Source organism: Haematobia irritans, chromosome 5, assembly GCF_050003625.1.
Source record: "Haematobia irritans isolate KBUSLIRL chromosome 5, ASM5000362v1, whole genome shotgun sequence".
In the NCBI taxonomy this organism is placed as follows: Eukaryota; Metazoa; Arthropoda; class Insecta; order Diptera; family Muscidae; genus Haematobia; species Haematobia irritans.
The window spans coordinates 151,348,479-151,420,567 of NC_134401.1; the positions used below are offsets into that span (position 1 = coordinate 151,348,479).

General features: G+C 31.2%; 4 protein-coding genes across 4 annotated transcripts; 2 read left to right on the forward strand and 2 right to left on the reverse strand.

Moving 5' to 3' along the window:
• The first annotated feature begins 14,032 nt into the window (after positions 1-14,032).
• LOC142237582 (uncharacterized) lies at positions 14,033-22,593 on the forward strand. The gene is made up of 2 exons (XM_075308938.1): positions 14,033-14,824; positions 22,313-22,593. The coding sequence occupies exons 1-2, from the start codon at positions 14,174-14,176 to the stop codon at positions 22,382-22,384; spliced, it is 723 nt and encodes a 240-aa protein (XP_075165053.1). The 5' UTR covers positions 14,033-14,173; the 3' UTR covers positions 22,385-22,593.
• A 6,196-nt stretch (positions 22,594-28,789) lies between these two features.
• On the reverse strand, positions 28,790-32,310 carry Cpr49Ab (Cuticular protein 49Ab). Its single transcript, XM_075308939.1, has 3 exons — positions 32,155-32,310; positions 31,668-32,077; positions 28,790-29,163 (listed from the first exon to the last, which is right to left on the reverse strand). The coding sequence occupies exons 1-3, from the start codon at positions 32,176-32,178 to the stop codon at positions 28,914-28,916; spliced, it is 684 nt and encodes a 227-aa protein (XP_075165054.1). The 5' UTR covers positions 32,179-32,310; the 3' UTR covers positions 28,790-28,913.
• A 9,147-nt stretch (positions 32,311-41,457) lies between these two features.
• Cpr49Aa (Cuticular protein 49Aa) lies at positions 41,458-52,616 on the reverse strand. Its single transcript, XM_075308940.1, has 3 exons — positions 52,464-52,616; positions 44,426-44,617; positions 41,458-41,925 (listed from the first exon to the last, which is right to left on the reverse strand). The coding sequence occupies exons 1-3, from the start codon at positions 52,473-52,475 to the stop codon at positions 41,707-41,709; spliced, it is 423 nt and encodes a 140-aa protein (XP_075165055.1). The 5' UTR covers positions 52,476-52,616; the 3' UTR covers positions 41,458-41,706.
• A 16,965-nt stretch (positions 52,617-69,581) lies between these two features.
• Positions 69,582-70,224, forward strand: LOC142240455 (cuticular protein 47Eg-like). Its single transcript, XM_075312155.1, has 2 exons — positions 69,582-69,713; positions 69,809-70,224. Exons 1-2 carry the CDS (start codon positions 69,702-69,704, stop codon positions 70,151-70,153), a joined length of 357 nt encoding a protein of 118 aa, XP_075168270.1. The 5' UTR covers positions 69,582-69,701; the 3' UTR covers positions 70,154-70,224.
• Positions 70,225-72,089: the final 1,865 nt, after the last annotated feature.

Here is a 72,089-nt window from a genome sequence, read left to right on the forward strand (position 1 = left end):
CCTTCCGATTTGGGGTCTTGGACTTATAAAAACCGTAGTTTTTTATCCAATTTTCCTAAAATTGAAAATCTAGAGGTATTTTAACACCATCAAAAGGTGTGTCGAAAATGGGGTGGATCGGTCCCTGTTTTGGTATAGCCCCCATATAGACCGATCTCCCGATTTTACTTCTTGGGCGTCTAGATACTGTATTTACAATCCGATTGGAAATCTACAGGTATTTTGGGACCGTAAAGAGGTGTGTTGAAAATGGTCCGTATCGGTCCATTTTTCGGTATAGCCCCCATATAGACCTATCTCCCGATTTTGCTTCTTGGTCTATCCGATTTGTCTGAAATTTTAAACCTAGAGGTATTTTAACACCATCAAAAGGTGTGTCGAAAATGGGGATTATCGGTCCATGTTTTGGTATAGCCCCCATATAGACCGATCTCCCGATTTTACTTCGTGGGCGTCTAGAAACTTTATTTTCTATCGGATTTGCTTGAAATTGAAAATCTAGAGGTATTTTGAGACCACAAATAGGTGTGTCGGAAATGGGGTGAATCGGTCCATTTTTTTAGTGTAGCCCCTATATAGACCGATCTCCCAAATTTACTTCTTGGGCTTATAGAATCCGTAGTTTTTACCCAAATTTGTCTAAAATTGGAATTCGTGAGGTGTTTGAGGACCATTAAGAGGTGTGTCAAAGGTATAGCAGGCGCACTGATCATAAAAATTGCTTGAAACTGAAAGTAAAATTTCCAGATCATACTCCTCGTAGTCGTTTAAATAATGACGGTAAAAATCATCTGTAGATTTTTACCGCCATTTTTTAAATGACGATTTAAAATCAAGGCTTCATTTCATCATTTACATGATATGTTTATGGTGTCTCTAAAACTCAAACAAAATTGGTTCTTATAAATCTAGAATCTGATCTAGTCTTCATATGTAGAATCTTTAAATTTATTTTCGGGAAGCCATTTTTGTCACAGACCGGAGGCTACCGCCATCTGGAGGGAGGAACTGAGTTGCCGTACGCTGGTTGCTGAACGGTGTTGCCGGCTTTTGGCTCAGTCTATGGGGCGCGGTTCATTGGCAACTCAGTCCTCTGACAGCTGACAAAAAAAAAAAAACAAAACATTCAACCAGCTTTGGAGGACAGCACAAAGACCAACAGGTACGTATCACAAAAATAATATAGGTTGAACTGATCTGCATGGGAGAATATCTGTCATCAAACTCCCTGAAATTCTATATATATTATCAAGTAACCCGAAGAGTTTTCGAAGTAAACTATTATATTTGATTCATGGTGGTGGGCATTTAAGATTCGGCCGAACTTACTACTGTATATACTTGTATTTTAAGCATTACACCATGGTAGCTCTCCTTTTCTTAGTTTAAGGGCAAGTATCAGTCAAATCTACATTTTAAATATCTGATTAAAAAAATCCGCTGTATCAAAATACTTCATTACATCTGATAACACTGAGATTTGAGCCGGCAGCTCTTTCATACGCATATCTTATACATGATATTGGCTATAAATTGAAAAAAAATTTAATAAAAATATTATTATTAAATTTTGTAGACGATTTATATTAAAGTTACAATGACAATAAAGAATTTATGAAATATGATAATGTGTTAACAATTTTATTGTGTTGCTTTTTTTTCTTTTTTTTATTCACAGATTTTTTCTTAAAAAAAAAATTTTTACATGTATTTAAATATGTTCTTGATTTTACACGAGTCAGTGGCGCCAGGTGCAGAACCGCAAATTGTGGTTGAATATTGATGTATATATTTTCTGGTTTTTTGATTTCGGAAATATTTTCGAAGTGACAACACAGCGAGCTCAGACAAATACACTAAAATGTGGATTTTATTAAAAGAGTATAAATTTCCTATAAGTTGATTTTTTGCATATGCCAAAGGGAATTTTCATTTGCGTCATATCGAATATGCGGAAATAGTACTATAGGCTGATGTATTAAGAAAAGGGATTTGTTAACAAAAAAATATATTTTTTAAAAATGTGAATTAATTTTTTATTAAAAAAACATCAGTTTGCTATATATTTAAACTGAAACAGTGAATTCATTGTTGTGTGATGCTTTCATCATCCCCTTTATCAAATGCTAATTTAATTAAATAATTTACATTTTCTTTGTTTCATCGTTTTACACGCGTATATGTAAAATACAATAAAATTTATTTTATTTTTTGACATTATATATAATGACCCTAATTAATAGAATATTTATGAAGTAGATTTTAATTGACTTGTGAATGGAAATTGGTTTTGGTATCACAACTGCAGATGGTTTTTCCATTAAGATCAGGATATAAATAGAATAAAATAATATAATAGAATATAAATAGTATAAAAATCATGATTTCCTTGCAGTTTTAGATGCCTCTATAATTTAATGCATATTTATTCCAATTGAACACTGGACAATTTGTATACAAAAAAATCCTTCCTTCCAAAATCTATAATAAGTACACCCAGAGAAAGAATATGATAACCTCAAACATGTCTAAAGAGCAAAATGTTATTTTTGGACGGGGAACATGTAACATGTTTGTCGCAAAAATTTCATTTTCTCGAAAACTATGTATCTGATTTCGTCAACCTTGAATATGGTTGCCGAGAAAAGAATATTTTTCCGACAAAAATGATCACCGCCCAAAAATATCATTTTGCTTGAAACAGGTTTGAGGTGACCATATTCCTTCTCAGGGTGTATACAGAAAAAGTCCCACGTTAACCCTAGATAGTCGAAATGACGACGCTTTAATTTATTTTCGATCGAAACTGTAACCCGATATTTCAGGTTCATTTAGACTATTCAGTCTATTGTAATACCGCAGTGGTGAACTTTCTCTCTTATCACTGCGTGCTGCCCAATTCTATGCTAAGCTCAATGACAAGGGACCTCCTTTTTTATAGCCGAGCCCAAACGGCGATCCACATTGAAGAGGAATTACTTAGAGAAGCTTTGAAACACTCAGAAATGTCACCATCATTACTGAGGTGAGATAATCCACAGCTGAAAAACTTTTTGGTTTTTGGTCGAAACTTGGTTCGAAACCACGACTCTGTATATGCAAGGCGGGCATGGTGGTTTTAGTTTAGTTTTATTATTTTTTTTTGAAATTTTCAACACCTCATGTCTCAAAAATTCATGAACTGTAAAATTCCATGACCATACGTATAAGTTCAATTCAATAAGTTCAATATATACTAAAGTAGAAGAAAATTTTCATATGATATCTCAAAATAGTAAGAATGAACTAATGCATGACTCAAATTGTCATGATTTGGTGCCAATGATTTTTTGTTTTTAAAATCTCTTTGGTGAGAAAGTTTTCCACTTACCGGCATTTTTGAAAATTGCGTCTCTTTGTTGTCCTATTGTAAAGTAAAAAAAAAAAACAAGTATGTACGGCCGTAGGTTAGGTTAGGTGGCAGCCCGATGTATCAGGCTCACTTAGACTATTCACTCCATTGTGATACCACATTGGTGAACTTCTCTCTTATCACTGAGTGCTGCCCGATTCCATGTTAAGGTCAATGACAAGGGACCTCCTTTTTATAGCCGAGTCCGAACGGTGTTCCACATTGAAGTGAAACTACTTAGAGAAGCTTTGAAACCCTCAGAAATGTCACCAGCATTACTGAGGTGGGATAATCCACCGCTGAACAACTTTTTGGTGTTTGGTCGAAGCAGGAATCGAAACCACGACCTTGTGTATGCAATGCTAACCATTGCACAACGGTGGCTCCCGTAAGTTCGGCCAGGCCGAATTTTATGTACCCTCCACCATGGATTGCGTAGAAACTTCTACTAAAGACGGTTGGGGTTGCGGTCGATGGCGAGGCACCTTAAAACTTCTTAACATCATCTTTTAACTTGTAAGTTAGTCCATGCAGGATATATAGTAGACAAAAGAAAGGTCGATTAAATACGTATACGAATATATTCAGTTCTTGACCGGTATATATAGAGAAGAAATAATTACGAACCGAAATCAACTTTTGTGCGGTAATTATAGAACCAGAATTGAAATATGGGGGTCGCTTTATATGAGGGCTATTACAATTATGAACACGAGTCTACCAAAAATGGCAGATTTTTCTGTTTAGTAGATTGGTAAAATTCTTGATGTTTTGGAAGATTTTGCACAATATTCCACCTACGAGGTGCTTCATAAATTTTCTATAGAAATAAAATGTTGACACAATTTTGTATAGAAATTATATTTTAACAAAATTTCTTGAAGATATAATGTGTTGACAAAATTTTCTATAGAAAAAAAATTTTGACAAAATTTTCTATAGAAATATAAAATTTTGACAACATTTTCTATGGCAATAAAATTTTGGTAGATTATTTTTGGCTAGAGTGGCAATCGTGATTTTTCTGTGATTGGGGATCGGTTTATTTGGGGGCTATATATAATATAAATCGATACGGACCAATTTTGGCATGGTTGTTATCAGCAATACACTAACGAAATATACCAAATTTGAACCGGATCGAAATATACCAAATTTGCTCCTTCAAGAGGCTCCGGAGGTCAAATATGGGGGCTATATAATTATGAGCCGATATGGACCAATTTTTGCATAGCTGTTAGAGGCCATATAAAGGGTGGTTAAATTGTAAGGGCCGATGTTGAATGTGAACCACACCTAAACGCCAAGTTTTTTTCCGAATTTTATTTGACATTTCTCTATTTCAGACTTATTCAATTTGAACCATGGAGAGATACACAATCCAACAATTTGTTAGTTGGTTCCAAGAAATGGCAACAGTGGATGATCAATCTTCAGTGATGAGGCACATTTTCACCTCAGTGGATTCGTCAATAAACCGAATTGCCGCATTTGGGCGAATGAGAATCCAAGAGTGATTGTCGAAAATGCACCCACAAAAAGTGACTGTTTGGTGCGCTTTATGGGCTGGCGGGATCATCGGGCCGTATTTTTCTAAAATGAGGCCGGTCAGGCAGTTACTGTGAATGGTGTTCGCTATCGTGAGATGATAACGAACTTTTTATGGCCCGAATTGGAAGATATGGATGTGGACGATATGTGGTTTCAGCAGGACGGTGCCACTTGCCACAATGGCGATGTCAATTGGCCGCCAAGATCATGTGATTTGACACCGTTGGACTTTTTCATTGGTGTTATTTGAAAGAAAAGGTGTACGTCGATAAGCCAGCAACAATTCAAGAGCTAAAGGATGAGATAATTCGGCACATTAACGACATAGAACATCCATTATGACTCAGCGTCATCGAAAATTTAGACCATCGGATGAATGTGTGCCACCGAGGTCGCGGCGCCCGATATTTTGTTCCATACATAATTGAGTAATACCAATATATCATAATAAAATAAAATTACAATAATTTCCTAAATAGTTTGTGTTTTATTCAAAATCAACATCGGCCCTTGAAATTTTAACCACCCTTTACTTACACCACGTACTAAGTTTCAACCGGATCGAATGAATTTTGCTCCTTCAAGAGGCTCCGGAAGTCAAATATGGGGATCGGTTTATATAAGGGCTGTATATAATTATGAACCGATATGGACCAATTCTGGCATGGTTGTTAGATACCATATACTAATGAAATTTGTTTCTCTTAGAGGCTCCACAAGCCGGTTTATATGAGGGCTATATATAATTATGAACAGATGTGAACCTTTGTCTGTTTTTCGATCGGCATAACTGATACGATTTTGATCGATCCTTTGGAAATATTTTCTTTAAGAGTGAATAAACCCGGATTTATGACAAACGATTGTCGTTTTTTTTGCTTCACTCTTCTTTCGGTGTATACCATATACACTCAAAAAAATGTATACGGATCTAAAGAAATACCAGTTAAAAATCCAAATTATAACGGAAATTTACAAAATACAAAATGTTTTCTTAATTTCAAAAAACTTTAAACAAACGATTTTTAATCCTTAAAATAAGTCATAGCCTATATTAGAAGCGATTTATCTTAAATGTAAAAATTCAATATTTCAATTAATTTAAGGACGATTTCTTTGAATCAAAAATGTGGTTCTTTAGTTTAAGAAACATTTGCATTTTGACATACGACTTTAACGGAGGGACGCAAATTTACAAAATTTGTATCCTAAATTTAATAAAAAATATTTTTGAAGCAAAGATTGTGCACCTTATTTCAATTAAAATCTCATTATACCCTGCGCCACACTGTGGAACAGGGTATTATAAGTTAGTGCATATGCTTGTAACACCCAGAAGGAGGCGAGATAGACAAATGGTGTATTTGGCAATAATGCTCAGGGTGGGTCCCTGAGTCGATATAACCATGTCCGTCTGTCTGTCCGTCGGTCTGTCCGTCCGTCTGTCCGTCCGTCCGTCTGTGATCAAAGTCTAGGTCGCAATTTAAGTCCAATGGCCTTCAAATTTGGCACATGTTCCTAATTTGGGTCAGAATAGAACCCTATTGATTTTGGAAAAAATCGGTTCAGATTTAGATATAGCTCCCATATATATCTTTCGACCGATATGCACTAATATGGACCCAGCAGCCAGAGTTTTATACCGATTTGCTTGAAATTTTGTACAAACATAACATTTAGTTGTATAGTAAAGTGTGCAATTTGATTGAAATCGGTTCAGATTTAGATATAGCTCCCATATATATCTTTCGACCGATATGGACTTATATGGCCCCAGAAGCCAGATTTTTTGCCGAATTTGGTTGAAATTGTGCACTAGGAGTACAATTAGTAGTATAGTCAAGTGTGCAAAATTTGATTGAAATCGGTTCAGATTTAGATATAGCTCCCATATATATCTTTCGCCCGATATGGACTAATATTGTCCTAAAAGCCAGAGTTTTGGTCCAATTTGGTTAAAATTTTGCACAGGGAGTAGGTTTAGCATTGTAGCTATGCGTGCCAAATTTGGTTGAAATCGATTCAGATTTAAATATAGCTCCCATATATATCTTTCGCCCGATATGCACTTATATTGACCCAGAAGCCAGAATTTTATCCCCATTAGCTTGATATTTTGCACAAGGAGTACAATTGGTAGTATAGTCATGTGTGCCAAATTTGATTGAAATCGGTTCAGATTTAGATATAGCTTCCATATATATGTTTTTCTGATTTCGACAAAAATGGTCCTTGTCAAATCGGTCCTTGTCAAATTTTCCTTGTCAAATCGACACAACTTAGTCGAAAAGTTGTAAAAATGACTCTAATTTTCCTAAACTTCAAATACATATATATCGAGCGATAAATCATAAATAAACTTTTGCGAAGTTTCCTTAAAATTGCTTAAGATTTAAAAGTTTCCCATATTTTTTTTACTAAAATTGTGTTCCACCCTAGTGCATTAGCCAACTTAAATTTTGAGTCTATAGATTTTGTAAAAGTCTATCAAATTCTGTCCAAATCTAGTAATATTTAAATGTATGTATTTGGGACAAACCTTTATATATAGCACCCAACACATTTGTGATATGATATCGAAAATTTAGATCTACAAAGTGGTGCAGGGTATAATATAGTCGGCCCCGCCCGACTTTAGACTCTCCTTACTTGTTTTTGTAAAGAAATTTTTCCTCAAAGTTTTGTAAATTGCTCATCCTTAACTTTAGGTCGTTTAATCTTTAATAACACATTAATAATGTTTTCTGTGTATACAGGCAAACTTTGCTGTACAATCAAATTTCAAATTTTTTTAGGATTTATGGGAAATTTTGCAAGGGCGATTAGAAAAATGAAATCCCTTCCCTATATAGACGATAAAAATTATAGCATTTGTAGTGTTAATGAATTATTTTTCAATATTCCCAAAATTCGAAAAAACTAGACTTTCGACTATTCTACTCAAAAGACGACTTTTCGATTCTCCAACTTTTTCCAATTATGGAAAAATAGATTTCCATAATTGGAAAACGTCCTCTTCGAATGTTGTGACTGTTGAATAGTCGATTGTTGACGACGGCGCATTTTTCGACTTTTTAATGAGTCTTCACCATAGCATTTCGCTTCCCATTCAAGTCGATTTTCGTCACTATGTAAAGTCAATTAATTTTTTATAACCAATATCAGAAATGGATTAGTCGATTTGGCCCAACATAAAGATCTGAATCGATTGCCAAAAATATCAAAAGTCGATTTTGAAGAGTACAAACTTTTCGACTTTTTGGACATAAAGTCGATTGGTCGAAGATTCGGCTCATTTTGACTGAATTTTAGTCGCAAATCAATGAATATGAAATCAATCAATAAAATCACAAAAGAATTTTAAAAATTTCCGATTTTCTGCCAAAAAAGAATGAAAACTTCTTTGGTCTAACATTTATTTTTTTTTAATAATTTTTTTTGGGTGTACCGAAAAAAAACTTGTGGGAATAATATCAACTTTATTTTTTGAAGTTCGCAATTGTTATAAAAATTTATTTTTCACACTTGCTAATACACTTTACTCAGTTATAACTTCTTACCCAAGCCAATAACCTAAGACACATGTATATGCAAATTGAATTGGAATTAGGCCTGATAAATCCACCCACTCATTTATTTGTTTTTTTTTTTTTAATTTATTGCATTACATTTGTTCTTATAATTGTAAATTGACACTTTCCTAATCGTCAGTTCATTCGGGTTCATAACAAATGCCTTGATCATTGTTTGCCCATGAAACATCAACTTGACATTCCATTTAGCAATTATAAGAAACACGTAATGCAATTTATTAACTACGTTAATTTGTTAAGACTTAATCAAGGCGAAGAAGAATTTCATTGAAAGTCTGAATTTATGTTCATATTAATTTTATTTGTCGGCTTTAGTGTTTTTCTAGGCACTTACATTTGTTGCAGAGAATGTGTCACAAATTCCATTTGAATTTAAAAAGAATTGTGTTTTTTTTTGTTTTATATCAGGAGCAAAACTTATAATGGGTAATAGGCGACAGTTGAAGTTTACTGTTGGCTTCCATCGACTTTGATGTTGGAAGAAGTCTTCTTATTAGTTTCTAATGTAGTAAAATTTAAAAAATCGAAAAAATCTGTATTTAAGTTTAAGGAGCCTAGATTTAAAGCTAAATAGCTCCCTAAAAATGTATTTATTTTAAAGAAGCTGCATCGTTGGCTCGGAATCAATACCAAAAATCCTTAAGAGAACATCAAAATCTTTGGATCTAAGTAAATTTTTTTGAAGGAAGAGCTGAAAATAAAGATATGTGTAAGGGTAGTGGGACTACGCCTTTGCCTGTTTTTCGATTGACATAACTGATACGATCTTGGGGGTAAAATTCTTTCTTTCTTCACTGAATAAAAGCATTCCCGGTTCCAAAGATTTTGTCTTTACTTTAACAATTTTGGTATTGATTCCGAGCAAAAGAAGCGGAGAATGCAAGTAAGGATACTTTTAAAACACAATTCTCTTTTAAATTTGGGATTTTGTTTACTTGCTATTAGGAAGCAAAATTTAATGTTTCGTTTTTTCAGTTTATTTTCTTCATATGCTATCAAAGTCCTTTAAAAACGAGTTAACGACAACATTATTTTCCAAATTCAGACTCAACTTCCAGTAGAATTTAGGCTATGTTTCAAGTAAAAAAGTCTTTAAAATAAAGTGTTGAAAAATATGACCCATTTTTGAATGATTGTTTGCTTTGTAGTCAAGATGCAAAAAGACAACAAATTTAAAGACAATTTCATTAATTTTAAAGAATTTTTCTGAATTCTTAAAGCCAAGTTGATCTTGCCCCAAAAAATTTTTCTTTCATGTTATGACACCCATTTTTAAGTCAAATCACTTAATTATAAGGACAATACGTCTTCATTGTAAATTTTATCGACTTTTGGACAATGAAAAAAACTTTATAGTAGAGAAATGTGTCTTCTATGTTAAGCAAAATTTGCATTCGTATTTTAAGGACATGCAATCTTTGGCCTCACGACAATATTTTTTCACATTTTTGTAACCAAAAAAATTTTTACGTAAATTAGTTTCTATTGCGTTATTCATTCGTAAATAAAAACCAGTTTCCAAAATTTTAGGGAATACAATTGGAAATTTCCTAGAATGTTAGACTAGCAGATGGGCGGAATCGATGCATCTTAAGGCCCACCACCACAAAAATTTATTTAAAATATTTCAAACAATAGATTTTACTTTTTTAATTTTATTTTAAGACCATATACCTATATGCATATGTCAAATATAGGCAGAAAATTCTTTTAAAATTTTTTTTCTATAGAAAATTTCGTCAAAATTTTATTTCTATAAAAAATTTAGTCAACATTTTTTTTCTATAGAAAATTTATTGCTATAACTAATTTAATCAAAATTTTATTTCTATAGAAAATTTTGTTAACATTTTATTTCTATAGAAAATTTTGCCAAATTTTTATTTCTATAAAAAATTTTCTCAAAATTTTATTTCTATAGATATTTTGGTCGAAATTTTATTTCAATAGAAAAGTTTGTCAAAATTTATTTCTGTAGAAAATTTTCTCTAAATTTTATTTCTATAGAAAATTTTGTCAACATTTTATTACTATAGAAAATTTTGTCAACATTTTATTTTTATAGAAAATTTTGTCAAAATTTTATTTCTATAGATAATTTTGTCAACATTTTATTTCTATAGAAAATTTTGTCAACATTTTATTCCTATAGAAAATTTTGTCAAAATTTTATTTCAATAGAAAATTTTGCCAAAATTTTAGAAAAAAAAAATGAAATAAAATTTTGTTAAAATTTTATTTCTATAGGTATTTTGGTCAAAATTTTATTTCAATAGAAAATTTGGTAAAAATTTTATTTTTATAGAATATTTTCTCAAAATTTTATTTCAATAGAAAATTTTCTCAAAATTTTATTTCAATTGAAAATTTTCTCAAAATTTTGTTTCAATAGAAAATTTTGGTCGAAATTTTATTTCAATAGAAAATTTTCTCAAAATTTTATTTCAATAGAAAATTTTGGTCGAAATTTTATTTCAATAGAAAATTTTGGTCGAAATTTTATTTCAATAGAAAATTTTGTCAAAATTTTATTTCTATAGAAAATTTTGTCAAAATTTCGTTTCTATAGAAAGTTTCCTCAAAATTTTATTTCTATAGAAAATTTTGTCAACATTTTATTCCTATAGAAAATTTTCTCAAAATTTTATTTCAATAGAAAATTTTCTCAAAATTTTATTTCAATAGAAACTTTTGGTCGAAATTTTATTTCAATCGAAAATTTTGTCAAAATTTTATTTCTATAGATAATTTTCTCAAAATTTTATTTCAATAGAAAATTTTCCCAAAATTTTATTTCAATAGAAAATTTTGGTCCACATTTTATTTCAATAGAAAATTTTGGTCCAAATTTTATTTCGATAGAAAATTTTTTCAAAATTTCGTTTCTATAGAAAGTTTTGTCAAAATTTTGTTTCTATAGATAATTTTGTCAAAATTTTATTTCTGTAGAAAATTGTGACAAAATTTTATTTCTATAGAAAAAAATGTCAAAATTTTGTCAAAATATTATTTCTATGGAAGTTTTTGTCAAAATTTTATTTCTATGGAAAATTTTGTCAAAATATTATTTCTATGGAAGATTTTGTCAAAATTTTATTTCTATGAAAGATTTTGTCAAAATTTTATTTTTTATTTTATTTTTTGACAAAATTTTCTATTGAAACAAAATTTTGTCAAAATTTTATTTCTGTAGAAAATTTTGTCAAAATTTTATTTCTATAGAAACTTTTGTCAAAGCGTTGTTTCTATAGAAAATTTTGTCAAAATTTTATTTCAATAGAAAATTTTGTCAAAATTTTATTTCTATAGAAAATTTTGTCAAAATTTCGTTTCTATAGAAAGTTTTGTCAAAATTTTATTTCTATAGAAAATTTTGTCAAAATTTCATTTCTATAGAAAGTTTTGTCAAAATTTTATTTCTATAGAAAAATATGTCAAAATTGTATTTCTATAGAAAATTTCGTCAAAGTTTTATTTCTACAGAAAATTTTGTGAAAATTTTATTTCTATAGAAATTTTTGTCAAAATTTTATTTCTATAGAAAAATTTCTCCAAGTTTTATTTCTATAGCAAATTTTCTCTTTTAATTCTTTAAAAAATTTATTTTTATAGAAAATTTCTTCAAAAATTTATTTCTATAAAAAATTTAGTCAAAATTGTATTTCAATAGAAAATTTATTTCTATAATATATTTAATCAAAATTTTATTTCTATAATAAATTTAATGAAGATTTTATTTCTATAGAAAATTTTGTCAAAATTTTATTTCTATAGAAAATTTTGTAAAATGTTTATTTCTATGGAAAAATTTGTCAAAATTGTATTTTGTATAGAACACTTTGTTAAAAAGTTTGTTTCTATAAACAATTTTCTCAAAATTTTCTATAAAAAATTTTGCCAAATTTTTATTTCTATAAAAAATTTTCTCAAAATTTTATTTCTATAGATATTATGGGCGAAATTTTATTTCAATAGAAAATTTTGTCAAAATGTTATTTCTATAGAAAATATTGTAAACATTTTATTTCTATAGAAAATTTTGTCAAAATTTTATTTCTATAAATAATTTTGTCAACATTTTATTTCTATAGAAAATTTTGTCAACATTTTATTTCTATAGAAAATTTTGTCAAAATTTTGTTTCTATAGAAAATATTGTCAACATTTTATTTCTATAGAAAATTTTGCCAAAATTTTAGAAAAAAAAAATAGAAATAAAATTTTGTCAACAATTTATTTCTATAGAAAATTTTCTCAAAATTTAATTTCGATAGAAAATTTTCTCCAAATTTTATTTCTATAGCAAATTTTCTCAAAAATAAAATTTAAAATTTTTATTTCTATAGCAAATTTTCTCAAAATTTTATTTCTATAGCAAATTTTCTCACAATTTTATTTCTTACTGATGCTCACTGATACTCACTGCTAAGACGTGCCCAAAGCATTAGCTTAGATTTAAATTTTAAGTACATAGATTTTGTAAAAGTGTATACAATTTTGTCTAAATCGGTTCAGCTTCAAATGGGAATATAAACCTCGCTAAAAATTTAAAGGATTTGAGATGGTATCAATAATGTTAGTCCACAATGTGTTGAAGGGTATAACACAATGATCCCCGTTCGACTTTGAACTTTCTTTACTTGTCTATAAATACATATACTGAAGACTGTTGGTATCAGCTCACATTGTGATGGGTATTTATATCATTAATTTGTTTATTAAACATAGGACCGACATTGCCTTAAATTTTTTAAATATATTGTTCAATTGGCATCAAATGTGAAATTATGATCTTTTTGCACACATAAATAAATACTATAATTTATATCGATCCATTTAGGGTACCCCCCACAATAGAACTACAAATTAGTGGTATTAAAATGAGATGAGAAAATGAGATATTACCCGGAGTCGACTCCTGAGTCGCAGTCGAGACTGATAAAAAATGCTGGAGTCCGAGTCGAGCAAAATTGGCTCGACTCCACAGCCCTGGAGTGAACTACGACCTCGGTTAAATCCGGTTACGATAAACACTGGTCCTTGACCTAGTTTCATCGCCAAAAATTGAATTAATTCCAATCTACGCAACTTGTAAAAGGCACCTCAAAAATGTCTCAATAATATAATGTTACTTTTTCATGGATAACATTTAATCTGTTTGTCACAAAAATATGTTAATTTTCGGAAATTATATGTCTAATTTTACCCTGTATATGTTTGGCGAGAAAACAATTTTGCGACAAATATGAAAATATGCGAATTCTTCCCCCATTCATTCAAAGACAAAGGAAATCGCTATTAGATTAGATTATCATTCATATCAACGAACACAACTACCAGTTATAGAGTGCAGACCCAGATACTATATCTACGCTACGTAAATAGCTGCTTAGGAATTGTGAAAATATGAATATAAAATTATTAAAAATATTGACAAGTTTTCACAGAAGTTGTTTTCTATACGACTGACAGAAATAATCAAAGTGGAATCTTCAGCATTAAGACAATTGTGAAATAGTCTTCGATCGATTCGATACGTGAACAAACAAATTTTCCAATAATTTCAACTCCTTTAGTTTACGGGAAAAACAATTTTGTAAATAGAAAACGAAGAAAATTTGAAAAATACCTCACAACCATGAAAATCTTAGAAATGAAAGGATACCCAGTATTATTTGGATTTGCTTGCATTGCAATCCTTTTTCAGTCAGTTGGTAGTGCTGATAAAGCTACCCCTAAGCCAGGCCGCTATGTACCGGAATTACATGGGGGTCTACGTGGTAAATATGTCCCCGATTTAAGTGGAAAATATATACACATTCATCGTCCCTATGATGGTGGTTATGGAGATCGAGGTCTTAAATATGTCCATGACTCAAAGGGCAACATTTTCGTTGTGAAATCAGATGGTAGTCCAGGCCTTTTGCCCTTGGGTCGCAATGATCATTTACGTTTTATGGTCGATTTCAATTACGATGGTAGTGGCTGGCAAATCATTAAATTTGAATGGTTCCGTGATGGTGATGATAGTTATCAATACAATTACTCCAATGAGAATCGAATATGGGATGTTAAAGATGGCATAGATAAATCCGAAGTGGAACCTTTAAGCACGGAGGAAGAAAATACATCTAATAGCGATGGAGGTGAAGTACTTGGAGAGGCTAAAGACGATGCTGTAATTGATGGTAATGCTGATGGCGGTAATGTCCATGTCGATGCAGAATATGTGAAGAACAGTGGTTACGATTACACTTATACAGAGCGGACTACGAATTCAAATGGAAATGTAAGTTCAATGTTTTCATTGACAGGGATTTGAGAAGAGCTGGATAAAATTCAATTGAGGTCAAATGCATTAAATTGCTATATTCATATAATGACTATGAAGATCTCTCATAGTCATATTCTTTTCATAGTTGGGAGGAAGATGTCTGTTAATAAGATTTTCGGCACACGAATTTCTTGCATTACTCAAGAAATTCGTCATTTCTCGAACAAGCCATAATACAAATAAATCGCATGGATTTATCTGCATTGTCAGGATATATAGTTCCGAGGTCGAATTCTTATTAAAAGTAGGGTGTTATGAGTCCATCTGTAAACTGGTGAATTGATGCAATCCTCATCTCCACACGAATGATTTCATGTAGTCACCTCAAAAGGTATACACAAAGGAAGAATACTTTCTTCCAGAAACGAAATCCCCCTTAACTATAAAAAATTTAATACCACAATTTATAACAATCGATTTAACGGGTTTCTCTAACTTGTTTTAGTTACTATTAAAGAAAATTTCTTATGGACAAAAGGATGTTTTTTGTCTCAAATTTCATTCCTGAGATAAGAAATCTCTTCTTGCAGTGAACTGATTAGTCGAACGAAATATTTGAAGAGTTTCGCAATGTCAAGTTTTGCTAGGCCGAAACTCATATATCCTTCACCAACTTTTTAATAATCTAAAGTATTGATCTATTCGTATTTTAGAGCCATAGAAAAGTCTCGATTCTGTAAATACGACATTGAGATTCATAAATGCTACATTAAAATAAAATTTGATAAAAAAAACATGTAATTTCACAAGGGGAATTTCACGCCGAAAAAGGAGAATATAAAAATGTTTAATTGCCCTAAGTTGGGATGGTTAGTTATAAACCATGGAGAAGTTTCGTCATTGTTTCTAAATCACATGTGGGGTGAACTTGAGAAAAATCTTCGAGGATGAATCAAAACAAAGATTATATAAATTTTTCATATTTAATCAAGGCCCTAGCTCATACATATTCCCTTTCTATCATTGCCTTGGAACCTTTGTGCTTCGTGGAAGTGAAAATTTCATCCGATCCGGTTGAGATTTGGTACGCGATGTTAGGTCATCTGACAACCATGTAAAAATTGATCCATAATTTTGTATATAGTCCCCATACAAACCGATACCCAGACCTCTGGGGCCACTTGGAGGAGTAAATATCATCCGATCAGATACATAACCCTCTAGCTACCACGCGAAAATTGGTTAATATCGGTGTATAACTATTTATAAACTCCTCTATATAAACCAATCAAATACTAAAGAAGCTATTTATTGTGCTTTTTTATCTAAGGCTATGGTAACACTAGGTAAATATTTGACCAAAGTGAGTGTCAAACATTTTTCCAGAATCATTTTCCAAATATCTGGATACCGTTTTTGGAAAATAATCCTACCATGATGTTATATATCCAATATGAGCTAAAATTGTTAGCTGGTTTGGCTGTGGCGACATATTCTTATTTGATTTCTGTCAAATATTTGTCCAGTGTGACCACAGTCCATATGGACTCCTACACTCAAAAAAAAGTTTACTTGGATCCAAAGATTTTGGCCTTCCTTTAAGGATTTTGGTATTGATTCCGAGCCAAAGATGCGGCTTCTTTAAAATAAAGACATTTTTTAGGAACCTTCCTGGCTTTAAATCTAGGATCGATAAAATTAAAATTGGATACAGATCTCATTCATCGAATTTTTATTCTCTGTTTGCGATATATTAATAATGGTATTCATGTTCAAACAAATTCCAGTTTCAAAATTCAAAAAAAAAAAAAAAACATTAAACCAAAGATGCAAATCCTTAAAATAAGTCTTAGCCTACATTTGAATCATTTTTAGCTTAAATTTAAAAATTCAATATGTCACTTGAGTTAAAGACGATTTCTTTAAATTAAAAATGTTTTTCTTTATTTTAAGGAACATTTGCCTTACTTCAAAGATCTACAATTTCAACAGAGGGACGCAAAATTTTAAGATTTGTGTCCTAAATGAAAAAAATTTTTGAAGCAAGGATTATAAAATTTCTATTAATTAAAATGTCATTATTTTAAAGAATTTTGTCCTTAGCATTGCCTAAATTTCGAGCCCTAAAATTTAAGTTGCATAATCTTCCATATTAGGTCAATATTTTTTTCAGTGTAGCAAAAAAAAAAAAAAAAAACGTCGTCAAAAAAGTTGTGAAAATATTCTTTTGTTGATCCGGAAGTAGTGCAAAATTTGCGCAGAGGCGATGAATTTAACATGGTGTCCACTATTTGAACAGCCGTTGCACTGAATTTGCATCACTTCTTAAGGTGTGATCCGAATTCATTATTTTGGATGTGAATTCAATTTGTTTGTGATATTTTGCCAAAAATTAATTTTTTGATTTTATTTTCCCAACGTTTCAAGAATGGATTTAACATTTTTCTCAACAAAATTGAAAACAAAAATACTATAAATATTAAAAAAGCGAGTTATAAAAAATTTAATAAAAAGAACTTCCTGTGTAGTTAAAATAAATACCATCATTGGGAGGATATTTTTAGAAGTGATTTTAAAGTGTATCTTTGAATAACTTCCATACAATTTAAAAGTCAATACGCAATCCATGGTGGATGTTTAATAAAATACAGGCCAGCCTTTTGGGCCATATATCGATGTCCTCATTCCAGAATACGCTAAGTCGTCTTAGCATTGTTTGATTAAGTTCGTTGTTTTTTATTCGGATTGATGTGCATTGCATCCTGTCAAAAGTTCGAATTTATTGGACACTTCTATCAAAAGTTATGGTTAATATTGTACGTAGCCTGTGACTAAAGTTTTAAAAATTTCCAATCCAAAAAGGGCAAAAAGCTTTGTTCGGTCTAAAGTGGTCTAAGTCATTTTGAGCCATTTTCTATTATCACTATTTTCGTACATACTAAAAAAATCTACAATAAACATGATTTTAAGACCGCAAAAAATTTGAATTTATATCTTATACGGTTTTTGAGAAATTTCAAAAAAAAAACTTTGAACTTGTTTCCTGTAAAATTCACTTTTTAGACTTAGCGTACGCTGCATATACTGCTGCATACCTAGTGTGGATCCAGAAGAGGTGCAAAATTGGTGGAGAAGCAATGAATTTAACATGGGCTTGTTATAGGACGGGTGTCCACCATTTCAACAGCCTTTGCACTGAAAATGCATCACTTCTTAAAGTGAGATCCGAATTCTGTGTTTTGGATATTTTGGAAAAATTTTGAGATATTTTGCCAGATAAATATTTTTTATGATTTTCAATGCATTCGCTTAACGATTTTTTTTTTGAAACACAATGTGATATCTCTTCAAAAGGTGTTTTCATGCATATGATTAATGTTTTAAGTAATCTCGTAATAATTATAAGATATTAATGTTAAGTTTATCTCTCGAAGGCAATTGTCTTACACAGAGTTATAATCATGGAACTGTGACTTTAATCAATCAGAATACTTGCTTGGTGTGAATTTTTAATTCCTGATATTTCCAGTTTTCATGTCATTCTTTTGTCATTTATAATTAAATGTTAATGCAAATATATTGACCATTACGTGGCAAAAATTCCACAGTCAAAATTGTTTACAATTGTGAACAAAATTGTTGTTACATTTTTATTGAATCAAAGAATGTTTAATTTTTTAATACACCCAGAGACGGAATATAATAACCTTCCAGCAAAAGCTGGGTTACCACCAGTGATTCCCCCAGCATTACCGTTCATCAAAAACTTACTACTTGCGGTATTACCGGGGATTTAAAAATAATATGTAGTCCAAAAGTCATTACATTTATTAATATCAGTTCAAAATCCCCATTTTTATACCCTCCACCATAGGATGGGGGGTATATTAACTTTGTCATTCCGTTTGTAACACATCGAAATATTGCTCTAAAACCCTATAAAGTATATATATTCTGGGTCGTGGTGAAAGTCTGAGTCGATCTGAGCATGTTCGTCCGTCCGTCTGTTGAAATCACTCTAACTTCCGAACGAAACAAGCTATCGACTTGAAACTTGGCACAAGTAGTTGTTATTGATGTAGGTCGGATGGTATTGAAAATGGGCCATATCGGTCCACTCTTACGTATAGCCCCCATATAAACGGACCCCCAAATTTGGATTGCGAATCCTCTAAGAGAAGCAAATTTCATCCGATCCGGCTGAAATTTGGTACATGGTGTTAATATATGGTCTGTAAGAATCATGAAAAAATTGGTCCACATCGGTCCATAATTATACATAGCCCCATAAAAACCGATCACCAGATTTGACCTCTGGAGCCTCTTGGAAGACCAAAATTCATCTGATTCAGTTGAAATTTGGTACGTGGTGTTAATATATCGCCTCAAACACCCATGCAAAAATTGGTCGAAATCGGCCCCAATAAATATATATATATAGGCCCTATATAAACCGATCCACAGATTTGACCTCCGGAGCCCCTTGGAAGAGCAAAATTCATCCGATTCGGTTGAAATTTGGTACGTGAAGTTAGTATATGGTATCCAACAACCATGCAGGAATTAGTTCATATCAGTCCATAATTATATATATTTGACCTCCGGTGCCTTTTGGAGAAGCAAAATTCATCCGATCTGGTTGAAATTTGGTACGTGGTGGTAGTATATGATATTTAACAACTATGCCAAAAGTGGTCCATATCAGTCCATAATCATATATAGCCTCCATATAAACCGATCCCGAGATTTGGTTTTGGAGCCTCTTGGAGGAGTAAATTTCATCCGAGTCAGTTGAAATTTGGTACTTTGTGCTAGTACACGCAAAAAAAATAGTTGTTTCCTCCCAAACGAAATTTTAGACAAACAAAGTTCGTTTCTCATTTGCTTTTCGCTGTAAGGAAGTGTATTTGGAAGAAAAGTATATACTTTTTGTGATAAACGTTTATTCCAGGATGTAAAAACAATTTCATAAAGACAAACTCAAAAAAAAAAAAAAAAAAAAAACATTGTTTTCTTGCTAATTGCATTTTCCCTGACATCTTTCTCACATCAACGAGTTTTTTTTAGTTCTCAACACCTTTTCCTGTAATACCAACAATGTAGAAGAAATTATACGATTTTATAAATTTTTAAATTTTTTTTTACCTTTCGCCTGGACGGAGAATCGAACCGCGGACCATGCACTTTGTAAGCCAACACACTAACCACTGAGCTATGTTCCTGTTATGGTCATCAGTAGATAAATATCCATATAAGTTATATTTATATAGCATAGCTTGCGGCGCCCACGAACCGAATAAACAAAGTTTATTTAACAGAAACAAACATTTAGTTTGGCACCGTGGAGCAGTGGTTGCTACGTCCGACTTGCATGCCAATGGTCGTGGGTTCGATTCCTGCTTCGTCCAAAGTTTTTTTTGTTTTTTTTTTACATATATTCCAGATATGTTCGGAAATTTTCAACATTACATTGTAATATATTAAATTTTGAACTGTAAAATGTGTCTTATTAAAGACCTAAAGTCAGAAAAGAACAGTGTTTGATATAAACGAAATGGACTGTGTTGTTGTTTCAAAAATAACTTTTTTTATTAAAAAATAAAAATTTTGTAACAAACGAATTTTTTTGGTGATAAAAGTTTAAAATTTTCGAAGCAATTCAAAAAACTCTAACAAAAGAAAAACGTTTTCGGTACACGTTTTCCAAACGTTTTTTTTTTTCTTTGCGTGTATATGGCCGTTAACAACCATGCCTAACTAGGTCCATATCTGTCTATAGTTATATATAGCCATCAGATAAATCGATCCCCAATCACACAAAAATTGGTCCATATCAAGTTCATAATTGTATATTACCCCCATATAAGCGACCCCATATTTCAATTCTGGCTCTCTACGTATTGTCTAATATATACCACGTATGGACTAACTCACAATTTGGAAAACGATGTTAAGAAGTTTTAAGATACCACAACTCTAGTAATTCGATTGTGGATGACAGTCTTTCGTAGAAGTTTCTACGAAATCCATGGTGGTACATAAGATTCGGCCTGGCCGAACTTACGGCCGTATATACTTGTTAAAATATTTTTTTTTGTTATTTATTTATTAATTATTTTGGAATCCTTCATGAATAATGTTTCTAAATTAATTTATTCTTTAACATTATTTTGAGTAACTACTTGTTCAAGTTGATAGCTTGTTTCATTCCGAAGTTAGCATGAAACGCACATAGCTAGATCGACTCAGAATTTCACTACAACCCAAAATTTATATATACTTTATGGGGTCTGAATTTTTCGATTAGGGTGTTCAAATAATAAATTTTTTGTAAAGTCGGTTTTTGTTTAATCGAAAAATACCAATTTTTTAAAACCGGGTTTTCGGTTTTTTATTTTCCTCTAAACCGGTTAAAACCAAAAGCGAAGGAAATGAGCGAAAATGTTTTTTTTATTTTTCTTTAAACCGGTTAAAACCAAAAAAAAAAGAAATTAACGAAAATAGTACTTCTTATTAAACCTTCATTGTAATAAATTGACATTTTGAAAGAAACTAAGGATTAATTCATGCTATACTTCCAGTTTGATAGAAAAAAAAAAAAAAATAATACCGCTAAGGTCCTCTCTTTGCAAGTAATATCTTCATTTATTTTATATGAAAATATTCGTTTACTGATGTTAGATGTCAGACTACAAGCCTTCAGTGCATTGTATATACTGAAAGAATTTTTTTGCTTTTCTCAGGAGCTAAATTTTAGACAGGCTACATTTTCTCTTGATTTTGAACATTTTTGATAGACAAATAAAAAAAAATTGAGACAATCGCGACAATACTTCTCAATGATTTCGGATTTATTTGCTCTTAAATAAGGGATTTTACAACCAAGCGGAATTTTATTTGGCTAAGATTCGTTCATTCCGGAGGAAAATGTTTTTCTTTTTTGGGGTACATATTTATATATGCAGTTTTATAGACAAAATGCGAAATCATCGTAAGAGATTATTTTGTGCTACTTTTTGAAAAAGTGTTGGAAGTAGTAAGATGTTTCTCATCTTCAGTACCTCTTTAGAAAAATTTCGACTTTCGGAAGAAACATATAAAAAAAGTACAGAGTTTTCGCGATTGACCGAAAATGCTTATTTTTTCACTATCTGGTTTCGGTTTGTGTAATTGAATCCGATTAACTTGTGTCTGTTTCGATTTGTTACAAACGAATGTTGGAGTTTATAAAAATGAGTATTTTAAATGTTTGGGACTGAGAATTCATTCAAATTTTAAAAATATGTTTATTTTTTAATGACACATATTGTATACATTCGACTCCTATTTGGGAATAGCGTTTCGAAATCGAAGAATGGAAATCAATTTCCTTGCGCTTAAAATAGCTTTCGTATCTTACTTGGATACTTTATAACAAAAATCAAAATGCAATTTTTGAAATATAATATATCTTCAGTTAGTTAATCCATATCGATTGATTTTCTCGTTTTCTTTTGTTTTCAGAATAAAAATCTACAAAGTGCCATCAAAGATGTCTTGGAATTCATAGAAGTCAATATATTACCGACATTGTAAAATAATTGCGGAAAAATTCAAATCAACTGAAAACAGGAACAGTTTGTTTTAATTCCCATTTTTATTATAATACAAGATGCTTACATTTGTATTTGCATCATCATAAATAAGTGAATTTATATTTACGATAATATTTGTTTAAATATCGTAATAAATTATTTTATAAAGTGAAATTAAATTTTTAATAAACCAAAAATGAAAAAAAAAAATATTGCCTGTCTTAATCGAAAACAAGTGTAAGAGATCTCCCGTAGGGATGAGATGTCAAAAATTTGTATCCTAATTGTATCCTAAAACGTTTATTTTTAGAATAATGAAATAAGTAAGAAACTGGCTCAAGTAAAACAGTCTATATGATTGGAACCTGGGAATTGGATAGGTACTGTACAGAGTGGATGATGTGTATTGCAACTAACTTCAGCTTGCTTTCATTTCTAAACTGGTAGTTTAATTGTATTCAGGCATAAATTTATTCGTGAACGAATTAAAGCGTGATAGTGTGAATGAATCTTTTGTTTCTCGTACCATTTTCTGCATAAAAAGAGCTTTCTAAAAAGTAATTTGGATGCGCGAATTGTGATACGAAAGTAGTGCAAATTTAAATGATCTCCAATGAAGTAGTACTCCGGAAGTACTCCGTTTTCGATTCTTGCATTGCTTTAGAAGTTGTTCGTTTGAAAGAGGAAATTTTAAAAAATAAATTTTTTTAGCACACTCAACCTCAAACGCTACACGCAGAGAAGAAACATGATTGCCACAATCATATTCGAAGAGCAAAATAATATGATAGCAGCTATTTTTGCGGCGACCATGTAACATTTTAACCTGCAACCATGTTGGCTCAGTGAACATGGTTCTAAGAAAAATACAATTGTCCTCATCTAAAATGTTATTATATTGACAAAAAGAATTTTGTTTCCATTAAAAGACAATGGTCACGATCTAAAATGTTATGTTATTCGTCAAAAATGTTTTTCTTCTAGTTAAAAGAACATGGTCACAACCTAAAATGTTTTGATTTTTATGAAAAAACTTTTTTCGTCGTCGAAAAAAGGACGCCACTTGAGAAAAGAAAACACAAAATTAACTTTATTTATTTGTTTTTATTTATTTATAAACTAATTCATTGTTTATTTGTATTTATAATGCCGTTCAAGCAAACATCATATATTTTTACACACTCTATTTTATTTCAATTTCAACAATAAGTAATTATTCCATATTTACATCGTGCCCATCAAATGTACAAACGCAGGCATCATGTAACTGCAAATAAAAATAAATGATCCATATAGCCAAATGCAGAACAAAAAACAGGTACATTTTTCAATTACACTTTCCTTGTTTGTATTCACATAAAACCACGTGCCATTTCTGAATAAATAAATTAACACAAAACACAATAATTCCGTATTCTCCGTCCATTCCAAGAAACAATCAACACACGACTGACGCGCAAAATGAAAATCGTGTGTACCTGCTCAATGTTTTTATAAAATTCTTGTCGCTGCAAAAAAATTAAAAAATTAAATGGTCACGAAAACAATGTACATGGTCTTTATGGCCATGTAATGGTTGTAGACATGTCTATACGTAAACTATAAAAATATTTTTTTCTCTGCAAAAAAGTAAAAAAATTGAATGGTCAGATACATGATTTTCCTGACCATATAATGGTCTCAAATTCTATCATTTAAATAATAGAACATGTTTGCGGCATATGAGAACCATTTAAATGCTTATTGCCAACATATATTTTTCTCCGCTCGAAAATTATTTTTACAAAGACAAAAAACATGGTTTTCGCGACAATTACATACTCTAAATAAGCATTAAATGGATGCGGCAACCATGTCCAAACATGTTTTTTCTGTGCGTGTATTGACCACGAAACTTCTCAAGATGTCCTTTTTCTTACAAATTAGTATTACCATTTTAACGTGAGATTATTGGACATGAAAGACTGAGGAATTGATTAAGCTATTGAAAAGAAAACGCCAGATACCAATCCACAAGGAATTTGATCACCTCAAACATGTTTTAAAAGCAAAATGTTATTTTTGTATGGTTACCATGTAACATGTTTGTCACTAAAATTTTATTGTCTCGTTAAATATAACCTGCTTGCCGAAATCAGATACATGATTTCCGATAAAGTAACATGGCTGCGAAAACCATGTTACATGGTCACCACCCAAAAATAAAATTTTGCTCTTAAAACATGTTTGAGATGATCGTATTCCTTCTCTGGGTGTGACTAGAGTGACTGCTGGGTAATGCAAGTTTCCATAGTCTTTAATTTAAATTTGGCGGGATTAAATGATTTAATTTGGGTCATATATTCTAATTTCCTAAGGAAATTACATGCGAGAATTAATTATTCCTTCCCCAGAGAAGGAATATGATCACCTCAAACATGTTTCAAGAGCACCATGTTAATTTTTCACAGCGACCATGTATCATTTTTGTCGCAAAAATATTCTGTTCTCGTCAAACATAACATGCTTTCCGAAATCAGATACATAATCTCCGAGAAAAGAACATGGTTTCGACAATCTTGCTACATGTTTTCCGTGAAAAAGTAACATTTTGCTCTTGGAACAAGGTTGGGGTGATCATATTCCTTCTCTGCGTGTTCCAAATTTTTATACCATCCACCATAGGATGGGGGTATATTAACTTTGTCATTCCGTTTGTAACACATCGAAATATTGCTGTAAGACCCCATAAAGTATATATATATTCTGAGTCGTGGTGAAATTCTGAGTCGATCTAAGCATGTCCGTCCGTCCGTTTGTTGAAATGACGCTAACTTCCGAACGAAACAAGCTATCGACTTGAAACTTGGCACAAGTAGTTGTTATTAATATAGGTCGGATGGTATTGCAAATGGGCCATATCGGTCCACTTTTACGTATAGCCCCCATATAAACGGACCCCCAGATTTGGCTTGCGGAGCCTATAAGAATAGCATATTTCATCCGATCCGGCTGAAATTTGGTACACGGTGTAACTATATGGTCTCTAACAACCATGCAAAAATTGGTCCATATCGATCTATAGTTATATATAGCCCCCATATAAACCGATCCCCAGATTTGACCTCCGGAGCCTCTTAGAGGAGCAAAATTCATCCGATCCGGTTGAAACTTGGTACGTGGTGTTAGTATATGATCCCAAACAACTATGCAAAAATTGGTCCATATCGGTCCATAATTATATATAGCCCTCATATAAACCCATCCCCAGATTTGGTTTGCGGATCCTCTAAGAGAAGCAAATTTCATCCGATCCGGCTGAAATTTGGTACATGGTATTAGTATATGGTCTCTAACAACCATGCCAAAATTGGTCCATATCGGTCCATAATTATATAGCCCCCATATAAACAGATCCCCAGATTTGGTTTGCGTATCCTCTAAGAGAAGCAAATTTCATCCGATCCGGCTGAAATTTGGTACATGGTGTTAGTATATGATCTTTAACAACCATGCAAAAATTGGTCCATATCGGTGTATAGTTATATATAACCGATCCCCAATCACACAAAAATTGGTCCATATCGGTTCATAATCATGGTTGCCACTCGAGCCAAAAATAGTCTACCAAATTTTATTTTTATAGAAAATTTTGTCAAAATGTTATTTCTATAGAAAATTTTGTCAAAATGTTTGATGGTCCATATCGGTCCATAATTATATATAGCCCCCATATAAACCGGTCTCCAGATTTGACCTCCGGAGCCTCTTAGAGGAGCTAAATTCGTCCGATCCGGTTGAAATTTGGTACGTGGTGTTAGTATATGACCTCTGACAACCATGCAAAAATTGGTCAATATCGGTCCATAATTATATATAGCCCCCATATAAGCCGATCCCCAGATTTGGTTTGCGGATTCTCTAAGAGAAGCAAATTTCATCCGATCCGGCTGAAATTTGGTACATGGTATTAGTATATGGTCTCTAACTACCATGCAAAAATTGGTCCATATCGGTCCATAATTATATATAGCCCCCATATAAATCAATCCCCAGATTTGTCCTCCGGAGCCTCTTGGAGGAGCAAAATTCATCCGATCCGGTTGAAATTTGGTACGTGGTGCTGGTATATGGTCTCTAACAACCATGCCAAAATTAGTCCCTATCGGTTTATAATTATATATAGCCCCCATATAAACCGATCCCCAGATTTGGTTTGCGGTCCCTCTAAGAGAAGCAAATTTCATCCGATCCGGTTGAAATTTAGTACGTGGTGTTAGTATATGGTCTCTAACAACCATGCAAGAATTGGCCCATATCGGTCCATCATTTGTCCTCCGGAGCCTCTTAGAGGAGAAAAATTCATCCGATCCGGTTGAAATTTGAAATAAGGCCGCTAATAACCATGACAAAATTGGTCCATATCGGTCTATAGTTATGTATAGCCGATCCCCAATTACATAAAAATTGGTCAATATTGGTTCATAATCATGGGTGCCACTCGAGTCAAAAATAATCTACAAAAATTTTATTTTTATAGAAAATTTTGTCAAAATGTTATTTCTATAGAAAATTTTGTCAAAATTTTATCTCTATAGAAAATTTTGTAAAAATTTTATTTTTATAGATTTTTTTCCAAATTTTACTTCTATAGAAAATGTTGTCAATTTTTTTTTTGTCAAAATTTTATTTTATTTTTTTTTTATAGAAACTTTAAACTTAATTTACATGATATTGAGTATTTAATCGGCCTTTTTTAGTTTAATATATACCACGTATGGACTATGTGGTATATGTTACGGTGTTAGGAAGTTTTAAGATGCCTTGCCATCGGCATGTGTTACCGCAACCCAAGTAATTCCATTGTGGATGACAGTCTTCAGTAGAAGTTTCTACGCAATCCATGGTGGAGGGTACATTAGCTTCGGCCTTGCCGAACTTACGGCCGTATATAGTTGTTAACATTAAAATTTAACAAAAATCCTTGTTAATTGCAAAACCTTCGCAAAAGAACTTCCTTGGATGTGAGACAGCCAACTGACAAAGGTTGAAATGCTCGCGGGTAATTTTTACAATATTGAAGCCCTGGATAGACAGACATTTGCGGCGCAAACCATAGAGATTACAACAAGACTTAGTACTATCGCACTCGGCACACGTCAACCGAAGAATGGCTTAATAAGAAGGTTCCTCGATTCAATTCTATTGCACAATCTATTGGACTTGTCATTTTGAAGAGAAAATATCTTGAGATGATCGACCCATCTCAAGACGGCGCTTCGCTGGGAATAGTCCAAAATACCGCAAAGCCAATTTCGTGTGGCGTGTAAAGGCTTTTTAAAGTAATATTTTGATCGTTAATATTCCCGTTTGTGGGCTCGAGTTACTAATCACGATTTGTCAAATTAGGAATTTATTGACACAGGTTTTTAGGAAATTTTCCGTATTCGTAGAAACACAACTTTGGGTAAAGTTTTATTTTCTTTTGTTTCAGATCTTGTGATGTATTGGAATTTGAGTTATTTTGTTTTTTATTCGATCTTTTTTTAAATAATATTCTATATTTTTGCCAAGCTTGAGATCTTTTTGTTTTATTATTTATATATTCAATTCATCAGTCCTGATATTTCGCAATTTTCGCTGAATTGCTTCCTCAGAGGTACATGATATATAAGACAATTACTCTACACAAAAAATTCTTATTAGAGCTAGTGAAGCATCTCAAAAAGATCTCAAACTTGGCAAAAATATAGAATATTATTTATTGGAATTTTTAGAGCTTAAGCTTGTACTTATTTTTCACATCTCTTGGGTTAAGGATATTGAGATGAGGGATTTAGTCAAATTACAGTAACGAACGATAATGTGGACAGCTTGCATACCATACCAAAATGTATATTACTTTGTAAAATATTAAAATAGGATTCTAAGGACAAAAATTCAGTTGTCACACTTTTCGTAGATACCTTTTCCAAATAATTTACATTTGTACATATTGTGGAAGATACACACAGTCACTTACATCATTTCAGCAAGGGTAAGGTTTTATTTTAATTTAAAATATTTCAACATTTTTGTGCCAAACAAAATCCATTTGTGAACAGTCTGACAAATGGATTTTGGCACAAAATATATACCTATTCTAAATAATTAATTTTTGCACATTTTGTAGAAGATATAACAAGTCACTTCCATCAGTATGCCAGGGTATGCCGGTTTTTATTCTATTTTAAAGATTTTAAAATTTCTTCTTAAATCTTAGACAGAAGCGCTTGTCACTCTATATGATGAAACACATTTAGATTATTTTATATTTTTCTGAAATATCCAGAAATGTCGTTTAAAATTTTGCTGTTAGTTTATTCATGTTTAAAGTAGACACTGACATCTTTTACTTCGTTTTATTTTTTTTTTAATTTAAACTCGCTTTTTACACATTCACATTTAGATTTATTAGGTTTACAATAAAAAAAATTATCAAAACTTGTACACATTCCATATTCTTCTTTTTTTATTATTTAACAAAAAATGAAAACTAATACTCCTGGCATTTACTTCTTTTTGTTTTTGTCAGCATTTGCTTCCAAATATGCCAATAATCGTGGTATATGAGGAGGAACCGGTGGTAAATGATCGCCTTGAGGTACAAAACCATTGTCATCAGCTACATATTCGACACGATACAGATTACCATCATCGCCAGTGTATTCATAAAAGCCCTTAGAGCGTAAACCAGAGTCGGTCTGAAGAGATTCAATGCGGCCATTTTCTTCAGCTAAAATGCCATTTTCAGTTTCATATCTACAATGGGAAATTACATTAAAACAATACAAATAAAATATTCGTTAATGATCATTAATAGTTAACACAATGAGGAAGAATGTATACTTTAACAAAGTTAACATTAGCAGATACAATAATGACATTTAACATAGCTATACAGCTATTAAAGATTACAGAAAAAAATCAAAGCATACTTTTAGGCCTTTTTAATAATATGCTTTAAAAATTCTTATTTTACATAACATTCGCATGTTAACTATAGTTAGCCTTTTGTTTTTCTTCCCCACACACATTCAAACATATGCTGTTATCCACGTACAAAGATAAAATCATCCGCAAAGAAATTTTAGATAAAGGAAATTCCACTTTGTTATAAACTATTTCCTTTAACAAGAAATAAAACCGGATTTTTTTTAAAGCTATTCAACCACGGTTGCCACAGTTGCTAGACTTCTAACAAAAAGGGTAGATTTTTTACCGTTTGGTAGATTGGTAGAATTCTTGAAGTTTTGATAGATTTTACAAAATATTCCTCTCCAACTAAGAGGTCCTTCACAAATTTTCTTCCAGGAATACAATTTTGACAAAATTTTCTAGAGAAATAAAATTTTGACAAAATTTTCTAAAGAAATAAAATTTTGACAAAATTTTCTAGAGAAATAAAATTTTGACAACATTTTCTAGAGAAATAAAATTTTGCGAAAATTTTGTGCAGGAATAAAATTTTCTATAGAAATAAACTTTTCTATAGAAATAAATTTTTTAAAAATTTTCCATAGAAATAAAATTTTGACAAAATTTTCTATAGATATAAAATTTTGACAAAATTTTCTATAGAAATAAAATCTTGACAAAATTTTCTATAGAAATAAAATTTTGAGAAAATTTTCCGTAGAAATAAAATTTTGACAAAATTTTCTATAGAAATAAAATTTTGACAAAATTTTCTATAGAAATAAAATTTTGACAAAATTTTCTATAGAAATAAAATTTTGAGAAAATTTTCCATAGAAATAAAATTTTGAGAAAATTTTCCATAGAAATAAAATTTTGACAAAATTTTCTATAGAAATAAAATTTTGTCAAAATTTTCTATAGAAATAAAATTTTGACAAAATTTTCTATAGAAATAAAATTTTGGCAAAATTTTCTATAGAAATAAAATTTTGGCAAAATTTTCTATAGAAATAAAATTTTGACAAAATTTTCTATAGAAATAAAATTTTGACAAAATTTTCTATAGAAATAAAATTTTGACAAAATTTACTATAGGAAATAAATTTTGACAAAATTTTCTATAGAAATAAAATTTTGATAAATTTTCTATAAAAATAAAATTTTCTATAGAAATAAAATTTTGAGAACATTTTCTTTAGAAATAAAATTTGGACAAAATTTTCTATAGAAATAAAATTTTGACAAAATTTTCTATAGGAAATTGATTTTGACAAAATTTTATTTCTATAGAAAATTGTCTATAGAAATAAAATTTTGACAAAATTTTCTATAAAAATAAAATTTTGACAAAATTTTCTATAAAATTTTGAGAAAATTTTCTGTAGAAATAAAATTTTGAGAAAATTTTCTGTAGAAATAAAATGTTGAGAAAATTTTCTGTAGAAAGAAATAAAATTTTGAGAACATTTTCTTTAGAAATAAAATTTGGACAAAATTTTCTATAGAAATAAAATTTTGACAAAATTTTCTATAGAAATAAAATTTTGACAAAATTTTCTATTCGAAATAGATTTTGAGAAAATTTATTTCTATAGGAAATTGTCTATAGAAATAAAATTTTGACAAAATTTTCTATAAAAATAAAATTTTGATAAAATTTTCTATAGAAATAAAATTTTTACAAAATTTTCTATAGAAATAAAATTTTTACAAAATTTTCTGTAGAAATAAAATTTTGAGAAAATTTTCTGTAGAAATAAAATTTTGAGAAAATTTTCTGTAGAAATAAAATTTTCTATAGAAATAAAATTTTGAAAAAAATTCTATAGAAATAAAATTTTGAAAAAAATTCTATAGAAATAAAATTTTGACAAAATTTTCTATAGAAATAAAATTTTGAGAAAATTTTCTGTAGGAAATAAATTTTAACAAAATTTTCTATAGAGATACAATTTTGATAAAATTTCCTATAGAAATAAAATTTTGACAAAATTTTCTATAGAAATAAAATTTGGACAAAATTTTCTATAGGAACAAAATTTTGACAAAAATTTCTATAGAAATAAAATTTTTACAAAATTTTCTATAGAAATGAAAGTTTGAGAAAATTTTCTGTAGACATAAAATTTTGGCAAAATTTTCTATAGAAATAAAATGTTGACAAAATTTTCTATAGAAATAAAATTTTAAGAACTTTTGGTACAGTAATAAAATATTGTGGCAACCGTCTATGCGACGTCTACGTCCCTAGTCTTATTTTTTTGCTTTTATAGAACAATTTTTAGCGTCAAAACAAAAATTTCGTTCCTCAGAATTAAACCGTCCCTCTTTCAGTGCATACTTACAGATAATGATAGCCATCCTCTTCTACTTTATCCTCCAAACGTATAATGGCCCAACCTCCTTTACCCTCTCCACTACCCTTGCCCTTTGGTAAAGGTTTGAAAGTAACTGCTTCGACACCTGCGCCTCTACCTCCAGGGCCAAAGCGATCTTTGTCTGGTTTATAGGGATTGGCATCACCTGTATAGCCTGCATCTAGACGAGCATCATGGACATATTTAACATCTTGGTGAACATAGCGACCATCATTGCCACCACCATATTTGCCATCACCGCCTCCGCGATATTTTCCATCACCACTTGGACGATAACGACCATCACCACTGGATGGTGGTTTGGGGGGTGGTTTATAACGGCCATCGTTTTGGCCCTGAACTGTTAAGGCAATAGCCGCCAATAGTAAAACACAAAACTGTAATATAGAAAATGTTAATCCTTGGATGATGACGATTTCTCTCTCTCCCTCTAGTTTTCGTAACGTATACGCACCATTAAATTAAGTAATCCGTTCATGGCGTTTGAAAATTGTTAGAATAGAATGGTTTTAGAAATGAAACGATTGCTACCATTATCTGGCTATTTATACCAGGCTTAATGCAAATACTGCCCTCCCAGATTGAATTGATGTCGTTGTTACTGATGATGCCAATGTGGACAGTGATGTATCGAATAATGACGATTTGTGGTAGCTAACTCACCTATCAAAACACCCCCTCCTGGCATCTACATCAGCACCCCATGGAGAAGTTACATGGATGACTATACGTTCGCCTCATCCATTTGTCTAATAGTGCTTTTTACATCTTTTTATTAATAATTTAAATTTTTATCAATTAAATGCATATGCTGGCTTATCTGTCAGATATTGCAAGCTGCTGCAGTGTCAAATAAAAAAGTTGTCCATATTAAATGTAACAGTTTATGATGCGTTTACAATTTAGCCACACCGCGACTTCGTCCACCTACATATGAATCTAACCATGGTGCATCTAATCACATTTCTTAATGACATTGTAATAAACTGGCCAGTCTGTTGTTGAACAATGATGGTATTTAAAATTATTTATTGTCCAAAGTCATAATTGTGCCAATTGTGGGGAATTGGCAGACGTATTTTTTTAGAATTTCTCAATCAAATATGAATTACTAGTGATGGGGAGTGACATTAACGGAAATTACAGTAGTTCATTAAATAAAAATTTGTGGGTAGCTACTGACCGTGTAACGAATTTGCTGCACACCTGAGACCACACTTGACAGGGTCAAGTCGCCAACGGAGTACTTTAGAGGAGCACTATGTGTCGATGGTTTCATGTGATTTAACGGCAAGAGATGTTTTTGTCTTAGCATTAGGCAAGATGCCTCTGCGTAAGTCCTTGTTGCAAAATTATATAAACACTTTGTATTACCTTATGAGTCGATCTAGCACTTAGCCTCGCTTGATATAAAATGTAGTCAAAATTGTCCATAGAAATAAAATTTTCTATAAAAAAAACTTCACAAAATTTTCTTTAGATATAAAACTTTGATAAAATTTTCTTTAGTAATAAAATTTGGACAAAATTTTCTTGAGACATAAAATGTTGACAAAACTTTCTATAGAAATAAAATTTTTACAAAATTTTCTATAAAAATAACATTTTGACAAAATTTTCTACAAAAATAACATTTTGACAAAATTTTCTATAGAAATAAAATGTTGACAAATCTTACTATAGAAATAAAATTTTGACAAAATTGTCTGTAGGAATAAAATTTTATCTAATTATACAATTATTTCATCGAGCTTTATGGACAGATATAGATTAAGGAACATGGTTAATAGAGCCATTTTGACAAAATTTTCTACAAAAGTAAAATTTGACAAAATTTTCTATAGATATAAAATTTGACAAAATTTTCTATAGATATAAAATTTGACAAAATTTTCTATAGCAATAATAGTAGACAAAATTTCCGAGAACAGCAACATTTCATTAAAAAAGTAATGAAATACATCAACACCAGCATTTTTCATCAGCCCATGACCTCAAGCCAAACGAATAATTCCAAAATTGTAAAATTCCAAACGTCAACTAACAAAACTAAACACAAAATTTTCTCTAGAAATAAAATATTTATAATAATTTCTCTAGAAATAATTTTAGACAATTTTTTTTAGAAATAATTTTTTGATAAAATTTTCTATAGAAATAAATTTATAAAACAAAACTTTCTATAGAAATACAATTTTGACAAAATTTTCTATAGAAATAAAATTCTGACAAAATTGTCTATAGAAATAAAATTTTCACAAAATTGTCTATAGAAATAAAATTTTGACAAAATTTTCTATAGAAATAAAATTTTGACAAAATTTTAAATTTTTTTGGCAATTAACTTTCATAAACAGCAGACGTAAATCCTCTCTACAAATTTTTGATTATTTCTTAAAAATACTTTAATATCCCCGTGGAAGACTAACGATGTTAGTCGAAATATTGGATAATAAATTTAACAAGTAATCAAACATCGTAAAAAGGATTTTTTTATTAAAAGGACCTCAAGCCGAAATAATAATAAAAAAATTAGAACAACAGGTCAACAGAACTAAGGACATTTTCTATAGACATAAAATTTTGACAAAATTTTCTATAGAAATAAAATTTTTACAAAACTTTCTATAGAAATAAAATGTTGACAAAATTTTCTATAAAGATAAAATGTTGACAAAACTTTTTATAGAAATAAAATTTTGACAATTTTTTTTTAATAAAATGTTGACAATATTTTCTATAGAAATAAAATTTTGACAAAATTTTCTATAGAAATAAAATTTTGACAAAATTTTCTATAAAACTAAAATTTTGACAAAATTTTCTATAGAAATAAAATTTTGACAAAATTTTCTATAGAAATAACAATTTTGACAAAATTTGCTATAGAAATAAAATTTTGACAAAATTTTCTATAGAAATAAAAATTTTGACAAAATTTTCTATAGAAATAAAATTTTGACAAAATTTTCTATAGAAATAAAATTTTGACAAAATTTTCTATAAAAATAAAATGTTGACAAAACTTTCTATAGAAATAAAATTTTGACAATTTTTTTTAATAAAATGTTGACAATATTTTCTCTTGAAATAAAATTTTGCCAAAATTTTCTCTTGAAATAAAATTTTGCCAAAATTTTCTATAGAAATCAAATTTTGACAAAGTTTTCTATAGACATAAAATTTTGACAAAACTTTCAATAGAAATAAAATTTTGACAAAATTTTCTATACAAATACAATGTTGACAAAACTTTCTATAGAAATAAAATTTTGACAATTTGTTTTGAAATAAAATGTTGACAATATTTTCTCTAGAATTAAAATTATGACAAAATTTTCTATAGAAATAAAATTTTGACAAAATTTTCTATAGAAATAAAATTTTGACAAAATTTTCTATAGAAATAAAATGTTGACAAAATTTTCTATAAAAATAAAATGTTGACAAAACTTTCTGTAGAAATAAAATTTTGACAAAATTTTTTATAGAAATAAAATTATGAGAAAAATTTCTGTAGAAGTAAAATTTTGACAAAATTTTCTATAAAATTATGACAAAATTTTCTATAGAAATAACATTTTGACAAAATTTTCTGTAGCAATAACATTTTGATAAAATGTTCTATAGAAATAAAATTTTGACAAAATTTTCTATAGAAATAAAATATTGACAAAATTCTTCATAGGAATAAAATATGCAAAATAAATTTTTTTGGTAAAAATGTGACCAAATTTTTGGTAGATTATGCATGGTTCGAGTGGCAACCGGTAGATGGGACAGAAGGTCGTGGCCCTATCCGTGGAGTTTGATTATGACGACGAGGGAGCATTATTATTTGAAAGGGACATTCTTCGTCGAAAAACTTGGCTACAAGGTGTGAACAAGACCATTATCACTTGAAAGGGACATTCCTCCTCGCAAAACCGAGCCTTATATTTTTAGCATCAACTCGGTATTCGATAGGTATAGAGGCGAACCACTTAGAGATGATTTGAAACGCTCAGAAATGTCATCAGCATTACTGAGAGAGAATAATCCACCGCAAAATTTTTTTTTGGTGTTTGGTTCAAAATCATATTGAAACATTTCACCATGGCTCCCAATAATAATTCGACATAGTACCTACCTGTGGTCTCAATCAATTTTCATGTATCTTAAGGTGGGTATTAAGTTCGAGTTTAGCCGCTAAAATCGTAATTTTTCCACGATTACTTTTCTTTAATTATCCATTTTAAGGAATACAAATTTTGTGAAAATTTGCTTTAGCATATTTCCCATCAAGTTATAATAAAATTTGCAACAAATATGTATAATTGTATGGCATTTTTTACTGATTTAATTTTCACTTTAGTGAAAAAATGACGATTTTAGCGGCTAAACTCGAACTTAATATCCACCTTAACACAGAAAAAAATTTCACCAAAATATTTCCAATTAAAATTTTAATCGAATTTTCAAAAATATTCAGTTAAAATTTTAATTAATTCAAAAAATTACTTAAAACAAAAAACAATTACAAAAATTAATAGTATCAATTAATTTTTTAATTGACTTCGGTGATTATACTATCATTTCTGTAATTGGAGATATTTCATTTTTCTTCCAAAAACAAAACAAGAATCGCATAACCTACCGATATTGTTCATTCTCAATTTTATTTCTCACTTACTCCTTACACTTTCATGGGTGGTAAAACTAAAAATATGAGATCCATCTGCTTGACTTCAGTGGTTGTCTACGAGAATGTGAATTACGGTGATCATTCAAGCGAGATGATTGATTGTACAAGCCAGATTGATGATTGCGCAAGTGACATTGGTGATTGTGCCAGCTATCACGATATTGTATTGCCTGTACCTCAGATAGGTATTGTAAAGAAATAACGATTATACACATATTTCAAAAATGTATATTCTATGCCTACAGTTAGACAAATTCATATGTGCTAAATATAGAATTTCATTCGATATTTTATGTTTATTTTATGTTTTTATTATATATGGAAGGAACAATACGACAAAGCAAAATGTTCAACACCATTGCTGATTTGACATAAACCAATTGTCCACGATTTTCCTCTGGTTGGCCGGTTTTATAAAGAGGGTAATAAATCTGAAAGACTGTAGACGTTTCAGTGGACTGATTGCAGTGGACTATAGTGAAAAAGTCTAGGTTATGAAATAATTCAAGTTATTGAAAGTTCTGGAGACGTACAAAGGACGGGGTGCCGTTTACGCAAGTGCATAGAATCTTTATTAAAGTCTATATTAATGAAATACTATGAAGAAGTGTTAATTTAATTCGACTCACTCAATATAAAACTCAAGACTCAATCACTATAAAATCCATAATCATGGTCTATCAAGATTACCCGGGGCTGATGTTATTCTGAGCTGAATTATCCAACTTTATTTTTAATAGTTGAGCCAGAAAAACGAGTAACGTTTAATAGGAATGGAATGTTAATTAGTAGATGATTTGTATTTTATTCGTTTTAATAAAATCGATTGCTAATTATTCTCCTAAATGACATTTATCCCATCAAAAAGAAAATATTGTTCAAATCGATCACTCATAAATCATGGTGGAAAATCAAATGCCTATTAATCGAAGTTGAAAAATTCAGTCTTCAATTATTTAATAACTGCTATGGGTGGGGTACTTCGTCGCAGAATATTAATAAGGCATCATATGGAGATGAGAAATTGCCGTAAGGTTAAATTGTGAGGTTCTATGAAAATTGGGATTAGTTTTATATTATATAAACTTCAAGTAATATCAAATATAAATGCAAAAGTTGATAATAAAAAAAAAATAATTTTTGAATAAATTCAGAAAAATTTATTCGGCATAATTCATTTTTTTATCCTTGTTTAGAAAAATTTCGTATTTTGTAGAAAAAAAAATGGAGTTCAAATTTGTACAAATACCCTTAGTATCAAACGAAGTTCAAGATGGACGCATTTTTGGTAAAAGTTACAAATTTTAGGAAATTCTATACTACATTGTGTGACAGTCAAATTTAGTTTATCCCCTGCCAACATTTGGGTGTTTGTTTTATCGTCTTTCGCTAAGATGTCACTATTTCGGATCTCCAGGAAGTTTTCTGATATTAAAATCTCAAGGACAGCAACAATAAAAACAGCTATCGCTTGGGGTGTTTCCGTTTCGAAACAAATTCGACTCTAACAGCGATCAAAAATCGAAATATAGACTCCGTACATCGACATCGCTAATTTTTCAATAGCACCTCTCTGAGAGTACATGTAAAAGGCCACTATCAACCAACGAGCGTGGGTGGCACAGAGGGAGAGCTTCAGACTTGAAAACGAAAGGTTCCGATTTCAACGCTCGGTGCATCCGATCATCATTTTTATTTTTGAAAAATAGCTATCGATTTTTTGGCTTCTTTTAGCCATTGGTTCGATTCCCCGAGAATACTATCGCGTAGTGGGTCATTTGTTTCTGAACGGGGACACTAACTCGATAAGTAAATGATATCGCCTATGAAAGTTTTATCTTCCATGGTGAAACTACTTCGATATACTTTCGGTAGCAAATGTTTGAAGGGTTCGTCAGCAAAACTTGCTGGCGAAAAAACTTTGCATATTTTTAGGCGTTATGTATATATAAAGGAACGAATATTTAATGTCTATATGGTTACCGAGGGTTTATGGACGCGAATTCTTCATACTTGGAATTCCTCCTTCAAATGAAGAAAATCTGCTATCAATTCCCAGCAAAAAGAGAGCTTCCAAAAAAGTAGTATGGATCCCCAATCTGTGATCCGGAAGTAGTGCAAACTTTGATCATCTCCAATGAATTTTACATGGGCTTATCATAGGACGGAAGTACTCCCTTTTTGGATCCTTTACATTGCTTTAGAAGTTGTGTCCTGGAAGTTAATTTGAATGAAGAAATTTAAAAAGCGAAAAAAAAATTTTTTCAACCAATTTATTTTTTTTTCCGCCATATTTTTTATTACACTATTATTTTGCTATTATCTAATTTTTTACAATTTGAAAAACTTTTTCGCTCCGACCAGGGGTTGATGGCACCATAACAGAACGCCTTCGCACACTCAGCCACAAAGGCCATTGAACATAAAGCGTCGAAAGGTTAATTCAAATGTTTGTGATATGATCGTAATACGACACCAAGGAATAACATTCTAATTGCTTCTCGAGATGTTCTTTATTAGTATGAACGAAAAAATAAGAAACGCAGGTTCAAATCTCACCAGAGGCAATTTTGTTTATCAAATATTTTTCTAAAAAAAAAAATATTTTTTTATGTTATGCATCTTTTTTATTTTTTATTTTCGGCATATATTTTTGTATAAATATATTTTTTTTTCTATTAAAAATCAACAAAATATTAAAAATTCTAGTAATTTGCAAAACCTTCTCAAAAGAACTTCCATGGAAGCGAAAAAGTCAAACGGCATAGGTTCAAATCCCAGCGGGATGAAATTTATTTTTTTGTTTATTATTATTTTTTTACTTTTTTTATAAGTTTTCTATTTTTTTTTATTAATTTTCTATTTTTTTTTTTTGCAAAATTTAATTGTTAAAAATTTACACTTAAAATAGGCTTTCTAATACTTGTCCACAAGGACTGCAGCGGAAGTAGAAAAATAGCATTGGAGGATCCCAAGATGCACTTTAGAAGAAATGTTTGTGGACTTGTCCACAAACTTGTCGGGAGTGGAAAAAATCATTGGGGGATCCCATGATGCGCTTTAGAAGAAATGTTTGTGGACTTGTCCGAAAGGACTGCATCGGAAGTTGAAAAAAATCGATGGGGGATTCTGGGATGGGCTTTAAAAGAAATGTTTGTGGAACAACTTCCAATTTTTTTGCTGGGTTACTAACCCAGCAAGAAAAGAGTGGCCATAAAACCAATGAAAATGTTCTCTTTGGATGTGGATGTAGTGCAAATTTGGCTCACAAGTAATGAACTTTACATGGGCTTGTCATAGGGTGGAAGTCATATTTTTAAGTATCCGGTGTATTGCTTTCGCATTAGTTCTGCAGATGTAATTTTGTTTCATTCATTCAGATTTCATTTATAAAAAATAAGGAAAAACTGTAAAAAATATGTGTTTAATTTTTTCGACTTTTGTCTCTACATGGAGCCGTTTTGAATAATATTAGGAAATATTTTCTCGAAAATTCCACGTCTACCAAGAAATGGATCGGCATATTTTTCACATATTTTCCCATTGTATCCCAGCAAAAAAATTGGAAGTTCTTCCGAAGGCACAACTTTAAAAGCACTTCCAGAAGATGCCCTCCCAATGGTGTTCTTTATTTTAACTACCCAGGAAGTTCTTTTAATTCAATTTTTTATAATTTGGTTTTTTCGTACTTTTAATGGGTAATTTCAACTTTTTTTCTTTCAAATAGTTTAAAAATAGAATAAGAATTCATAAAATGGTACAAATCATTTAAATTTTGTCGAAAAAATGCTAAATCCAATCTGGAAAAATAGTGAATTTTTGAAAATATTTGAGGTCAAATGTTTACCACAAGCGTTAAAATCCATTAAAACATTATAAAAATTATTTATTTGACAAAATATTACAGAATTTTTTTCATTTACATCCAAAACATTGAATTCGGATCACACCTAAAGAAGTGATGCAAATTCAGTGCAACGGCTGTTGAAATAGAGGACTTCCATCCTATGACAAGCCCATGTTAAATTCATCGCTTCTGCGTCAATTATGCACCACTTCCGGATCCAAAAAGAATATTTTCATTACTTTTTTGGCGACGCTTTTTTTGCTGGGATTGTATATTCTTACTGTGTGTTTATATGCAGTTAAATTTAGAAAATCCAAATTTATGGCAAAAACTGCATAAAACAGCAGAAAGAAATTCTTAGGAAGTATTGAACCCCGTGTATTTATAAGTCAATTATCAATAATTATTTTTTAATATACATTCAAAACATTTATTTCGGATCCCACCTTAAGAAGTGATGCAAATTCAGTGCAACGGCTATTGAAATGGTGGACATCCGTCCTATGACAAGCCCATTTTAAATTCATCGCGCCAATTTTGCACCACTTCCAGGTCCAAAAGGAACATTTCCATTACGTTTTTTTCTCCTCCAAATTCATGGTAGAATTGTTCCGAATTTAGTTGAGAATTGTTCAACTTTTTAAATCCATACCCAAACTGGCAACGTTGCCTATGATACAAATATTTCCTTGCATATTTTCAGGCTGCACAAGTGTCATGAGAAGGAAAAAATATCAAAATATAGTATCGCAAGCCGGGCTTTTAATTAAAAAAATCGTACTAAACAGGATTTAATCATAAATTGGCAAATAATCTTAAAAGGTGGCACAAAAACATAAAATGTGTGGAACTAGATGCCACAAAAAAGTCAGCGCTGGAAAAAGCACCAAATTTGTCACTAAAGGTTATACAGTGTATCCACGTCATTTGAAAAATTAATTTATTTTATGTGACTGATTTTTCTCTGATAAAAAAATTGGCAATAATACAACAATATATTTTTTTTTTAGAAAGTAATAAAAAATATTGATTCAAAAAATATTGATGTAGAATATTGAGTTTATATAGAACCAACAAACTGACTAAAACTAGTTGGAAATAATCCTGAAGAATAATTTCCCTGGTCTCAGTCAGCCACCATATGATTTCAATTTTATGACCCTTTCCCATTTTTTCCCTTTCTCTGTCAAACTTTATCGTAAAATTTTAGTAAAACAAACACCATGTGAAAGTCCTTTTCGACTTTATTCGTTAAACGCATTTTACGCATTGTGTATCTCAAAGTATAACATGGCTATAATAATTCAAACACTTAAATAAAACATCTCCTACTTGGCAATATGACTCTCCAAATATGGAATAATGCAAATTGTTATTTCTATAAATATTATAAATGATTTCGTTTATAACAGCATACGACGGATGGCTTGGAAAATATTATTTACATCACGGTTGAGAGGGTTTGCAAATATCATTTAACCTCTTCCATAGGTATTACGACCGCCAAGTGATGGCTCCTGAGGTGGTGGTGGGGCAGTAGCTAAATAGGCTAAAGCCTTTTGTATAGCTTCTGGAATTGGTGGTGGTGTTGGTATATGATCACCTTGTGGTACAAAACCATTTTCATCGGCTGCATAGGTTAAACGTATGGGAGTGCCATCGGGGGCTGTGTAGGAGAAGAAACCTTCGGCCACCTAGAAAAGAAGAAAGGTATGAATACAATGGAAACATATTTTTTGGGCCAGTATATAGAGGAATTGAAAAAATGTAAAATGCTCATGTAAAGGGCAACATAGAAAACTATTAACAAATTAAAATAAATTTAAAAATATATTGAACTAAATTAAAGTACAGTGAAACGTCTGAAAGGTGAACACCCATTGTTATACCCTCCTCCATAGGATGGGGGGTATATTAACTTTGTCATTCCGTTTGTAACACATCGACCCCATAAAGTATATATATTCTGGGTCGTGGTGAAATTCTGAGTCGATCTGAGCATGTCCGTCCGTCCGTCCGTCCGTCGGTCCGTCCGTCCGTCTGTTGAAATCACGCTAACTTCCGAACGAAACAAGCAATCGACTTGAAACTTGGCACAAGTAGTTGTTATTGATGTAGGTCGGATGGTATTGCAAATGGGCCATATCGGTCCACTTTTACGTATAGCCCCCATATAAACGGACCCCCAAATTTGGCTTGCGAGGCCTCTAAGAGAAGCAAATTTCATCCGATCCGGCTGAAATTTGGTACATGGTGTTAGTATATGGTCTCTAACAACCATGCAAAAATTGGTTTACATCGGTCTATAATTATATATAGCCCCCATATAAACCATCCCCCGATTTGGCTTGCGAGGCCTCTAAGAGAAGCAAATTTCATCCGATCCGGCTGAAATTTGGTACATGGTGTCAGTATATGGTCTCTAACAACCACGCAAAAATTGGTCCACATCGGTCTATAATTATATATAGCCCCCATATAAACCGATCACCAGATTTGACCTCCGGAGCCTCTTGGAAGACCAAAATTCATCTGATTCAGTTGAAATTTGGTACGTGGTGTTAATATATACCCTCAAACTCCCATGCAAAAATTGGTCGAAATCGGTTCATAATTATATATAGCCCCCATATAAACCGATCCCCAGATTTAACCTCCGGAGCCCCTTGGAAGAGCAAACTTCATCCGATTCGGTTGAAATTTGGTACGTAATGTTAGTATATGGTATCCAACAACCATGCAGAATTTGGTTCATATCAGTCCATAATTATATATAGCACCCATATAAACCGATCCCCAGATTTGAACTCCGGTGCCTTTTGGAGAAGCAAAATTCATCCGATCTGGTTGAAATTTTGTAGGTGGTGGTAGTATATGATATTTAACAACCATGCCAAAAGTAGTCCATATCAGTCCATAATCATATATAGCCCCCATATAAACCGATCCCGAGATTTGGTTTTGGAGCCTCTTGGAGGAGCAAATTTCATCCGAGTTAGTTGAAATTTGGTACATTGTGCTAGTATATGGCCGTTAACAACCATGCCTAACTAGGTCCATATCGGTCTATAGTTATATATAGCCCTCAGATAAATCGATCCCCAATCACACAAAAATTGGTCCATATCAATAATTGTATATAGCCCCCATATTGCAATTCTGGCTCCCTACGTACCGTGCAAAAGTCCATATCGATTCGTAATTATTTGTAGACTTACCTACACATACTTTTTTTGTCTAATGTATACCACGTATGGACTAACGCACAATTTAGAAAACGATTTAAGATACCACAACCCAAGTAATTCGATTGACGCAATCCATGGTGGAGGGTACATAAGATTCGGCCTGGCCGAACTTACGGCCGTTTATACTTATTTTTATGTTAGCCTGATATCAATGCAGACTGGTTCAATGTCCAAATCATTTAAACTAGAAATTATTACAACATTTATTCGAGCTTATTGGAGAGGAAGATTAAGGGAATTGACACCCATGAGTGCCTAAATTTTGTCCACATTTGGGAGGTGTCCAGTTATGAGAGGTTAATTTAAATGTCCACATTTGGGAGGTGTTCAGTTTTCAGAGTGTCCAAGTTTGAGAGGTTTCACTGTAAATTAAATTTACTCTATGAGCCTATGGTATTTCCAATCACATTTTATGCAATGAACCAAGAGAGCTTTATTTCTCGGTGTTTGCTTATCAAAAGTTGAATTAAGCCCACAAGACTCGTTAATTTTTAAGCCACAAACAATTTGTTTAAGCCATTGGCGTTAAGAGATATTTGGTAGTGGCACGATTGACGCTTTATTTAGATGTGGAGCTGCTTATTCGTACTAATGCCTTGTAAACATGACAGTATTACATTGTAATACATCTTGTGGATGGATGGATGGATGGTTGAGAATACAGTGTGGGCCAATTTACAAGGGAGTTCATTTGTCTGTTCATTTAAATGTCATCTCAGACATGTGGTATTTTATAATGGTGATGACTAAGACGAAGATTATGTGCCACAATTTTATGTGTTCCTCATTCATGGGATACTTAAAGTCGGAAGATTGCCAATAAATGGGTAGTACTACAGTTTTGGCAATTTGTCTATGACCTTTTGCGTTTTTTTTTTCATTGATGAAACGCTTCTTATTGCTTCTGCTATAAACGATTCTTGGCTGGTAATGAAGGAAAAATTACCTGAGCTTCTGCATCAGTACCAGGGTTTTTAAGATAACCTTGTTCTTCGGCTACTATGCCATTTCCGGTTTCATATGCATACTTGTAGGAACCATCATAATTGACTTCCTGCTCCTGCCTAAGGATAGGTATGACATCTTGCTGTGGACGTGCCGCAACCACAGCCAAGTATAAAGCTAGCGTCACGAATATCTGGAAAACATAAAATAATATCTTTTAATGGGAGTATTCAAAAACCCAAATTCTGAACCTACTTAGGTTCTATTGAAATATGAATAAAATTAAAATTAAAACAAAACATGTAAGGAAAGTCTAAAGTCGGGCGGGGCCGACTAAATTTTCGACACCATATCACATACGTGTAATATGTTGGGTGCTATATATAAAGGTTTGTCCCAAATACATACATTTAAATATCACTCGATCTGGACAGAATTTGATAGACTTCTACAAAATCTATAGACTCAAAATTTAAGTCGGCTAATGTACTAGGGTGGAACATAATGTTAGTAAAAACCAGTAAGGAAAGTCTAAAGTCGGGCGGGGCCGACTATATTATACCCTGCACCACTTTGTAGATCTAAATTTTCGATACCATATCACATCCGTCAAATGTGTTGGGGGCTATATATAAAGGTTTGTCCCAAATACATACATTTAAATATCACTCGATCTGGAAGAATTTGATAGACTTCTACAAAATCTATAGACTCAAAATTTAAGTCGGCTAATGCACTAGGGTGGAACACAATGTTAGTAAAAAAAATATGGGAAACGTTTAAATCTGAAGCAATTTTAAGGAAACTTCGAAAAAGTTTATTTATGATTTATCGCTCGATATATATGTATTAGAAGTTTAGGAAAATTAGAGTCATTTTTACAACTTTTCGACTAAGCAGTGGCGATTATACAAGGAAAATGTTGGTATTTCTACCATTTTTGTCGAAATCAGAAAAACATATATATGGGATATATATCTAAATCTGAACCGATTTCAACCAAATTTGGCACGCATAGCTACAATCTAATTCTACTCCCTGTGCAAAATTTCAACTAAATCGGAGCAAATAATTGGCCTCTGTGGTCATACACAGAAAAAAAGTATCTCGTAAATTTAAGAAGATTTTTACAATAATTTATTACAAGAATTTTCCAGAATTTTAGTTCATTTTTCGTATCTTTAACGAAAATTAACTACTCGAAAGGAAATTTTACAAATTTTAAGTAGCAATCGTTTAGTTCATAGCCTACAAAATACGATGGAAATTTCCTTAAAAATTTTCTTAACTGGTAGTTAAAAATTCTTTCGTCATACTATAAAACTACTTATGAAATGTAAAATACTTTCTAAATAATAAGTGTAATTTGCTATAAAGAGTTTTTGTATGAGAAAATATTTTTTTACGAAAATTGAACTTGAAAGCGGATAGCAATTTCTTACTGGCAATTCCTATAGTTAATAATAGTTGGTACAACATTCCTCAATGAAATATTTTTAGTTCACATATAATTAAATTTATAGACATTTTCGTCAAAAATGGGTAGATATCATTTTTGCTAATTTTAAGTTAAACGTTTCGTCGTTCTTATACTGATATGCATTACAGAGTATTGTTTTTAGAGTAAATTGTGGACAGATGCGATGAACTAATGCATAGTACAGAGATCTTTCTCGTCAAAGTGGAATATGTTTAATGTAAAGATGATTTACTTGAAATTTTTTTGAGAGTGAGAGCATGCAATGGAATAATGAGAAATGGTAGCGAGTGATGGGGATGTTGTGTATATCTGAGCGTGGGGTTGTTTTTATTTTTGTTCTTTCAGTGGTTTGTGTGTGTGTGTTTATTATTCGCGAATGGTTTATTTGTCGGGATGAGGTGTTGTTTTCAATGAAGGCATGTTTGGCATGCTTCAGTTGTATAGTTGGCGTTGGCGTGGGTTGTTGCACATTTTTAGCAAGTATGTAACAAGGGAATAGAAAGGTACGGAATATTTTGGTTTTTTGAGACATATATTGGCGTTTGTTTATTAAAACTTTTAAATGAAAGTTATTAATATTTTAGCGATGAGGTGTACAATGGCGAAGTGATGATCGGTAGCTTAGAAAAAAGTTATTTAGAATGTTCAATATATAGGACAAGATGCTGAAATGGAAAGTATATTGAAATTGTTTTATCTAATTTAATTTTTATTCAATGTAAAAAATAAATATTCATTATCAGAGTAACTCCAGATGAATTTGGAAAATTGTTTGTTACACCTTCAGCGTATAGTTTAATCATAAATAGGTAAGTGTTCTTTTTCCAATGTAGTTTTCTTTTAAAAAATAATATTCTTTTGTATATTATTATGTGCTAATAATTATTATTATTTTTTTAACCAGTTTCATGTTTTTCTTTGTTGTAAAAAATATTTAATTTAAGAGCAACCCCAGATGGATTCGGGCAAATTTTTATATTTCTCCTCAGCGTATAGTTTAATAGAGAAGTGGTAAGTTTTCTTTTAAAAATTGGCTTTCTTTTCACTAGAATATTTACGTTTTTATGACCTTTTTATTATCAAAATTACAGGTTTTTAATACCTTATTTTTGTATTACTTTAATCAAATATTTTTGGAAACCAATTTATTATTTTTAATGTAAAAAAAAATATTTAATTTCAGAATAACAATTTGGAAACATTTTTATGAATTGGTAAGCTTTCTTTAACATTCTTTTAACCAGAATATTTACTTTTTTATGCATATTATTTCTTTAATTAGATTTTTTGGAAACCAATTTAATGTTTTTTATTTAATGTAAAAAATAAATATTTAATTTCAGAGTAACCCCAAATGAATTTCGATAACTTTTTAACCTCAGCGTACATTGTAATAGAGAATTGGTAAGTTTTATACTAAAACTTTGGCTTTCTTTTAACAAGAATATTTATTGTATTATGTTCATCACATCGATAACAACACAATTTTATGAGTTAATATATTACTTAATTCATTATTTCTCTAATTGTTTCAGGTACAAACTTTATGAGGTACGTTTATCTAAGAAAAGTTGAATTCCTTACACCATTTAATAAAATGCCCCCAAATACGGTAAGTTCCAAGCTAATTTAAAGAGCTAAAAAAATATATTTTATTACATGTTAATTTTTAACAATTTTCATTATTCCTTCCATTTTTTTCAGCAAGATATGTGAAAAATATACTTACGATGAATAAAAAACTAAGGAAAAGTCAAAATGTCCAAAAAGCGAGTTAAAATAAACTACTTTCTTGTTCCACGTGGTCATAATTTTTATTCACAAAAACATTGTATTAAGAAGTTTCATCATAAGTTTTTATAATAAAGTACTTTTGCTTAAAGAAAGTTTAATTTTATTGTATGAAAATTTTCATGATAGTAAAACGGTTTGTTGTTCCTTTAATTATTTAATTTCTCCGTACTGTGGAATGATTAATTTAAAAATAGTTTAGTCGTCGACATTTTAAAGAGACTGTTAACCAATTTTTATTATCGGGTTTGCCAAAAAATAAGCAAGTAAACCAAAATAATACAGACCTTTTAACTTGGTAGGGGTATATAAATCTTATGGTGTTGTAAAAATGAACTAAAATACAATGTTATGGATTAAGTAAAATTTAAGAGAATTATAAACTAGACAAGTTGAAAAAAATCTTAAGGGCTAAATCATGGTCAATATTACTACAGTTTAGTTAATTTTGCAATGGAAAAGGGTTCACTGTTTTTTCAGTGTAGGAATCATTTATCTACTGTCCTTTAGTTCAAAATTGAAAATGAGTCCTAATTTTATTGTGGTTTTGTTTTCATGCTTCAGTTACATTGTTTGACTCATATTCGTTATGAGGCGTAGCCCTGTTTCTTTTGAGTTTTGGGACTCATTTTGCTGGTGCCCATTTTCGTAGCGTCTCATAATTAATATGATCCCCATGGAAATCACTTCCAAAGAAGCATCTAAATTGACCCCACAATTAAATTGGAGATCATTTTTGATTTAAAAGACCGTGTGAATACTAATTTGAGGATTTAAAGAAAAATTAAATATGTGGTACTGAATAAGAATCTCTTGGGAGTCACGTTAGCCCATAGAAAAACGCCTTAAACCCCGGAAAAAGGCCGGCCACGGAAAAAGCAACTCTGATGCAAAAGTGTGTTGTTTTCAAATCGCAGAAAGCGGAATATCCCATATGCAATCGAAGGACAATATCAAAAAGGAAGTATTCGATTTTATTTTCATAATGCAAACTGGCTTCAAAAATTGAAGAAAGTTTTTCCCCAAAAATCATAAAAATTTGGTGTTGTTGTTATCCACACCCAGAGAAGGAATATGATCACCTCAACCATGTTTCGAGAGCAAAATGTTATTTTTGGACGGAGAACATGTAACATGTGGGCGGCAACCATGTTATTTTCTCAAAAAGCATATGTCCGACTTCGGCAATCATGTATATGTTTGCCGAGAAAACAATATTTTTGCGACAAAAATGTTCCATGGTCACCGTCCAAAAATAACATTTTGCTCTCGAAACATGGTTGAGGTGATCATATTCCTTCTCTGCGTGCAAAGATTTTTTGGGGTGCCACTTTAGATTTTGGACCTAATTTTCATGGGGTCCATATTCATAGCGTCAAAAAAGTATTGAAGCCACTCTTCTACAGATAACTTTTTTATATAAAATCGAAGGAATATTCTGTAAATGTAATGATGATGAAATTGCTTAATTTCAATCAATCCAGCCTGTTCTTAATATTTTATTTTAATCGAAATAATGATGATTTTAGCGCCATCATTGAGAAATGTTTTAAGTTGTTTGTGAAATTCTGGAATTAAACCTACAACTTGATATCAGCAGGCGTTCATGCTTTTTATTTTTATTTGCACAGAAAAATATTTTTTATTATGCACAGAAAAAAATTTCCTTAGTTAAACTAACGCTAAATTTAACTTATTTTTATTGGAAAAAAATTATTTGCTAGTAGTTAAATTTTATTATTATTTTTCGACATTTTCTACAGCTTAATGAAATCTTACTTTTTTTAAGTATGTCTTAAAAATTTTATGAACTAAACGTGGGTATAAAGTTCAATGACCGTACACATAATTTCATTATGAACTAAAGCAAACGAAGATTTTCGTACGATTCCCAAAAATAGTAAGAATGAACTACTGTATAGTTAAAATGGTTATGATTTGGCGCCAATGATTTTCTTCTTTACTTTTTGTTAATTTTTTCTTCTATGAGAGGATGTAATTTCGTGAACTGCAGTTAAAAAGTACAACAGGGCATAAAATTTTCCTGGTTTTAACAACTCTATGTGGAAATCTCAAAATGTGGAGTAAAATTTAGTTAATTTTTTGTGCGAGGTAGTTCATTCTTCCTATAAAATAGTTCACTTTTTTTGGGTGTGGGTAAACCCAGAAAGGCATATAAATGCTGAGGGAAGCAGATGATGAAAAAAGGAAGCTTGTTTGGAAGACCTTCCAAAAAATCTAACTTGATTTATGACAGGGTTTATCAACAAATGGGTTTAGTGTTTTTTTTTTTTAATATTTGGACGAGGATGAGCTTGTTTTCGCAATGTACAAAGAAAAACAGACTTTGGCTTCCCTTATTGCATTTAATTTTTAAGTGCAATCGATTTAAAATTATAAGCGAATACGGCTGAAATTCACGCGATGAAATTGGGATATCGTTTTTTTTTTTCAAATATTCAATAAACAACCCAGCAAAAAAATGGAAGTACTTCTAAAGGCACAACTTTAAAAGCACTTACAGAAATTTTTTTCCAAAGATGTTCTTTATTTTAACTACTCAAGAAGTTCTTTTAATTTAATTTTTTATAATTCGCATTTTTCATATTTTTAAAGGGCAATTTTAACTTTTTTGTTTCAAATATGTTAAAAACAGAGTAAGGATTAATAAAATGGTACAAATTATTTAAATTTTGTTGAAAAAATTTCTAAATTCATTCTAGAAAAATTACGAAATTTTGAAAATATTTGAGGTCAAGGGTTTCAGACAAGCGTCAGAATGTATTAAAAATCATAAAAAATTATACAAATTAATTATTTTTCAAAATAAAATTATTTTTCAAAATTCGGCTCACACCTAAAGCATTGATTCATATTCAGTGCAACGGCTGTTGAAATGGTGGGTATCCTTCCTATGACAATCTCATGTTAAATTCATCGCTTCTGCACAAATTTTGCACCACTTCCGGATCCAAAAAGAACATTATCACTACATTTTTAGCGACGCTTTTTTTACTGAGAAGATCCTAGTATTTCGAATTTCCGATTGATACCGATTGTAGTAGAATAAGCTACGAAAGTGGTGGAAGACCTTGAAATGGAATTGGGATACTCTATCGGTAAATATTTGTGCAGTCACTAATTCCCGTTTTTTTAGACCAACCAATTTTTTCAAATATTCATGAAATAACTACTCGTTCTTCATGGTTTGAATTACGGAAAATAGAATTTGGATCCACTCTGGTGAAATGCCCGTTATGCATTTCACCAATGCATTCCAGATTTTAAATGATTCTAGACATTATTATCTAAACTGTATAAAAGTCGCCTGAACAAATTCAGGAAAATTTATTCGTCATTATTTCTTATTCGTGTTTTCGTATTTTATGTAAATAATTCAAATTTTTACAAAATGTCCTTAGTGTCAAATTTTAGACAAATCTGAACAATATTCTGTGAAATTTAAATTTAGTGAAATTGTTTTATACATTTGTTTTCCTTTCTTTAGATTGATCTTAGCCGAATATACGTCCTTATTCATATATTCACAAAAAAACGGTTAGTCAAAAAAATGCGGAAATTGTGCAAAATTCGTTTGGCAGCAATGAATTCTGTCATAGGGCGGAAGTCAGTTTTTTAAGCATCTGTTTCAAAGATTTGGCATTAGTTCTCCATATGTGATCCTATTTCTGTATTACGGATTTCATTTTAAAAAATATTTTTTTTTTAAATTTTATCAGTTATTATTTCTACAAAAAGTCGATTTGAATATTAATAGGACATTTTTGACTGCTATGTCGAATTTAAATATTTTTTTTAATTTCCATTTTCCATTTGTCCTTGATGTGCTTTATACACAGTAAATTTCAGAAAATTGTAATTTATTGCAAAAACTGCGTAAAACCAATGATTATTATATACCACTTCAAAAGAACTTCTTGTGAAGTGAATATTAGTTCAAGTTTGCAAAAACTGCGTAAAACCAATGATTATTATGTACCACTTCAAAAGAACTTCTTGTGAAGTGAATATTAGTTCAAGTTCAAGTATATTAGTGGAAGTTCTTCAAAAGGCACAACTTTAAAAGCACTTCCAAAAATGTCCTCCCAAAGATGTTCTTTATTTTAACTACACAGGAAGTTCTTTTATTTAATTTTTTTATAACTCGCGTTTTCATATTTTTAATGGGTAATTTTAAGTTTTTTTGGTTTCAAAATAGATTAAAAACAGAGTAAGAATTAATAAAATGGAACAAATTATTCAAATTTTGTCGATAAAAATGCTAAAACCATTCCAGAAAAATTGCGAATTTTTGAAAATATTTGATGCCAAGCGTTAGAATGCACTAAAAATCATAAAAAAAATTATGAAAATTATTTAGTTGTCAAAATATCACAAAATTTTATAATTCACATCCAAAATACTGAATTCAGATCACACTCTCAAAAGTGATTCATATTTAGTGCAAAGGCTGTTGAAATGGTGGACATCCATCCTATGACAAGGCCATGCTAAATTCATCGCTTCTACGCCAATTTTGCACCACTTCCAGATCCAAAAACAACATTTTCACTACTTTTTTGGCGATGCTTTTTTTTGCTGGGTGTATATTAAAGCGATGTCTTGTGAAGAATTTCCCAATTTTACTGATGAAACCTCCTCTATTTCGAAACCGAATGCGAAATTTCGAATTATTTTCAATTCGTTTTCAAAATGATTTAAATTTTCTTATCACACACACATACACATCCGCTTGTTGCACACTTACTAAATTTCTCATATTTTATTTTCTAGGAATTCTAATCCTGACTTATCCACCAAAGAAGCACAGAGACACGAGCTAGAAACACTGGAACGATAAACTGTTCTTTCAAGACTATATGGTTAAGCCCAATTGTCCGGAATATTTATACTCGATGAACATTTCAAGTGATGATGAGGAGATGAACTGAAGTTTGAACATCAATTTGCCCAAGAACACAATCATCCGAACGTACCATGGACTGGGCTGTATGTACAACCGCAGTCACATGAATATGCTGCACAATGCACTTCACTTCACTTAACTGTTACCACGGACTGTGACTACTATGGCTGCTCAAATTCACTTGAACTTTACATTTGGACAACAGCTAGCAGAACTGCAACTGAAACCCCCCCCCCCCCTGTAACAACAACAAAAACCATTGCACTTAGTCAGATATTCATTCATTATTTTCACTGAAGCTGGGTGTTGGTTTTTTCTTTCGTTTGTAGTCGACAAGGATTAGTAATTGTTAATCGTTTCTTTTATGAAAACCAACTAAATTCTAAACGATAGTAATAATTTTGTAGTTTGGAAAATGAGAAGATATTTATATCAAAATACTCGAAATAGCATCCATTAGTATGCTGTAAAAGATTTCGTGAAAACTTGGCCATTACATGCCAATAAATAATTAATTTTCTGCAGAGCAAAATTTTAGATCGATTAAGTTCTTTTAGTCTTTACAATAAGATATTAGTTGCAATAAATTATATATACATTACAAATATAAGAGGACAACCAATTTTTTCTATGTAAATATGACTGTCAGTGACATATGTGTAAAGTTTTATCAAAGTCTTTGTAAAAGGAGGCCGGAATTATGTGCCGAAAACTCTTGCTTTTTCAGTCACTTCGTGAGTTTTTCATTAAAACTTCAACCCATTTCGCCTCAGTATGAATTTAAAATTTTTAAATTTTTTCGCTCAGTATGAATTTAAAATTTTTATTATTATTCAATTTCACAACATATATAATGAATAGTCTATGTGAGCCTGACGGGGAATCCAACCTGATTTAATGCGCCTTGTTTATGTCTAAAGAAATTTGCACGCCCACACTACTTCACTCTAAAAAATTAGGCTTCAAGGTTTTGAGCTTTCTTTATGAATTTTGGCATTGTTTCCGTGCCCTTTTAAATAAGGGCAGTTTTTTATAAAATTAGGATATTTTTATAAAAAATGTTGTAGAAATTTTATTTCTATAGAAAAATTTGTGAAAATTTTATTTCAGTAGAAAATTTTGTAAAAATTTTATTTCTACAGACAAATGTGTCTAAATCTTATTTGTATAGAAAATTTTGCTAAAATTTTAGTTTTAGAAAATTTTGCTATAATTTTAGTTTTAGAAAATTTTGCTAAAATTTTAGTTTTAGAAAATGTTGTCAAAATTTTATTTCTATAGAAATTTTTTCTAAAATTTTATTTCTGCTGAAAATTTTAGCAAACTTTTAGTTCTATAGAAAATTTTCTCAAAATTTTAATTATATAGAAAATTTTCTCAAAATTTTATTTATATAGAAAATTTTCTCAAAATTTTATTTATATAGAAAATTTTCTCAAAATTTTATTTCTATACAAAACTTTGTCACAATTTTATTTCTATAGAAATGTTTGTCAAAATTTCAGTTCATTAGGAAATTTCATTTCTATAGAAAATTTAGCCAAAATTTTATTTCTATAGAAAATTTTGTCAATATTTTATTCTATAGAAAATTTTGTCAAAGTTTTAACATATTTCTATAGAAAATTTTGTGAAAATTTTGTAAAAATTTTATTTCTGTAGAAAATTTTGTAAAAATTTTATTTCTATAGAAAATTTTGTCAAAATTGTATTTTTGTGGAAAATTTTGTAAAAATTTTATTTTTATAAAAAATGTTGTAAAAATTGTATTTCTATAGAAAATTATGTAAAAATTTTATTTTTATAGAAAATTTTGTGAAAATTTTATTTCTGTAGGAAATTTTGTAAAAATTTTATTTCTTAGAAAATTTTGTAAAAAATTTATTTCTATAGAAAATTTTGGCAAAATTGTATTTCTGTAGAAAATTTTGTAAAAATTGTATTTTTATAAAAAATGTTGTAAAAATTGTATTTCTATAGAAAATTTTGTCACAATTTTATTTTTATAGAAAATTTTGTGAATATTTTATTTCTGTAGAAAATTTTGTAAAAGTTTTATTTCTTAGAAAATTTTGTCAAAAATTTATTTCTATAGAAAATTTCGTCAAAATTGTACTTCAGTAGAAAATTTTGTAAAAATTTTATTTTTATAAAAAATGTTGTAAAAATTTGTAAAAATATTTCTATAGAAAATTTTGTCAGAATTTTATTTCTATAGAAACTTTTTGTAAAATTTTATTTCTGCAGAAAATTTTGGCAAACTTTTAGTTCTATAGAAAATTTTTTCAAAATGTTATTTATATAGAAAATTTTCCCAAAATGTTATTTATATAGAAAATTTTCTCAAAATTTTATTTATATCGAAAATTTTCTCAAAATTTTATTTATATAGAAAATTTTATTTCTGTAAAAAACTTTGTCACAATTTTATTTCTATAGAATAGTTGTCAAAATTTCATTTCGTTAGGAAATTTTGTAAAAAATTTCATTTCTATAAAAAATTTTGTAAAAAATTTCATTTCAATAGAAAATTTTATTTCTATAGGAAATTTTGTCAATATTTTATTTCTATAGAAAATTTTATTTCTATATAAAATTTTTACAAAATTTTCTTCCTATACAAAATTTTTGCATAATTTGGTACCTATACAAAATTTTGTGAAGTTATTTTCAGTTAAACATTTTTTGACGAAAATGGACCAGAAGCAACCAAATTCCATTTGGTCTAACCATCGGTCCAAATTCGGACCAATTTTGGTCCGATATTTTTTAATTGCAATAAAAATCAATCACACAAATTAATAGTATCAATTAATTTTTTAATTGGATCAATTAGTTTTTAACTAAGTGTCAATTAATTTTTTAATTGATACTATCATTTCTGTGATTGAAGACATTTCAATTAAAAAATGAATTGGATCAATGAATTTCGTGATTAAATCAGAAAAAATTTATTTTTGTGTGTAGGTGGAGATGTTAGTCGTTACACAATGGTATTTCGAAGTGACGGAATCTGTCGAATGTCCCATTCAGGTGTGGCTTCCTTCTTGGCCAATCTAGATTTTAAGGTATGGCATACGCAGTTTTTATCGCAGGACCACTAGACATGTTCCAATCCCTATCAAATGTAATTTTTTGTACATATGATTTCCTTTTAGGTGCCTTGTAAATTTCAAAACCCAATCGGAGCGCATAACTATCAATAAATGTAATTAAAAAGTTCAAAAAAGTACGAGAAAATCGAGGTACATTGGCAAATACCGACAAATCTCATACCGAATCCACTGTCTGGACCAATTCACATTCCTTGAAAAGTTAGTTTTTAAGAATATCATGCCAAGGAAAAGTCATACTCCCCAACCACATACCAAAAACATATTTTTAACAAAATGTTAACTTTTTCGGTTTCTTAAAATATTCTCTAGTGATTTATTGCATATGTTAAAAAAAAAGAATGAGCACATTAAGACATTTGCAACCTATTTTCTAAATTAGTGTGTGAAATCTAAGATTTATAAATATCATAAAAATAGGTGGAGCCGTTTAAATGATGATCAAGCAATTAAATCGTTTATTTTTAGTATGTATTTTTTTAGTATTATTATCACATTGTGTTATTAAATACTGATTTCATAATTATATGAAATATGTAATAAAAAATCTTATTGCATTTCTAATATAGTATCTCTATCATTACTACAATCGCCTAGCAGGCATTTAATGACCCAAAATGATATGTATTTTCATTATCATTCTTTATGTTTATCAAAATGGTCATAATTCCGGTATGAATTGAATTTGTAATCTTGCATCATCTATACAGCCACAATTGACTCATCCATAAGATTGTGCGATTAAACCGGATTCCCCACAAATCTCAATATCAGCGAAAAAATATACACATATAAACGAAGATATATTACAAAACCCTTGGGGGAGTTGCATGAGCCAATTGCATTTAAATAATTTTAATAAATTTTTAATGTCTCTAATTTGTTTGAGGTTGACCAATGCAGGCAGTGATTCACAAACTTTTCACTACAATTATTTTTGGCAAAGTGAAAATACAAAAATTGTTGAGGGCGATTAACACTATCAAAAATGCCCTTCTTCGGAAGGTTAATAGTCTCGCTGCAAGTAGTGAATACTGATGAGAAGTTTGTCTAGATTTTCGTAGGAAAAATAAAATTCTATTTTAATAAATAAATTTTTCATAGAATTCTTCGTTTGTAATTTGTAATTTGCTTCGTTGTTATTTTACTTATAGCTCTTACTTACAATTTTTTAATTTTGTTTTATTTTATTCAATGATACATTCCATATGATTATTGGGCTATTACATACCATGTCAATAACTATGCTGACATTTTAAAATTTTTGCAACAGTTGAAAAGACAGATATGATAGGTAGCCAAATGGATTTGAGCACCGCTGGACATCTTATGAGTTGATTGCTTTTCTGATGTAGAAAATTGAATTGCAGAGAACCAAAGTTGATTCTACTTTGAGAACATCTTGAATGCACTAAGTGCCATGAATTGACGTTGAGGAACTCAACCAAGTGGCGAATAAATCTTCAAAGCTGTCAGTATCATTATATATTTATATGAATGTGTTTTTTTTTTGGTGATAATACACATATTTTACATAGAAATGTGAAGCAAAAAATATTATCGAAGGTAGGGAAGCCAATTCATGTTAGTTTTTGCTAGATTCAAAGACAAAAGTTTTAATGAGTTCATATCTATTTTCAATTTATTTTTATTTACAAGAGTAATTGTTCAATTACAAGATTAATTGCTTCGATTAATATGTTAATCGATGTACAATACAATTATATTTTTACGAATCAATTATATTGTACGAATCAATTATATTTTTAATGGCATTCATGGTTTTTTAATTGGTGTTGGAATTTAACATCATCTATTTCTTGATTAATTAAATACCAATTAATTTCATAACTGAAGCAAACATAACAGTTTGGCCGATAAGTCCCCGGTCTAATAAAGAAAAACACATTTTTTTTGTCAAAATTCGTTTTTATTATTCAACATAGTTCCCTTCAAGAGCGATACAACGATTACAACGACCTTCCAATTTGTTGATACCATTTTGGTAGTACTCCTTCGGTTTTGCCTCAAAATAGGCCTCAGTTTCGGCGATCACCTCTTCATTGCAGCCAAATTTTTTTCCCTGCGAGCATCCTTTTGAGGTCTGAGAACAAGAAAAAGCCGCTGGGGGCCAGATCTGGAGAATACGGTGGGTGGGGAAGCAATTCGAAGCCCAATTCATGAATTTTTGCCATCGTTCTCAATGACTTGTGGCACGGTGAGTTGTCTTGGTGGAACAACACTTTTTTCTTCTTCATATGGGGCCGTTTTGCCGCAATTTCGACCTTCAAACGCTCCAATAACGCCATATAATAGTCACTGTTGATGGTTTTTCCCTTCTCAAGATAATCCATAAAAATTATTCCATGCGCATCCCAAAAAACAGGGGCCATTACTTTGCCAGCGGACTTTTGAGTCTTTCCACGCTTCGGAGACGGTTCACCGGTCTCTGTCCACTCAGCCGACTGTCGATTGGACTCAGGAGTGTAGTAATGGAGACATGTTTCATCCATTGTAACATATCGAGTTAACAGCTGCATACACCGCTCAGAATCATCAACACGTTGTTGTTTTTGGTCAAATGTGAGCTCGCGCTGCACCCATTTTGCACAGAGCTTCCGCATATCCAAATATTGATGAATGACATGACCAACACGTTCCTTTGATATCTTTAAGGCCTCTGCTATCACGATCAACTTCATTTTACGGTCATTCAAAATCATTTTGTGGATTTTTTTGATGTTTTCGTCGGTAGCCACCTCTTTCGGGCGTCCACTGCGTTCACCGTCCTCCGTGCTCATTTCACCACGCTTGAATTTTGCATACCAATCAATTATTGTTGATTTCCCTGGGACAGAGACCGGAAACTCATTACCAAGCCAAGTTTTTGCTTCCACCGTATGTTTTCCCTTCAGAAAACAGTATTTTATCAAAACACGAAATTCCTTTTTTTCAATGTTTTTTTTCACAATAACAAAAGTTGCTTCACAAAAGACGCTCTATCTCACAAACTAATTGACTTACAGACGTCAAATTTTGACACGAATCATTTGAAGGTTGGTACTATATAAAAATAATATGCATTTAATACTAGCGACGCCATCTATGTGTCAGACCGGGGACTTATCAGCCAACCGTTAGCATTATAGGTCTAATTACTGCCGTGTATAGACAATGCACAATTTTCGGTTTTAATCCCCACTTTTTTCCTATTGCCTTTTTGCACGAGTAGGCTTTTCTCGCCCTTTCTGCAATATTAAGCTTAAAGTTCAGCTTCCTGTCCAAAATAACGCCATGGTATTTTGCACACTTACCAAAGAGAATTTTAATATCCCCTAAGGATATGGGCTTAACCGTGGGAGTTTTTCGATCTTTGCAGTACATGACTATCGTAGTTCTGTCTTTGCAGGATTTATCGCTAGTTGACTAGTTCATGTAATGCAGTCTCAGTGACCTGCCCTTCGAGTATGCATGCTGTCGTTTCGAGAGCAAAAAAAAAATTAATAATTAACTTTCTTGAATTTGTTGAAAAACATTTACTTATTTTTGTCGTATCGGCATTTGTATGTAAAATAGTTTAGTTAAAAATTACTAAAATTATCCTAAATTTTCTTTTCTGGAGGGGTCACTTTTGAGAGTGTGATGTCCTTTATAATCAATCCTAAAACCTCCAAAAAATATTTTAAAAGTGTCTGCTTATGAAATTCATATATTTCTCTCAAATTACGGACTCTTATGGCTCTGAATGAGTTTTAACGAAAATTCCGGAAATGGATTTTGAAAATCCCAATTTTGTGGGATTTTGTATTTTATTTATTGATATTTTCAATTTTTGATCTTTTATAATCCCCCTATTAGGTGAATAGAATTTCATTAAAGAAATTCTATTTCTTGCGATTGTTCTAAACTGAATATTCTAGTTCATTGTAAGTTCGAGTTCGGCAAATCTATTACCAAAGCCTCCTCCACTTACCCGATTCGCTTTCGATAGCGTAAAATCCCATAGAGTGTTTTGTTTTTGTCATAACATGGATGCGGCTTGGCGTGTTCAATATCGAACATCAATTTGTCAGACATTTAATAGTTGGCTGACAATCATGTTAATCGTGAATTTTTGCATTTGGCCGCCAAGTCTTATTTGAACGCTTCAATGGATGCATATTCATGGGACGATAAATGACAGCAGCACACCGTCCTAAACTCCTCTGCAAACTGAAACAAGTGAACTTTTGCATTTGGCCAACTCAAAGTTCTTGATGATGATCATTTATTTCATATTTTACTGCAACATCACTCACATTCAGTCGGCTGTCCAGCCGGGTTTTGAGATTCATATAAAAAGTGGACAAGACCAACGAACGCGCCCCAAATGAAATCAAACATTCACGATCTTGGGGGGAAAACGATGTAGAAAACTCCTACATTGAAGACTTTGGAGAGAAGAACAAAAATATTTTTATATATGAATATAAGTTTTCGATGATGAAACATCTAGTGAAGGTCCATTGTGGTTAATTTTGTGGATTGGTTTTTGTGTGTTACTTGCTGTAGTAATTAAAACAATTACTATAATAAAATAAATAATTATTGCATTTTTGTATAGAATGTCATCATTTGCTTTGTAAGTGGAAGACTCTTCGATACATATTTAAAATATAGTCTAAAACTACATTTCATCCAATTCAGTTTAGAAAACTTCTATCAAGTCAGTAACGATGATGGTTTTGCATTTTCCTAAAGTTTGCCAAATATGAAATTATTTTCATTTTAATTATTTTTGCTTATTTTAATGACATGAAGTAAAAAGGGAGGAGATGTGCATAATTTTATTAAATTCGAAATTTTGCAGAAAAAAGTTCATATTTAAAACTTTTTATTTTATTTTACATTATTTGTATTCATAATTTTCTAAAATGAGTTTAGTGGTGCAATGGTTAGCATGCCCACCTTGCATACACAAGGTCGTAGGTACGATTCCTGCTTCGACCGAACACCAAAAAGGTTTTCAACGGTGGATTATCCCACCTCAGTAATGCTGGTGTCATTTCTGAGGGTTTCAAAGCTTCTCTAAATGGTTTCACTGCAATGTGGAACGCCGTTCGGACTCGGCTATAAAACGGAGGTCCCTTGTCATTGAGCTTAACATGGAATCAGGCAGCAGAGAAGTTCACCAATGTGGTATCACAATGGACTGAAAAGTCTAAGTGAGCCTGATACATCGGGCTGCCACCTAACCTAAGAATTAATTAAATTGTGTATGTCTTGAATGTGGCATAGTGAAGTCCAAAATATACATTTTTCTTAACAAAACAGAAAAAATATATTATTTTTATAAATATTTTATTTATTTATTAAAAGATTTACAATCATAATAAATTATGAAAATAATTATAAAAAAACAATTAGGTGCTAACAACAAAAGTTTTTGACCTAAAAATATTTTAAAATGTTGCGAAAAGTGGGAATTTATTTTCATTATGTGGCAAGTAGTAAAATATTTTAGTTAAAATTTTCTTTGAGTGTATATAAAAGAATTTGATAAAAGTTTCTTCAAAAATACAAATTTCCGTGAAAATTAATTAATAGTTTTTTATTTTCAAACCCCTATCTCCTCTTGGAATTCTTAAGGGTATTGGAGAAAATATTTTTTATGTTATTTGGAGAAATTTTACAATGGCTTAAGTTTTGGTAAAATTAATTTAATGATTTTCTCAGTGGAATGAAATATGTCTGTCCGTCTGCCTGTATTTCTGAATACGCTCAATAAAAGTGAACCCTCTATTTCGCTAAAGCCAATTTAACTTTATTTTAGTTAATTGAATAATTATGTTTGGGGAAAGTTTCCTTTACTTTAATATTTTTTTTGCGTGCGTGAGTTAAATGAACAAAGACAAACGAGAAAAAATTATATACAAATGGATCTTAAAGATTTGCTAAATACGTAATTCTCAAGAAATAGTTCATTAAATTTGTACATTTTACTATCTTCCCATCTTGAACTTCGTATGGTACATTGTTGCTATTGTAAACTCGAATTTTCTAGAATTTTTGGAAAAATATTTACTTATTTTTGAGATATCGGTGTGATATCAGCGTTTCTAATACTGTCCAATTAACATTTTCACAATGGACTGAAAAGTCTAAATGAGTCTGAAACTTAATCGGGCTGCCACTTTAACCTAACTTAGAATTTTATAAAAAAAATCTCAATTTTCTAAAATTAACCAAAAATTTTCTTTCTGTGTTCACTATTTTTTCAGTGTTTCAGTTGAATTGGATAATAACTCTTAAGGGAAATAACAAATTGGGCTTATTATACCCTCCACCATAGGATGGGAGTATATTAACTTTGTCATTCCGTTTGTAACACATCGAAATATTGCTCTAAGACCCCATAAAGTATATATATTCTGGGTCGTGGTGAAATTCTGAGTCGATCTGAGCATGTCCGTCCGTCCGTCTGTTGAAATCACGCTAACTTCCGAACGAAACTAGCAATCGACTTGAAACTTGGCACAAGTAGTTGTTTTTGATGTAGGTCAGATGGTATTGCAAATGGGCCATATCGGTCCACTTTTATGTATAGCCCCCATATAAATGGACCCCCAAATTTGGCTTGCGTAGCCTCTAAGAGAAGCAAATTTCAACCGAACCGACTGAAATTTGGTACATGGTGTTAGTACATTGTCCCTAACAAACATGCAAAAATTGGTTCACATCGGTCCATAATTACATATAGCCCCCATATAAACCGATCCTCCAATTTGGATTGCGGAGCCTCTAAGAGAAACAAATTTCATCCGATCCGGCTGAAATTTGGTACATGGTGTTAGTACATGGTCCCTAACAAACATGCAAAAATTGATCTACATCGGTCCATAATTACATATAGCCCCCATATAAACCGATCCCCCGATTTGGCTTACGGAGCCTCTAAGAGAAGCAAATTTCATCCGATACGGCTGAAATTTGGTACATGGTGTTACCATATGGTCTCTAATGACCATGCAAAAATTGGTCTACATCGGTCCATAATTATATATAGCCCCCTTATAAACCGATCACCAGATTTGACCTCCGGAGCCTCTTGGAAGACCAAAATTCATCCGATCCGGCTGAAATTTGGTACATGGTGTTACTATATGGTCTCTAATGACCATGCAAAAATTGATCTACATCGGTCCATAATTATATATAGCCCCCTTATAGACCGATCTCCAGATTTGACCTCCGCAGCCCCTTGGAAGAGCAAAATTCATCCGATTCGGTTGAAATTTGGTACGTGATGTTTGTATATGGTATCCAACAACCATGCAGGAATTGGTTCATATCAGTCCATAATTATATATAGCCCCCATATAAACCGATCCCCAGATTTGACCTCTGGTGGCTTTTGGACAAGCAAAATTCATTCGATCTGGTTGAAATTTGGTACGTGGTGGTAGTATATGATATTTAACAACCATGCCAAAAGAAGTCCATATCAGTCTATTATCATATATAGCCCCCATATGAACCGATCCCGAAATTTGGTTTTGGAGCCTCTTGGAGGAGCAAATTTCATCCGAGTTTGTTTGAAATTTGGTACATTGTGCTAGTATATGGCCGTTAACAACCATGCCTAACTAGGTCCATATCGGCCTATAGTTATATATAGCCCTCAGATAAATCGATCCCCAATCACACATAAATTGGTCCATATCAAGTTGATAATTGTATATAGGCCCCATATAAGCGACCCCCATATTTCATTTCTGGCTCTCTACGTACCGTGCAAAAGTCCATATCGATTCGCAATTATTTGTAGACTTACCTATACATACCTTTTTTGTCTAATATATACCACGTATGGACTAACTCACAATTTACAAAACGATATTAAGAAGATTTAAGATACCATTACCCAAGTACTTCGATTGTGGATGACAGTCTTTCGCAGAAGTTTCTACGCAATCCATGGTGGAGGGTACATAATCTTCGGCCTGGCCGAACTTACGACCGTATATACTTGTTTTTGAATTATTTCTTAATTGACTAAACTGTTTAATTCGTGGCTATTTTGTTCTATTTTTCGATATAGCCCTCAAATAAATCGATCTACCAATTTTACCTTATGAAGTCTTTGAAGCCATTTTACGAAATATTAATTCATTTTTAAATTTTGTCGCTGATACTTTTTGAGGTGCTTGTATTTTAAATTTGATGATTTTTATAGAATAGGAAAAAACACACTCACTCTATTAGAATCGTAAACTTTCCTATGACGTTTAAATTTTTGTTTGTTACTATAGAAGGATATTTAACAACAAAGAGAAATGTAATTTTGCTGATTGTTGTATTGGAAATTTAAAAACCAAAACCTCTTTTAGATGCATATAAAACAATATGAGAAACAAGAAACATAGACCACCAATAATTGGCAATTTGTTAAAACATGACAACTAGAAAACTTGATTATACCCTCGAAACGAAACGCAAGACCACAAAAAACAACTGATTAACAAAACTTATTCCAAGTATTTCCTAATGTGTGGTGGTGCTTAGATATAATTCTCAAAAATTCTCTACATATAAATGAATGCAAATTTTTCTATCAAAACATTTAGTAGCCAGTTGTCACATCGTATATGTCAGACATTAAGAATTTTTTGTTAATGAAAAAAAAAACATAGAAATAGTCTCAGTATATATAAATTACAATTTTATTCTAGAGTTATCAGAGTTTTATAAGGACTTTTTCGTAGAAATATGTTCTTTGCAGTTACAATAGAAATTGATTTAATGGTAATGTCTTTGCAATTATTACATATAGATTAGTCGTTTGGTTTCAAACACAACATTTTTAAATTTTAATTTAATAAGTTTAAATAATCATATTTGTATTGAAGTACCTACGAGTTTTTTCTTTGTAAAAAATTTAAGATTTCATATAATTTGAAAATTCTGGATATATATTAAAAACTAAATTAGCCGAGACATTCATTTAGCTAACGCTGGTATTAGGATGGAATTATTGAATTAACCCAATGAGTGAAATCGGGAAATCGCTCTTATGGGGGCTATACTAAAACATGGATACTCACCGTTTTCGGCACACCTCTTTATGGTCCTAAAATAATTCTAGATTTCGAATTTCTTGCAAATTGGATAAAAATTATGGTTTCTAAAATCCCAAACAATGAAATCAATTCTTGCACAACTATTTATAGTCCTAAACAAGCTTCAGATTTTCAGATCAGATTTTTTTAGGCAATTGGACAACAACTACGGTTTCTTCAAACCCAAAAAGTACAATCGTGAGATTGTTCTATATGGGTTCTATACTAAAACATTGACCGATACTCACCATTTGCGGCACACCTCTTTATGGTCCTAAAATAATTCTAGATTTCGAATTTCATGCAAATTGGTTAAAAAACTACGGTTTCTATAAGCCCAAGAAATAAAATCGGGAGATCGGTCTATATGGGGGATATACCAAAACATGAATCAATACACGGCATTTTCGGCACACCTCTTTATGGTCGTAAAATACCTATAGATTTCCAATTTTAGGCAAATTGGATAGAAACTACGGTTTCTATAAGCCCAAGATCCCAAATCGGGAGGTCGGTTTATATGGGGACTATATAAAAACCTGGAACGATATAGCCCATCTTCGAACTTGATCTGCCTGCAGACAAAAGACGAGTTTGTGTGGAATTTCAGCACGATTGCTTCATTATTGAAGACTGTAGCGTGATTACAACAGACAGACAGACGGACATGGCTATGTCGTCTTAGAATTTCTCCCTGATTAAGAATATATAATTTGTATAGTCGGAAATCGATATTTCGATGTGTTACAAACGGAATGACAAACTTATTATACCCCCGTCACCATTCTATGGTGGTGGGTATAAAAATAATAACCATCCCAAAAAGCCATACAATCCGTGTACTTAACTATCTCTGGTTATGTTGTAATTGATTTAAAAATGTAGTGGGAGAGAAACGTCTCTCTCCAAATCCAAACATTCTAAATTCATCATATGGCCACTCTGAAAAAAACAAATCTCCCACCCAATCTATTATAACAAATTGTAAAGGGTGGTTAAAATTTCAAGGGCCGATGTTGATTTTGAATAAAACACAAACTATTTAGGAAATTATTGTAATTGTATTTTATTATGATATACTGGTATTACTCAATTATATATGAAACAAAATATCGGCCAAATGGGCGCCGCGAACTCGGTAGCACACCTTCATCCGGTCCAAATTTTCAATGTGGCTGAGGCATAATGGAGGTTCTATGCCGTTAATGTGCCGAATTATCTCATCCTTTAGCTCTTGAATTGTTGCTGGCTTATCGACGTACACCTTTTCTTTCAAATAACCCCAAAGAAAAAAGTACAACGGTGTCAAATCACGTAATCTTGGCGGCCAATTGACATCGCCATTACGTGAGATAACACGGCCATTGAATTTGTTGCGCAAAAGATCCATTGTTTCGATAGCTGTGTGGCAAGTGGCACCGTCCTGCTGAAACCACATATCGTCCACATCCATATCTTCCAATTCGGGCCATAAAAAGTTCGTTATCATCTCACGATAGCGAACACCATTCACAATAACTGCCTGACCGGCCTCATTTTGGAAAAAATACGGCCCGATGATGCCGCCAGCCCATAAACCGCCCCAAACAGTCTTGGATTCTCATTCGCCCAAATGCGGCAATTCTGTTTATTGACGAATGCACTGAGGTGAAAATGTGCCTCATCACTGAAGATGATTTTATTCGAAAATTGATCATCCGCTGTTGCCATTTCTTGGAACCATTTAACACGTTGTTGGATTGTGTATCTCTCCATGGTTCAAATTGAGTAAGTCTGTAATAGAGAAATGTCAAATAAAATTCGAAAAAAAAACTTGGCGTTTAGGTGTGGTTTACATTCAACATTATATGTTCATCTAAGAAACTTCCTCTATGTTCGTCGAAAATTTGAAGTATGTCGTTTGTATTTCCTTTGATCGTAATGATAATTGTAGATTTTTTTTTTATGGAAATTTTTCTACATATTGTCTACTTTAAAAACACAAAAAGTTATTTTCCCATTTCAAAAGTTTAATATGAGAAAAACACATTAATATACCTACGGGAAATGGATCATCCACAGGACCGGTACAGGACTAGTTCCTGGTGTATATGGACCAGTCCCAGTTCTGGTCAAAACGTATGGAAGGGACCGGTCACTTTAACACGAGTTTGTCATTGACGGGATAAATTTACACTTCAGGACACGTCTTGGACTCATTCCAAAGGACACCTTCTGGGACAATTTTGTAGGAGCATCCCATAGACAGGTACTCATGAACCAGTCTCGGACAAACTATTGACTATACTCGTATGTTTCCTTTTTGGCATGAATCGCATCAGAAGTGAAAAACTTTCGGACTATGTTGAACAATAGATTATTCTGATAATCGTATTTCACTAAATGTGCATATCCAATAAGATTTTAATTTCAAGCGAGTATGTAAATCAATAAATTATGACTATTTAAAAATTGTGACAAACTGGAGCACTGGTACCACTTATGTGATGTGTCCGTCAGTAGCAATTTGCATCAATTTCCCGTAGGGATCCCAGCAAAAAAAGCGTCGCCAAAAAAGTAATGAAAATTTTCTTTTTGGATCCGGAAGTGGTGCAAAATTGACGCAGAAGCGATGAATTTAACATGGGCTTGTCATAGGACGGAAGTCCTTCATTTCAACAGCCGTTGCACTGAATTTGCATTACTTCTTTAGATGTGATCCGAATTCAATGTTTTGGATGTAAATTAAAAAATTCTGTGATATTTTGTCAAATAAATAATTTTTATAATTTTTAATGGATTCTAACGCCTGTCGGAAACGTTTGACCTCAAATATTTTCAAAAATTCACAATTTTTTCAGATTGGATTTAGCATTTTTTTCGACAAAATTTAAATCATTTGTATCATTTTATGAATTCTTACTCTATTTTTAACATATTTGAAACAAAAATAGTTAAAATTACCCATTAAAAGTATGAAAAAACCAAGTTATAAAAAATTGAATTAAAAGAATTTTATTTGTAGATAAAATAAAGAACATCATTGGGAGTGCATCTTCTGGAAGTGCTTTTAAAGTTGTGCCTTTGGAAGAACTTCCAAATTTTTTTGCTGGGATGTTATAAAAACGAATTATTTAAGCAACAAACTTGATATGGAGTGGCTACCCTGTCAATCCAGTGATGAGCGTAGCTGTTGAAAATTTTCTAGATATTGTCTATTACATATCATAAAACACAAAGAAACATTTTTCCAATTTCGTAAGTTTAATATGAGAAACACATGCTTATAAAAACAAAAGACTTAAGCAACAAACTTAATTTGGAAAGGCTACCCTTCCAAACCACAAATTAAAAAATTAGCTCCACGACATTAATTCATTGCATGTGGGCGATCTGAAGGATATAATTCCACACTGAGTCTATACCTTACAAAAAAAAATATGCATTTTTGTCACTCACGAAATTAATTGTTCTGATTATTTTTTGTTTGAAATATACCAAATCACAGAAATTTTAGTATCATACACCAACGTTAATTAAAAAATTAAATGATGCATTTAAAAAATAAATGAAATGATTGATTTTTGCTGTGATTTAATATATTCTTTAATCAATTTAATTTTTAATTGAAAAAAAATTAAAATTCAATTCATAATTTAATTGGAAAAATATTGGTGATATTTTTCTGTGTATGACATACCATATACAAACCAAGAGTTTCGGCATGTTCATGACACTTAAAACCAAAACAAAACTATTCCTCTGGAATGAAACTAAAGTAATTTATAATTTGTTATTTTCTCATGTAATTTTTTCATGAACTCATCCTTTATCCTTTACTATAGTATACCGAGGGTGTTGTGATTCGAGAAAATCTTTTCGTCAAAATATGATTGATTTTTGACGATTCGTACGTGTCGGGGCGAATGAAAATTCCACGAACAGACAGTTTATATTTTTCCAATTTCGGCTGGTTAAAACGGGAATGAGCTGATATTATAGAAACAAAAGACTTAAGCAAGAAACTTGATAATGTTAATGCGCCAACAACAAACAATCAACAAGAGAATTTATCGTTCACTACCAACCAGCAGCTTTATCACCTATTCCAAACAAAGTTTTTATTGATTATGATAAAATGATTTTGTCAACGTTTTTGATAACAAAATTTGAACGACATCGGGTCTTCATTTAAAATGGAATTAAAATGCTATAAAGCTACCGCTGACATGAAAATTTTGCAAACTACATTGTCAACATTAGCAAGACAAAAAAAAAATATATATGCATAACACAAGTTATTAATAATAATGGGTATATGGAGATGTTTTTTTTTAAGTTGGCATAAAGATCTATATATGTCTTGATTTTTTGACGAAATAACCAAAGTTTTTATATTCCAAGAAACAGGGGCTTCAAAAAAATCAAAGAATATAAAAAAACAAACAAACGAAACAACAGCTACAATGGCAACAACAAAACATCCAAGTGCATTATTATTTTGTCATCTATGCTAATTATTGGGGGAAAATTTACATAAATAATGAATGACCGCCTCTGTCAATAACGGGTTTTCACATTGATTTGTTTTATTCGATTCTATATCAGTTTTGAAGGAAACTAGCTTTGAATTCGTCAATGGACGACAACGCATAGAGTTTAAAATAATTTTTTTATAGTATTTTTTTACTTCTGTTTTTGTGGGTAACTATCGAAAACAAAAGAACTAACAAGAGTTTCATTGAAACATGTGTGGAAGTATTAGCAACACGAATTAAAAAAAAAAGTTTGCAAAACTATGAAAATTACTATAAATTCCTAAAGTTGCGAAATCAAAATACACAGTTTCAATTGATAAATCATAGAAATCACACACAAAGCTCATCAAAATGAAATTCTTCGTTAGTATATTCTCATTAAGAAATCGTAGAAAAAAAAATAAAACAAAACAAAAAATCATTTTGTAATAATAAACCCTTTTGCATTCACTCCATAGATTGCCCTTGCCTGCATTTTGGCTATTGTCGCTGCCAACGAGGATGCCAATATTATTCGTTCCGATTCTGAAGTTAATATTGATAACTTCAAATATGCCTTGGAATTGGATAACTCTGTCAATACCCAACAAGAGGGTCACTTGAATGGTGAAGAATGGGTTGTCAAGGGTAGCTATGCATTCACTTCTCCCGAAGGTGAACAAGTTTCTGTTCAATATACTGCCGATGAAAATGGTTATCATGTTGATTCTGCCCAACCTTTGTTGCCTACTCCTCCACCAATTCCAGACTATATCCTTAAGGCCATCGAATACATTAAGGCCCATCCCAGCCCCGATGCTTAAGTAAATTTTTATTAATTGTTGTGTTTTTAATTTGCTTTATTTTTAAATAAAAGTTTATTTATAAAATATAATTATGGTTGTTTCATAAAAACTAAAACAAGATTTGACAATTCTTCACCACTTACAACATACCTGGATATTAATGTTAGAACTAAAGTGAGTGGACACGGGGGGAGATAGATTTTTCGGATAATAGGTATAAATATTTTTTTGTTTTTAATTCCTATGGCATATCTTTCGGCTGATTATTAGCCCTTCGCTGTCTAATACCACAGTAATGTAGATGGGATTATGAAATTGAATTTCGCTTGCAAACTTATTTTTATATTCTTCTCCACCATAACGTGATGAAAGGTTGAAAATTGAGTTTTCATGTACTGAAATTTTATTCACGCCAGAGATGGCAGCCTTCTTATTACACCGTTATTGAAATGTATGAAGACAACGGTCAGCCAGAGACTGGCGAGATATATAATCCCGGTTTTGTGGATATTTCCAGGAGACTTTAGCTTCCACCAGGATCTCTTATGAAAGGCAAAATCTCCTATATGTAAAATGCGTAATACCAGCTAGATATTAAAAGTGATCCCTCGAGTAGAATACCAGAAACGTAATCAATGTAGTATGTCAACGACGAATAGGTAAATTGTGGATCGCGGCAGTAGTGATAAAAGAACTTGAGTGAATTGACATTACCATTAGTGCTCCCATGAGATGATTGGATACAGCTGTCAGGTCTGTGGCTGTCTCTCCAGTACAATACCGAAACGTCGCCAATACTCAAGAAAGTGAATCCTCTATTTCACTAGGTTGTGACATCTATTTGACTAAATCCAAGCTAACTTTATTTTAATTCATATAATTATTATATTTGGAGAAAGTTTCCTTTACTCTAATAATTTTTTTTTGAGTACCTTAGTTAAATGAACTAAAAAACTGGGACAAATTATACACAAATGAAGCATAAAGATTTACTAAATTCGTGCTTCTCAAAAAATAATTCATTATTTCTTTAAATTTGTAAATGTTACTACAAATGCCCCTGTAATTAACTTCGTATGGCACTCAAGACATTCTTGCATTTTTGAACTCCAATTTTTTCCTTCTAACTACAAAATTTTTCTTAAAAAGGAAAAAAATTAATAATGTCTGAAAAAATTTTTTGAATTTGTCGAAAAAAAATACTTATTTACTCGTATGTGATATCGTTGTGATGTCAGCGTTTGTAATACTTAGTTGAAAATTACCCAAAATGTTTCTTCCTGGTGAACCCACTGTTTCTTCAGTGAATGTAACAAACAACGAATACAAGAAGAAGGTTGATAGGCCAATAGCCTCTTGTTATACCCTCCATTATAGGATGGGGGTATATTAACTTTGTCATTCCGTTTTTGTAACACATCGAAATATTGCTCTAAGACCCCATAAGGTATATATATTCTGGGTCGTGGTGAAATTCTGAGTCGATCTAAGCATGTCCGTCCGTCTGTTGAAATCACGCTAACTTCCGAACGAAAAACAAGCTATCGACTTGAAACTTGGCACAAGTAGTTGTTACTGATGTATGTTAGGTCGGATGGTATTGCAAATGGGCCATATCGGACCAGTTTTACGTAATGCCCCCATATAAACCGACGCTCAGATTTGGTTTGCGGTTGAAATTTGGTACATAATGTTAGTATATGTTCTCTAACAACCATGCAAAAATTTGTCATGTAGGTCCATAATTATATATAGCCCCCATATAAACCGATCCCCAGATGTGGTTTGCGGAGCCTCTTAGAGAAGCAAATTTCATCCGATCCGGCTGATATTTGGTACACCTAGAGAAGGAATATGATCACCTCAAACATGTTGTAGGAGCAAAATGTTATTTTTGGGTGGTGACCATGTAACATGGTTTTCGCAACCATGTTATTTTCTCGGAAATCATGTA

Excerpts from the sequence above, each read along its gene's own strand:
- LOC142237582 (XM_075308938.1), top strand. The coding sequence starts at position 14,174 with ATGAAAATCTTAGAAATGAAAGGATACCCAGTATTATTTGGATTTGCT. Across the intron at positions 14,825-22,312 it reads CTACGAATTCAAATGGAAAT|AATAAAAATCTACAAAGTGC; the intron begins GTAAGTTCAATG and ends TTTTGTTTTCAG.
- Cpr49Ab (XM_075308939.1), bottom strand. The coding sequence starts at position 32,178 with ATGAACGGATTACTTAATTTAATG. Across the intron at positions 32,078-32,154 it reads ACGGATTACTTAATTTAATG|TTTTGTGTTTTACTATTGGC; the intron begins GTGCGTATACGT and ends TCTATATTACAG. Across the intron at positions 29,164-31,667 it reads GAGGATGGCTATCATTATCT|ATATGAAACTGAAAATGGCA; the intron begins GTAAGTATGCAC and ends TTCCCATTGTAG.
- Cpr49Aa (XM_075308940.1), bottom strand. Across the intron at positions 41,926-44,425 it reads GTACTGATGCAGAAGCTCAG|GTGGCCGAAGGTTTCTTCTC; the intron begins GTAATTTTTCCT and ends CTTCTTTTCTAG.